At 45.5% G+C, this 71,690-nt stretch overlaps 3 protein-coding genes and 1 long non-coding RNA gene across 27 annotated transcripts; 2 read left to right on the top strand and 2 right to left on the bottom strand.

The window, feature by feature from the left end:
• Positions 1-13,027: 13,027 nt before the first annotated feature.
• On the bottom strand, positions 13,028-21,877 carry LOC141042409 (uncharacterized). Of its 23 annotated transcripts, none has more exons than XR_012205095.1 (5): positions 21,436-21,877; positions 19,851-21,345; positions 19,455-19,548; positions 19,181-19,356; positions 13,028-16,200 (listed from the first exon to the last, which is right to left on the bottom strand). It is a non-coding gene; the product is annotated as an uncharacterized lncRNA (long non-coding RNA). The 23 variants fall into 23 exon arrangements; XR_012205094.1 differs by having other exon boundaries at positions 19,181-19,548; positions 19,851-19,946; positions 20,046-21,345; positions 21,436-21,876; XR_012205090.1 differs by having other exon boundaries at positions 19,455-19,559; positions 19,654-21,345; positions 21,436-21,875.
• Positions 21,878-46,794: 24,917 nt separating this feature from the next.
• On the top strand, positions 46,795-48,575 carry LOC109751620 (large ribosomal subunit protein eL28z). Of its 2 annotated transcripts, none has more exons than XM_020310501.4 (4): positions 46,795-46,908; positions 47,308-47,464; positions 47,547-47,713; positions 48,248-48,575. In XM_020310501.4, exons 2-4 carry the CDS (start codon positions 47,317-47,319, stop codon positions 48,362-48,364), a joined length of 432 nt encoding a protein of 143 aa, XP_020166090.1. In that variant the 5' UTR covers positions 46,795-46,908; positions 47,308-47,316; the 3' UTR covers positions 48,365-48,575. The 2 variants fall into 2 exon arrangements, with proteins under 2 accessions (XP_020166090.1, XP_040260015.1); XM_040404081.2 differs by having other exon boundaries at positions 46,853-46,954.
• Positions 48,576-49,041: 466 nt separating this feature from the next.
• Positions 49,042-49,575, top strand: LOC109751616 (uncharacterized). Its single transcript, XM_020310499.4, has one exon. The coding sequence runs from the start codon at positions 49,080-49,082 to the stop codon at positions 49,395-49,397; it is 318 nt and encodes a 105-aa protein (XP_020166088.1). The 5' UTR covers positions 49,042-49,079; the 3' UTR covers positions 49,398-49,575.
• A 178-nt stretch (positions 49,576-49,753) lies between these two features.
• On the bottom strand, positions 49,754-59,058 carry LOC109751615 (anoctamin-like protein Os01g0706700). Its single transcript, XM_020310498.4, has 16 exons — positions 58,417-59,058; positions 58,151-58,220; positions 57,948-58,063; positions 57,067-57,193; positions 56,893-56,993; positions 56,664-56,755; positions 56,461-56,565; positions 56,092-56,361; positions 51,467-51,599; positions 51,283-51,396; positions 51,108-51,178; positions 50,884-51,011; positions 50,648-50,730; positions 50,445-50,552; positions 50,206-50,364; positions 49,754-50,084 (listed from the first exon to the last, which is right to left on the bottom strand). The coding sequence occupies exons 1-16, from the start codon at positions 58,618-58,620 to the stop codon at positions 49,974-49,976; spliced, it is 1,992 nt and encodes a 663-aa protein (XP_020166087.1). The 5' UTR covers positions 58,621-59,058; the 3' UTR covers positions 49,754-49,973.
• Positions 59,059-71,690: the final 12,632 nt, after the last annotated feature.

Here is a 71,690-nt window from a genome sequence, read left to right as displayed (position 1 = left end):
CAAATTTCCAAAATTTTGGCCTACCGCCAAAATATCCACCCCCCCTTCCCCACCCCCTTTTCTCCCCGACCACAAGTCACATTTCCCTTGTTTCCTCCTTCCTTCCTTCCTTGCTAAGCTATAGCCGCTTCCTCACTCTCGCCGTCTTGCATCCTACCGCCGGGGTCGCCATGGTCTTCTTCAAAGACATCTCCAGCGGTTCCTCCTCCGGTGACTGCTCCTTCACCACCCGGGTATGCCTCTCTTCTCTCTCTCGGGCTATGACTTGGAATGAAGGATTTTTACCCAGAGGTCGATTTGAGTCGTTTCTTCCTCTTGTAGCTCCCTAAGATGATCCGTGGCAACGAATGGAGCGGGGTGGCCGAAGATCTATCTGATCCTTGTCACCATCAATCTCCATGCGTGAAGCTACTTGCGTTTGATTCTGTGAACACTGGGAGGAAGTTTCTGGCATGTGCAGAGAAGTTTAGACCCTCTTCCGTTGTTACAAATCATTTGTTAGATGTGATTCAGACACTGTCACGGTCCCAACCCATTCATACCACACCTTCAACCAAACGCATCCTAAGACAGTGTCACAGTTTGTACCTAGTATCTTAAATTGTTGCCATCTCTTCAGGGGTGCCATTAGAAAATTATTTGGCACCGCTTCAGCAGTTTGTGCAGCCAACTTTAGTCCACACATCCGAGCAGCCAAGCAGTAAAATACTAAATCTTTATGGCACAAAGGAACTGGGCATCGGAGCAACTATGTGCTCTGGAGTCCGGGTCCGTGATTTTTTTTGCTGCATCGGCTCGCCAGTTCAAGGCACCGGTGCGAGATGTAGCAACAGTTGTCTTTACACCAGTTTTGGCATACATAGTGGACGGCCTTAGTGCCATTAGTTCTATGTTACTAAATTTGTGCATGTACACACCTGTTAGTATCAATTTGCTGTCATCCAAACACTGTCGCTATGCCGTTGCAGTTATATTTACCTTCCTCATAAAATGTTCAATTTGTTATTTATTGTACATGAGTAAGAACTTGTAGCGTTGTTGTAGTTAATTATAGCTTCTGATGTTCCAGAATTTGGTTGTTGTCTCAGTACCAGTTATTTCATTTGCACATTGATCTTTCTGAGAAGATATGTCATAATTAACATGTTTCTTCAGTTTTTCAAAATAAGCATTGGTGATTTTCTATGTTGCTATAAACCCATTTCCCCTACAATTGTTACTGATCTAGTTTTAAATATTATAGGATGAAAGGAAGTGTTCTTACTTGGAGTGGGTTGATCAAGAGTGGCCAGAGTCTTTGAAGATGTGCCTAACAAAGCTCTGGAGCATGTATGAGGAAGTGAACACACGTAGGCTTACAGAAAGTCTTGTCAACGCTGAAGCATATTTCAAGATGCGGGATAAAAGTTGAAGCTGGAGAATGAGCTCAGATTTTTTAAATCAGACTTTGCTAAGATGGTGTTGGCGAAGGAGGAGGCACTTTCCCAGTTGGCCCGTGCAAAACGGGTTCTTACTGAACTGAAAGCAGAGGTGGATAATACGACCCTGGATGATCTCGATTAGGGAAATGAATATATTGTTCTTATGAAGTTGAACTAGCTATATGTTGTACTGTGTTGTTTTCATGTAGCTACCGTACTGTGATGTTATAATATATTTATGTGCCTGATATGAAATTGGCAAACAGCTGTTCGATATGAAATGTGAATTTGCGTAATACTGGAATTACTAATTGTAAACTAATAAACCTGCTGAATGTGTCATGGACCTTTGCAAACGGTTCTAGTAGTAAAAGCGCTTGCGATGGATAGCCCAATGCCACATAGTTTTCTTCATCAAATCGTGTGTGACATAGTTGATAAAAGCAAACAGTTAACCAAGGAAGACCGTGTGTGATAGTTACACCTTTCATACACGAACCTACACATAAAACTGTGTGGGATTTACGTCAGAACGGAAACGTTTTTCCTGGATTGACTGTGTGGGATGTACATAAGAACGGAAACGTATTCCTTGGATTGACTGTGTGTGATATACATACGAACGAAAATGTTTTTCTGGGATTCACCGTGTGGGATGTACATACCTACGGAAATGATTTTCTCATATTACCGTGTGGGATGTACATACCTACAGAAATGATTTTCTCGGATTACCGTGTGGGATGTACATACCTACAGAAAAGATTGGGTTTCGATGCCTCGCCCGATCGCACACGGCCCCAGCCTGGGTCCTAGGAGGGCCTATCCCCCATGATTTCTGGGTCGTGTGGGAAGGACACCCTATCGCACACACTCACTTGGCGACGGTTCCAAATGCCGTCGCGGAAAGGGTAAAAACCGTTTGTTTAGGACCGACGTGCACCAGTGTGAGTACATATAAAGGCATGTTAAGCACAACAGGCTAAACATCAACCAAATATATCCATGGTAGAAAACATAATCTATAAATGATAGCTTCAGTGTGCAGGCTTAAGCACGCTAGTTAAGCAAAACAAGAAGTGGAAAGGTGTGTTAACTGCATCAGGCATAACATTTAAAAACAAGCAAATAGTCATTCAAATTGGTATTGTGAAGGTCTACAGTACACTAGTTATTGTGAAAAAAACGAAAAGGCATGTTAACTGCAATATCCTTAACAACAACCAAATATCGTAATTCATAGTGGTATTGTTGAAACTGTTATTGATGAAATTGAACTGCACGGCAAATAGTTGCACATATAAAGCATCACATTGTGAAGAACTGAAATAAACAAGTCATAAGGCCATCTCTAGCCGATGCTTAAAAAGTTAAAGGACTAAAACCTTTAGTGGATATATATACTCTAGCAATTTTTGGCCTTTTCTAGTCGATCCCCTAAACTTAAGGTTGTAAACTTCAATTTGATCAAGTTCAAAGCAGGTTCAACCGAAAGTAGCATGCATTCAAACATAAACATAGAGAGTTTTGCATAACCGAACATAAAACTTAAATTTAAACTAAGCTAAACTACTTTCGGTCGAAGTAGAGGTCGAGCCAATCCTTCTCGTCATGTACAGTGTGCCGCGAACCGGGTCCGGGCCGGTGCCGTCGTCGGGGTTGTTGGGGAAGGCACTCCTCCACTCGTCGACGTCGATCTCCTCGTCCTCGGGGCCCACCTCGACGCCCTCCGTGTCGCCGTCGCCACCGCCTTCGACCTCGTCATTGGAGGAGAGCGCAATAACCTCGCCGCCCTCTGCATCGCCGTACTCGCCGCCTTCGACCTCGTCATCAAAGGAGAGCGCGATAACCTCGCTGCCCTCCGTGCAGGCAAAGATTGCCCGGTCCACCTCCACGAGCCCCGGGTGCTGCCGGCGGGGCTCTTGCATGTAGGCCTCGTCGGCGGCCTCGGCCTCGAGGCGCTCCCACGCCTCGCAGTCCTCCCGCGCCATAGCCGAGCTCACCACCCCTGGCTCCGGCGGAACGAGGTCGACCGGATGTGTGCCGAAGGGGAAGTTGAGCCTAGCCGCCGCATCGTGGTAGCGGACCTGCCAGCGGTCATACTCCATAGCTGCGAGCTCAGCCGTGTGGACGCTACCGAGCCACTGGCGGGTGTGGGTCTCCCGATCTGTAATCTCGGCGACCCACACCCCCCACCGCCACTGCCGGACCCGAGGTAGGACCTCGTCGGCTGCCGGGTCCGAGGGAGGACAGGGAAGTCCTCGAACCGACGTAGGGGCGCGGCGATGGGCGGATCGGGGGACCGGCGACGGCGGATCGAGCCCGCGGAGGACGACAGGGACACCTCGGCGGCCACCTCGCCGGCGTCGGGCGAAAAGGCCACGATAAACCTCTTTTTGGCCATTGGCTCCTCAAGCTCCCCGGCACACAGGCAGAGGTTGAGGATGGAAGCGCCAGCGATGGCGGCGACCTACCAATGGTTTCGAGGGTTGTGTGTGTCTGTGTGAGCGGAGGTTTTGGGGAGTGTGTGGTGTGTGTGGAGGGGGGCGGGGGGCAAGGTGGTGTTTGAGGAAATACTGCGGCAACTGAAAATTTTACTAGGCGGGAGTAACAAGGCGGGGCTACTGAAAATTTGGATCAAGGGCGAGAAGATATTTTTGAGATTGCGAGGGATGCAGAGGCGGGAGTAAAATGCCGGGGCTACTTAAAATTTGAATCAAGGGACTGAAGCAGAGCGGGAGTAACAGACATCACACACTGTCCGCACATACTAATCGTGTGCTATCAAACATTAAAACCTTCCAGGCGGTAGATATTTTCGAGATTACGAGGCAGTAATATTTTTGAGATTGCGAGGGATGCAGAGGCGGGAGTATTTGGGGAGCGAGCTAGTGTGCTTGACACGCCAGTTGTGGACTGTAGCCGACACACCTTCTCGCGTAAGCCATGGGCGTACTATACACCGACGGTGCTCCAAGATATTTTGTACTACATCTCACACATTTGGTGATAATAAACTGTGTGGGATCTACTTGATTTGAATTACATAATGGGGTCACAGCGGCAATGGATGGTGTTTGAATTGCTAGACCTTTTATCTGCAGTGAACATGCAACTATATGTGTGTCATAAAAGAATTGGAATTATTCAGGGTTCGTTTGGACATTTTATACATTAAACTAGTTTTCTAGCCATTTCAGGTGCACAATTCAAAATTAAACTACATGCACATGCTCCGATGCATATAAATTGGTTGAAAAATCAAATCGGTGTCCTTGGGTGCATGCTTAGGTCCCATGCGAGAAATGGGAATGAATTTCAAACACCAGGGCACTATTGATTTCCGGCAAAACGTTGAGATACCTGGTTTTTAAATTCTAGTAAACCCAAAACTCGTCTGAAATTCATGAAACTTGGCATGGTATCATGGAGCGGCATCAACATGCCGTGGTAAAATATTTGTCCCATTTGGGGACAGGTTTGGGTATAACCTTCTCACAAACCAGAGCTTGTCACAACAAGCGTGATGGTTTCGGTACGGAGCGTGCCACCTTTGGGGACGAAATGATATCCGTTGCCTCTTATTGCTTTCAAAAATTTCTAGTGCCAACATAGAACAACAGGAGTGTTGTGTTAAGTTTTGGAATTTTTCGGGGTTCATTTGGACATTTTTATACATTAACTGGGTTTTCTAGGCATTTTATGTGCATAATTCAAATTTGAAATACATGCACATGCTCCAGTGCATACAAATTGGTTGAAAAATCAAATGTGTGTCCTTGGGTGCATGCTTAGGTCCCATGCAAGAAAAGGGAATGAATTTCAAACACCAGACACTGTTGATTGCCGCCAAAACGTTGAGATACCTAGTTTTTAAATTCTAGTAAATCCAAAACTCGTCTGAAATTCATGAAACTTGGCATGCTATCATGGAGCGGCATCAACATGCCATGCTAAAAATTTTGTCCCATTTGGGGCAGGTTTGGGTATAAGCTTCTCACAAACCAGAGCTTCTCACAACAAGTGTGATGGTTTCGATAGGGAACGTGCCACCTTTGGGGACGAAATGATATTCATTGCCTCTTATTGCTTTCAAAAAAATTCTAGTGTCAACATAGAACAACAGGAGTGTTGTGTTTAATTTTGGAATTTTTCGGGGTTCATTTGGCCTTTTTTATACATTAATTGGGTTTCTGGGCATTTAATGTGCATAATTCAAATTCGAATTACAAGCACATGCTCCAGTGGACAAAAGTTGGTTGAAAAATCACATGTGTGTCCTTGGGTTAATTTCTAGGCCCCATGCAAGAAATGGGAATGAAATTCAAACATCTGGGCGTCGTGGCTCGGCCGAAAAGATTGAGAAACTTGGTTTTTTAATTCATGTAAATCCAAAACACGCCTGAAAATCATGAAACTTGGCATGGTGTCATGACATGGCATCAACATGTTGTGGTAATTTTTCTATCCGATTTGCGAAGGCGCGCACATTAACAATCAACAAAGTCATTTTGGAACAAGTGCTGTTACGTTACAAATCGGAAACACAAGTATTGTTGAAACCGTGCGGGGTAGCTATTTGAGTACGGGAGGCGTGCAATCAGACCCGTGCGCGTGCTCATCGGAAGGAGAGCCCTTTGACCGCTACCCGCCGCGCACCTCCCTCCCAACGTCTCCATTAATGGCGCCTGAGCCCCTGTTCTACGGCGTGGCTATATGTCTCACTGGAGTGAGATTTAAGAGACAAAAATGAAAATATGAAAAGAAAGTTTTGCACGGATCTTGATGTAAGATCCGACGGACCTATATAGCATTGACTGCAACTTATAGCAAGCATGATGAATATAAGGATGATGACAGTGGATAATAATTGTCTTACATATTTAGGAACATAATTAAAAAAATCCACATGCAGCAACGCCCGAAATACACAAGGGCAAAAGAAGAAGGAAGACAACGATCTGGCTTGCTGATCTCTACTTTCTTGATGCGTTGCTGCAGGCCGCGGGAACTAGTCTCCGCAGTGAGTGGCGATGAGCTCTTTCTTGTCCTCAAGATGCTGCTTGAGAGCATCCACAGATTCCTCCACCAGCCTTCTGTGCTCGATGCGCAACATGGCATTCTCGTCCATAAGTTTCTCGACAATGACGTCGGTCCTCTTCAACAAGGCAGTGGTCTCCTCCTGCTGCTCCGCACTTCCGACGATCTTCGCCCTCAGCTGGTCACGCTCGGACCGGAGCTTTGCATTGCTCTCATTTAGTTGCCGGATGACGCCGGTAGCCTGTTCAAATGAGGCTTTCATGTCGTCCTGCAACCTCGCCCAGTCGGAGATCTGATCCATTTGGCTAAGGATGATGGCATGCATGCGCCTGTAACAGTCCTCTCCTGCCCGCGAGACATTTTCCCAGGCCGCCGCGGCACGGGAGGACATCTCTGCTGCATTCGCAGCACGGCGGGACATCTCTTCTGCTTCCGCGGCGCGGCCGGACCAGTCTGTTGCATCGACGGTGCGGCGGGACCTCTGTGCTGCTCCGGCAGCGCGACGGGACCTCTCTACTGCTACGGTCGTGCGGCGGGACATGTCGGCTGCTTTCGTGGCGAGGCGGGACATCTCTCGTGCTTCCGCTTCCATGCTCGCCTCTCCCTGGTGGCAATCTCTCAACCCAGAACTCACGCTGGCCATGGCACACACAAGGGAACGATGATGAATGACTTGTTTGTTTTTGTGGATGAGAAGTTGAGGAGGAATGTGCAGTCATCTTGGAGTAGTGGTATTTATAACCGAGTACTAATACGCTCCTAAGTGGGAACCCGTTTAGGTTTTGATCGGTGTGAACAGGTTTGCAATTTGGAATGTGATGGGACGCAAGCTCAAAATTTATTGATGGTTCTATAATTTCTAAGTGCGGCACTATTCCTGGATGGCGTAACGTGGGCACGCTTTCTCGGCCGCGTACGTAGCGTTTCTGTTATGTTGCCTAATCGCAAACAGTTAATCCTTCTGAAGCGTATGCCATCAATCGCACATTGTCAAAAATAATGCGGTAGACCTTCTTTAACATGTGTTAAAAACAGAAAAATTCAAAACAAGGACCTTGAGGTTAATTCCACTGATGGGATGTGTCATAAATGTCCTTAATGGACATTTAAGATACATCCCATCAGTGGGATTAACATCAAGACAACTTCCCATCCGGTCACCCATCTCATGCCTACTCCAGCCTGAGCACAGTTAACTTGAGAGTTCTCTTAGATGAGCTACTGGTGGAACAGCTAGTCCTTGCTGATATACGATGCCCTCTTCGCATCCTTATGGCGTACCCGGATGACCGCCCGTCGCCCAATGGCCAATAGATGTTGTGTAGACAGAGCATATCACATACGTCTTATTAGAAGCAATCATCTGTGTTATTATCGGTATTCGCACACATTTCTGATTACAGACCTGTTTGCCGCATATCACACACATCTTGTTGTATTGAACGTTTATGTTCTCTTGTCTCAACGCAAACAGTTCATCCGAGTGAACTGCATGCCGTATATCGCACACACCTTGATCTGGCTGACCATTTCTTTTGTGTTGCCTAATCACAAACAGTTCATCCGAGTGAACCGTAAGCCGTATATCGCACACGCCTTCATCTGGCTGCCCGTTTCTTTTGTTCTACGACATCGCAAATAGTTAATTGAACGGAACCGTATGCCCAGCATCGCACACGCAACTAAAATCTGAACCGTGTTTGATGCATCCTCCATCGCAAACGTTTTGCACCTTTTTTGACGGGTTTTTTACACCACCGTTTGCGATTAATGCATCGCACACAGTTTCGTCAAAGGGTCTCTGATCGTAGTGTCGCGTTAGCAGCAACCTGCATTAGTGTGCAGGTCTTAGATTATGGAGAGAATCAGATCCATATGCTGTGAGGAGAAGGACTGCTGTGGATTATAAGTTTCACACCAAGGAGTAGCAGGACTTCTATGAGACTATTCTGCTAGATAAGAAGCCTATTGTCTGTGATATGAAGTGGGCAGACTGGAAGTACATCGACAACAATGAAGACCATCCCACGAGTGCTTGAAAGTTTCAGACTATGTGGAGTAGACACTTTTGTGGGTCAGAAACTCGCCAAGTGGAATGATGAGCTCATTATGCAATTCTACTCTACAGCTCATTTCTATCCTGATGGAAGGATTGTTTGGATGTCTGAAGGTACAAGGTACCAATCAACAGTTGCTGAATGGGCCAAGCTGATCAATGCCCCTGCAGAGCATGAGGATGACATAGATGTCTATGCCAAGAGGAAGAAAGATCACAACTCTATGGCCAACATGTATAAGGAGATTCCTAACAAAGCCTTGGAGAATCATAAGCTAGGCTCTATGTATTATCTATTGTCTGGACTGACCACCATCAACACTATCTTGAGGCACACCTTGTTGCCCAAATCAGGAGATCACAGGATGATCAGAGGCCATTCCATAAATTTGTTGCAGTTGTTTGATGTGCCCCAGAAGTTCAAAGTGATGAGTCTGATTGTTGAGACAATCAAGAGGACAGTTGCAGACCAGAAAAGGTCATGTGGGTATGCTCCACACATCCAGATGCTCATCAACTCCAAGATGGGCACATGCATACTTATTGGACAAGGAACATCTTCCCTTGAGTCCTAACTTTGAGGACAATACAGTTGTCATGAATGATGAAGATCCCACATCTGTAGAGGCTCAAGAGAAGAGGGAGAAGGCAAAAGCTAAGAAGGCAACCAAGATGCCAAGTGTTGAAGAGGCTTCACAAGTGTTCCTCAAGTCTAAGCAAGATCAACTTGTATATCTGATTCAAGCCACCTTGAGGATTGAGAAAGGATTGGCCACCCCGACTCAGAACCAAGAGAGCCTGGAGAGGATCATTGAAACGAAGTTCTATGATCTTGACTTGAAGGTGACAGAGATGCAGACAGCTGTTGAGCAGCTCCAGGAAGAAGCTGGGGAGAAGAAAGGGAAAGCTACCACAGATGCCTTTCGAAGAGTGCCTAGGGCACAGAGATCTGCAGCAGTGCCTGTGACAGATACAAGAGCTACTACATCAGCACCTGCAGCCACAGCATCAGTAGCTCCTCCAATTGCCACTCCACAAGCTCCAACAACTTCAACAGATGCATTCATCCTTGGAGTCCTCTCAACACCACCTCCCGAAGATCAAGCCTAGAGAGACGCATAGCACTATGCATTTTCAAGCTTTTTGGTAACTTGTTGCCAAAGGGGAGAAAGTGTATAGATCATAGACTGAGAGAGAGAGAGAGAGAGATTGCTTCTTTTTGCTATCTCCTTTGCTACTTATTTGTTTGCTTGCCTGATGATACTTTATGTGTGTGTGAGATACTTGTATGGTCATGTGTTTGATCATATCATAGTTTAATGCTTGTGCTTGAATGATGCTATTATTTATCTCTCATATATGATCATTCACTTTGCTTTGGTGATGAGTGCATATTTCATATTCTATCATTTTGAGCGCTCCACCAACATGTATGTGACATGGAAGAGTAACCCATGATCCTAATCGATTGTGCATTTGCATTCAAAAGCAAATTTTAAATAATGCACAAATTTAGGGGGAGCTCTTTCTTATCACATACTTCTCAAAACGACGATATATTGAATTCTTATTATCATTTGTCGAAGCTTTGATCTATATGTTGTCATCAATTACCAAAAAGGGGGAGATTGAAAGTGCAACTAATCCCTGGGTAGTTTTGGTAATTCCTAACAACATATAGCTCATTCAATTAATGCTCTTTCAAGATGATCATTTTAGAAAGTTCAATGATTGACATGGCATGGACTAGAGATGTGGACCCCTCAAAATGCTAAGGACACATATTGGCTCAATCTCAAGACTCTACATTTTCATTTTAGTGATCCAAGATCACATTGAGTCCATAGGAAAAGCCAATACTACTAAAAGGGGACGAGGTGTTGCTTAATGGCTTGCTTGCTCAAAATGCTTAGTGATATGCTCCAAAAGCCCTCAACCACTTTCTCATATCCACATATGTCCCAAACCAAAAGTCAAACTCGGCCCCGATTTGATCTATCCGGCGCCACCGAGTTCATTTGACATAGCCATAGCCAAAAACCCTAATCAATTCGGTCTCACCGATAGGGATCTCGGTCTCACCGAGATGGGATTGCTAACTCTTTGTTTCCCTTCGTAACGTTTCGGTCTAACCAAGATGAGCGATCGGTCCCACCGAGTTCGCAATGCAAACTCTCTGTTTCCTTTTCGTAACATTTTGGTCTCACTGAAATGAGCGATCGGTCCCACTGAGTTTGCTTGACCAACTCTCTGTTTGCCTATTACAGAAATCGGTCTCACTGAGTTTATGTGATCGGTCTCACCGAGATTACGTTATGCCCTAACCCTAATGAAATCGGTCCCACCGAGTTGACATGTCGGTCCCACCTAAAATCCTAGCGTTCACATTTTGAACTAAATCAGTCTGACCGAGTTTGAGTATTCGGTCTCACCGAGTTTGGTAAATTGTGTGTAACGGTTAGATTTCGTGTGGAGGCTATATATACCCATCCACCCTTCCTCCATTCGGGGAGAGAGCCATCAGAACGTGCCTACACTTCCAGCATTCATTTTCTGAGAGAGAACCACCTGCTCATGTGTTGAGACCAAGATATTCCAATCCTACCACAAGAATCTTGATCTCTAGCCTTCCCCAAGTTGCTTTCCACTCAAATCATCTTTCCACCAAATCCAAATCTGTGAGAGAGTTGAGTGTTGGGGAGACTATCATTTGAAGCACAAGAGCAAGGAGTTCATCATCAACACATCATCTATTACCTTTTGGAGAGTGGTGTCTCCTAGATTGGTTAGGTGTCACTTGGGAGCCTCCATCAAGATTGTGGAGTTGAACCAAGGAGTTTGTACGGGCAAGGAGATCGCCTACTTCGTGAAGATCTACCATAGTGAGGCAAGTCCTTCGTGGGCGATGGCCATGGTGGGATAAACAAGGTTGCTTCTTCGTGGACCCTTCGTGGGTGGAGCCCTATGTGGACTCGCGCAGCCGTTACCCTTCGTGGTTTCAAGTCTCCATCAACGTGGATGTACGATAGCACCACCTATCAGGACCACGCCAAAAATCTCCGTGTCTACATTGCGTTTGCTCCCTCCAAACTCATCCCCTTTACCTTCATATGCAATGATTTACATTCTGCTGCTATACTCTTAGAATTGCATGTGTAGGTTGATTGCTTAACTTGTGATAAGTTGCTAAAATCTGCCAAGACTTAAAATTGGGAAAAGGCTAGATTTTTATTTGGTCAAGTAGTCTAATCACCCCCCCCCCCTCTAGACATACTTTCGATCCTACAGTGGCCCCCCTGACACTGATTCTTTCGCCAATATTTTTTTATTAATTCCAAAAATAATCTCTGTTGATTTTTAGGTCAATTTGAGAACTTTTTATTCTGCACAAAAATAACACCGTGGCAATTCTGCTGAAAACAGCGTCAGTCCGGGTTAGTTCCATTCAAATCATGCAAGTTGGAGTCCAAAACAAGGGCAAAAGTGTTTGGAAAAGTAGATACGATGGAGACGTATCAAGCAGCACCACTGATACGTCCATTTTGCATCATGTTTTCTTACTGTTATTTATAATGTTTTATCCATAATAATGCTTTTTGGAGTAATTCTAATGCCTTTTCTCTCAGAATTTGCAAGGTACACACAAAGAGGGAGAATTCCGGCAGCTGGAAATCTGGACCTGAAAAAGCTACGTCAGGCTACCTATTCTGCACAACTCCAAATGAGCTGAAACTTCATGGAGATTTTTTTATGGAATATATAAGAAATATTGGACCAAATAACTACCAGAGGGGCACACCAGGTGGGCACAACCCACCTGGGCGTGCCAGGCAGCCCAGGCGCGCCCTGGTGGGTTGTGCCCTCCTTGGCCCACCTCCGGTGCCCATCTTCTGGTACATAAGTCATTTTGACCTTAAAAAATCAAGAGAAGGCTTTCGGTATGGAGCGCCGCCGTCTCGAGGCGGAACTTGGGCAGGAGCAATTTTGCCCTCCGGCGGAGCGATTCCGCCGGGGGAACTTCCCTCACGGAGGGGGAAATCATCGTCATCATCATCACCAACAACTCTCCCATCTTGGGAAGGGCAATCTCCATCAGCATCTTCAACAGCACTATCTCATCTCAAACCCTAGTTCATCTCTTGTATTCAATCTTGTTACCGGAACTATAGATTGGTGCATGTGGGTGACTAGTAGTGTTGATTGCATCTTGTAGTTGATTACTATATGGTTTATTTGGTGGAAGATTATATGTTCAGATCCATTATGCTATTTAATACTCCTCTGATCAAGAACATGTTTATCATTTGTGAGTAGTTACTTTTGTTCTTGAGGTCATGGGATAAATCATGTTGCAAGTAATCATGATATGTGTTCGATATTTTGATAGTATGTATGTTGTGATTCCCTTAGTGGTGTCATGTGAACGTCGACTACATGACACTTCACCATATTTGGGCCTAAGGGAATGCATTGTGGAGTAGAAATTAGATGATGGGTTGCGAGAGTGACAGAAGCTTAAACCCCAGTTTATGCGCTATTCCGTAAGGGAACGATTGGATCCATAAGTTTAATGCTATGGTTAGAATTTATTCTTAACTAGTACAATGCCCGTGCATTGCCACGGACCTTTAATTTTTGTTCTGATTGTATATATAAATGTAATGTTGTATATAACTCGATGATTTTTTGTTCCCTTCCAACAACATCGCGTCAACATTCTTGTCGAATGGATTCCTTTTGAACATCAACATAATACATCTTTATCTCTTTCATACCCTGCAAAAAATAGACATATATAAAAATAAGAAGGGGAGACACCTTTTGTATTATCATGTGCAACAGTATATAAAAAGAAATAATTATTTGTATGCATCTCTTTCAATTGGGTAACACTCGATAAGTTTTCAGTCCATCTATCATAAAGCTTTGTCAATGGACATTTTCAAAGCATCATTGGAAACCATCAGTTGTTATCTCTATTCTCCAAAAGTGAGTATATAAACACATACTAAAATAAAATAAAACTAAGATAAGCCCATATAAAATACTTCCTCCGTTCCAATGTAAGTCTTTTTAGATATTTGAATATTGACTACTACATACGGATGAATATAGAAGTATTTTAAAGCGTAGATTCACTCATTTTTGCTCCGTAGGTAGTCTATATTAAAATCTCTTACAAGACTTATATTTATGAACAAAGGGAGTATATATTCATTGGTCAGGTGCTTGCTTCGAGCATGTGACCATTTTTACTCGAAGTGAGGCATCATGCTTGTAGACTCACCTATAAATCACTTGTGGGTAATTATTCTCCAGAAATGACTTCCTAGGGTATGTGATATTTTGCACTATATAAAAAAGTATGTGACATTTCTCTAATGGCAAGCAATCAATTTTCCCTAACAAAAAGCAACAGCCACTCCTTTTCTTCTCATCTTAAAAAAAGTAGGATGACTGTCATTGGCACAACGCTCACACTCATACCTCATTACCCCATCATGCTCTCCTCGCCACATCATCTTCGTTGTCATGTCTCCCCTCCACGGTATCTCACTGCCGCCTCCCCCCTTGCACCACATCATTCAGATCGCAACTTCCTCTCACTACTCTCTCCTTCCCTGCATGGCGTCGTCCGCCCCTCCTCTCCTCCACACTGAATCAGACGATTCCCAGTTCTAAGAAATGCACACTGTCGTAGCTGAGGGCGACCACCACAATGTGGTTTTGCTGCCATGATATATGAAATGATTTATATATTATGCGATATTTTGTCTCTTTTTTGAAATAATTATAGTCGAGGTATGTGCCTGTGAGTTACCATGGGGCCAAATTTTATTGGGACAAATATGGAAGAAAATCAGATAACCAAAAGAAGACTATGTTTTGGTTATGAAGCATACACAGGGTCATCCACGAGGTGCCCTGCACCGCCTCGCTCTCAATGGAAATTGTTGATCGGCTCGAACCAGGCAACCGCTGGTCAGCAGATCGTGGAGCTAGTGTGGGTTAACTCCCTCGCTGTGATAAAAAAGGTACGGACTACTCCCGTGCACACTTCCTTATTCACATTCTCCTTTTACACACTCCGCTGCATCAAGCGCCGGCGGCAAATAGTGGCAATGGTGGCAGTGGAACAAGTGCGAAACTCTTGCCTTATCTAGCACACAATGAGATTGTCGTGATCGGATTCGACAGGCCTTGACACCTAGGATTAGCAGGCTGTCATGGACTTCCTCACTGAGGACCATCTTATGCACACCAACCTAATCAATGTTGCCTGTGTTGATGTTGTTGTGTAATCTACCATATAACCATTTGATATACCGAGTTCAATGTGACAAAGAATACTAACATTAGTCCGAGCTCAAACTCTTTAAGCAACACAAGACCCAGTTCATCCACAGATTTTGGATAGCTATACAAAATATTTAAGTTCACATTAAAATTATGAGGTGTACCTCATGTGAGTGGATCCTCTAAACAGCTACTTCCATCCCTTTGGAAAATGACCAATCTTGTATAGAAGAAGTGGAGGAGGTTCAAACTATCGCATCTTCTCACTACCTAATGATTTAAGTTGCAGAATAGCAGAACACACATACTCAACATAGATGGCCCCATAAATGAGTGCAAAAATGGTATAACTGTGCACAAATTCATTTGTTAGTTGCTTAATCTGACAAGAAAGTGGAGAAGACAGTAAATAGGAAAAAAACTAAAATCTATGGTAACTAAAAGGAGACCTATCTTTGTGCCCTGCATTATGAGAAAAACCATATCAGAAAACAAACATGCATGAACTTCCCGGAGTATCCGATGTTGCAGAAACTTATGCAAATGGAAGTGAGCCCAGCTGAGTTCCTAGCCACCTAGTCGAACCTTTGGATGCCTGCATCGGTTGAGTGTAAGCTGCTCACTCACCTGGAGGGGATCAATCGGAATGGCAGCTACCTGGAACGGAGCGTGGAAAGTCAGAAACACCATGGGCCAACACGGTCGATGCCATGGTCGCCGGCGCCTCACTCCCACAGCCATGGTCGCGGTAACGGTCGCCAGCGGCAGCATTGACGTCTCCCCCTCGTTGCAATCCTAATCAGCCTCTCCCAGCACTCGTCTCAGGTAAAACGCTTCGTCAGTGCATTAAATTAAAGCTACCTAAGTCAGAGAACATTGACTCTACAAACCATTTTGTTTGAATATTATAAAATACAAAAAATAATTAAATATAAAATCAAGGCAAAAAAACCTATTTGGAGGAAGGCTTGGATTTATTTCATAACTGAGATACTATAAAACTAAACAAAAACATAAAACTACTACTTCTAATTCAAATATTGTACTAAACAATATTGCGACAGTTGTGTACATTTATTTTTAGAGCACACATTTAAATAGGCGAGACATACATTTGCAAGTGTTTCTTACTACTATCAACAACATTGAGCCATCCTTCAATCCTAATAATGATAGTCTTATTCATTGCTGGCTTTGTAACCTTGAAGCAAACTAACGAATTTCAATATTAATTATGCAACTAATAGCAAGCAAGACTTACCAATCAATTGTTGCTCTCCAACTATTTCTCCTAAGAAACGAGTCCTCACTGAAGGTCAAGTATTAAGATATGTACAGCTGAAACCAAGTAGACAGCATGATAGTCCAGGCATTAAACCTTCATTCCTGAGATTAAAAAGGGCAATGAAGATGGTGTCACATGTTGTCTTGTAAACAATCTTGCTTCAACATCAAGATGCCACTATTTCGTACTGTCAACCAAAAAAAGATGATGATGTTTGCACTACCACTGCCTCACAAATTAGTCAACCTCGTGAACTATAAAAACAATGCAATACAAGTGCTCGTGACTCAATTATAAGAACCAAAAGGTAGCCATCATCACTTGGTTTATATTCCTAGCTGCATTCAAGCGGTACAATCAGCAATTCGGCAAACTAATTCGAAACACCTTTGAGGAAATTTGCTTACATGACAATGTACCTAGGGGAAAATCCATCTAATCTTTAATCACTGAGGTGCTCAAAGAGAACATTCAACTTCAGGAAATTAGCATATCTCTCCAATATTTTTTAGGGACAAAAATATGAGCAATGCCTGTGGACTGACAAGGATGGAGACAAGCATCTGATTGCATAGCTGCAAAGTAGCGCGGTTGTCATGCAGGGGTAAGTAGGGAGTACGGCGCAATGGCATCATCCATGGCTAGGACCGCGGCCATGAGGCAGACGAGGATGGGAGTGGCGCCAGGACGAAGTAGAACCTGTAAGCCAATCTTATGGTTAGGTCAGCAATGACATGCCATGATAGATCAAATGTTCAAACTGGAACCTATAGGTCCACCTCCAGCTTAGGCTCCCGCTCCCCCGCTCCTAGGGTTTCCCCGCCGCCGCCGCCGGCTCCCCCACGCGGAGCCGCCGCCGGGGCGGCCGGAGCCGCCAGCCCCGTCCTCCTCCCATTCCCCGTCTCCTCCCCCCTCCCTCCATGCCCCCGTACCCCCCCGCCGCCTCCCCAAGCAAGGCGGCCGGGGGCCCTTCCTCCGCGCGCCTCCAGCCCCTCCCCGCGCCCCTCCCTCCTCCCGCCACCGTCAGCGCGCGCCGCCGGCCCTCGGTCGTGTGATGCTGGCGGCGGTGGGCTTGCCCTTCCCCGCGCGCGGTCCTCCCCTACTCGGGCGGTGATGGCCGGCGGCGGTGCGCCTCGGCTGGTGGCGGTCCGGCGTCCTCGTGTGGAGGCCGGCGGTGCTCGCCGTGGTGGTGCCGCCTCTTGGCAGCGGGGTGGTCCGGTGGTGCTGGCCAGCCGGTGGCGCGTCCCCGGCCCAGATCTGGGCCCGTAGGGTCCCTTCTGGGTCCTTGCGGGTCGGCTCCGGCGCGACCGCGACGCTCTCTGTATGGGGAGGTAGGGGAGCGGCTTGGACTGGGACAGCGACGCCGACGGCGTGCCAGCTGCTGCGTGGAGGCGGGAGCTTTCCGGGCCTTTGAGGGCCCGGCCGGGCCTGTGGGGCCACGGGCCCGGTAGGCTCCTGCCATGGCGTCCGGTTGGCTACCGTCGTGGACTGTGGAGGTGGGGCCCTCCCGTATGCCGACGGTGTTGTTGCCCTAGTCCCGGCTCCTCTTCTTCGTTGTGCAGACCATCTTCGCGGTGTCGTGGCGAGACAGTGTGGGAAGCTTCATGTCCGTGTTGGCGCAGGGTGGTGGTCGGTCTGGTGGCGAGCTCCGAAGTGCCTGAGGTAGAGGCTGGGATCGGGAGAAATCTCTATTGGCTTGGTTGACACTGACGCGGTGGCGTCTGAAGGTGCCGCCGGACCTTCCTGGAGGGCGTCGGGGCTACCCTTCCTCTCTCCTCGCCGTGTACCGGGGGAAACCCTTGGCAGCAGTGTCATCATTGTCGCATCCCTTCTTGGAGGTGTTGTTGGGTACCGGCAATTCGGAGTCTCGGAGCTTGGTGGGCGATCTCCGGTGGACGCAGGTCACGCGGCTTCATCGTTTTTGTCGATCCGCCGTTATCGACATTTGTTTCTTTTCTTTTTTCTCTTTCCTTTTTTTTGGGCGTGTTTGTGTTGCTTCCGCCCCAGCCCCTATCGTTGGTTGTATCGGATGGTTGCTTTGTAATACAAAGCAGGGGGAAACCCTTTTTCTCAACTGGAACCTACAAGAAATCTTAGTCGAGCCTTATATCAAAGTCAAACCTGTAACCGAACTTAGTCCAGTATCCTAAGTGTATAAGTTGACGATGGAAAAGGAACACATTTTTTCCGAACAGTACATTGCTCATGTCTTGCCTGAATTTTTTCATGGTCGTGACAATAAATGATCAGGATTATTATTGTTCAATATGGCTTCTTAACACACATACACATGCATATGTCTAACAACGAAGAGCCCAATGGAAAATTTTCAATCTCAGAAACTACTTAACTCGATTCATTTCACACAATTCAGAAAATATTCTGATCCAAATATTCCAATCCCAATGAACTCATTAGTGAGAAAAAATCAATTATCATTAACACACATAATTTGCAACATCTCGTAATAAATTGATACCCCATATGCATGAAGCCTCGACCTCACATTGGTATCCCATATGCATGAAGCCTCGAACAAGATAGTTCGACACTGGGTCCCTAAATTCACGCATATGGTCAAATCACTAAACACAAGAACAACCAAGCCTCGATTGGTTTCCCATACCCATGCAACTTGCAAAGATTCAAGGAAAATTTGTCGAGAAGGAGTTGCGTTGCTTGCTTGTTTGCCGATGCCAGCTACTTGCGATTACGCTCCACGGAACTGAATCGTCAAGCCAAATTGTGGCACGACTTTATCTCCACATGGTAAAACACGCGAAGGATACTTAAAAGGAGTTAACACATGGGTACGGAGTGCTACATAAATTCTTTTTTCCTCTTAGCATTTTCAAGAACGAGCGTATGAAAATACTTTCGTGAGGTCTAATCGAATATCTGAATTTGAGTGTGTAGTCCATACATGTAACTACTAAGCCTAGTTCAGTGTAAGAATTTTGTAGTGTCTAGTCTAGTCCATACATGTAACTAACCTAGTTCAGGGTAAGATTTTTCTGTCAAGAAGAATCAAGCAGCTAGTGAAAACAAGACAAAGCTTGGACGAGTTTGTACAGAAAATACCTTGGTAATTTTCTCCGAGTACAGTGCTCAGTTGTAACTCCTTTAGCAGTATGCAGAATTGCAGACCATACAAATATTTACTGACTGCAGCAGATCTTGAACAAAGCATGCCACAATTCTACTTGTAAAAATGTATGGCAACTCTCTTTACCCTGCATCCGTTGCCTATAAGGTACCTACAACATAGAAGTGGAGTTGTTTAACAAAAAGGTGCCTATAACAGAGAAGTGGAGTTTAGAAGAACAACATGGAAATAACAGTAGTAGTGAGCCACCACTTCAAGCCATTTTGTAGCATAGTCTTGACCAAGCCTGGCATAAACGAACTGAGAATAGTGAAACCGTGAATCCTGATTACCATGGCCAAGTCTGGAAAAGAACTGTAGAATCTTTACCAAGTGTGTAAATGAACACCAGATGAGCAAGAATCAGACATGAGCAGCCACATCATGAAATGAATTCAGAATAGCTTACCACTGGATCAATGAACATATTTTATTTAAGTTGAACAATTTCTTCTCTCAAGTAACTTGCACTGCAGCAGAACCCTTTCAGCACCAAACATGCTACTACCATTATTTTGTAGTGTAAAACTTCCAAATCCTTCTAATTTTTTTTTGTAATATCCTTGTTAATAAAACTAACACTCGGCCAAAGACAACAGGCCTAACCTGTAAATGTACTTAACAATGAAGACAAGACAATGGTTCATCATCAGTTTAATTACTTGTAGAAAGCCAGTTCATCTTGATTCCTGAACTTCTTACCTACAAAAACGTTGATAGATTTTTTCCAGTTAATAATATTCTAATGGTTGGCGACAAGAACACCAATATACATTGAAAGTTAACAATAGGACAGTATACATTGGAAGTTAATCTGCATAATATCCTTGATAATTTAAGAAGGAATTATATTTGGCTCGCTGTTCTCGATGGTTATCACATAGAACTTGATAATACCAAAAGGAATAAGCAGCAATTGCAAAATTGGTGTCTGCGTCCTCAAGGCGATTCCAGAAAACTGAAGAGAATCTTACTGAATTAGCTTCTGATCATAGAAAACAAGTTCCCATGTATGTGCAACAAATTAATGCAATACTAATGGCTCCAAACCATATATATGCGCTCTGTATGAAGGTTTTACAGCTTGATAATGGAAAACAATGTCACCTAGATGCAATGTAGCAATTTCCAAAATTGCTTATGAGTGTTATATAAAGATGGCGCTATTTAGTTGGGCATGGGAATCAGTTCTAGCAAGATGGCACTTTTCCATTACAACTCAGGTTTCAAACCAAAACAAGACCTCTAGGAAAATTGATGTTCTGAAAAATCATGAGTCTACATAACAATGAGAAAAATAATGAACATTTAACAATAAAAGTGCAGGACAATGTCATCCATATTTAATGCATTGCACATATATGATGCAAGAGAAAACATTAGAAAGATTGTTAGAAGGATGAAATTCAAATCAAAGAGTACTAAATTAAATAGAACATTACAAATACTGAAGGACCAACATAAAGACACACTACTTCAGCGCGAGTAATTTTGTAAGAACCAAGAACATGGCTATGATTGGTAGCATCAGCCATGTCGATAATTGCTCATTTTGATCATTTCTTGTGGTATGAAATTGATCACAAAATCATCCTTCAAAATTGTATATATGATAGATGTATTATGCATTTTTTCTGAGCAATGGACGCATATTCTGAACCTATGTATAAGCAACAATAATTCGACACTGAAGCACAAATTTAGGAATCCCCATTCATGCCTGCATCATCCAAAAATCAGCCATCTGATGTTTAGGAGCTACAGGCTGAAGAAGACAAACCTGAATAGTAGGTACTCGACCAGAATTGTGCCGGTGCCAAAGAAGCACTGCAAGCACAACATTGGCATGGTTAGGATTAGTCAATCTTAATCCCAATCATCCAGGCAACATTTGCCATGTTTAGGAATAGTCTGATCTTAATCCCAATCAACCATGCCGGCTAATCTTAAATCCACACGAACCCCAGCACGGGTACCTCCGTCGACACGAACAAATAGCACCCACATGAAGAAAAGACAGCAGGACGCCCAATTCATCGCAGCCGACCACAGACCGGCGAAACCCGCACGGCACCCTCTGTAGGTGGAAAGGATTCTTCACCTGTGGAAACAATTCTTCAGGTACATAAGGTTTATTTCATCCTTGAGGGTTGGACCAACATTTGATTTGCTGGAATAGGGGGGGGGGGGCCTTGCAGGTAGGTGACGGGCGGAGCCCAGGAGGCGCATCACCTTGATGCCCGTGGAGGGTTCCTGGAGGCGCGGAAGCACTCCTCCTGCCCGGCGGCGGGGTCATCGGCAAAGCGGCGATGGAAGGAGCCCAGGAGTCCCTCGCCTCGGCGCGTGTGGCGGGTTCCTGGAGGCGATCGAGCACGGCCGTGGCGGTGCCGTACGCTTCGTCGCCGGTGGCAAGCTTGGAGGGAAGAGAGGGGCAAGGCAGCAGGAATGGAGCGGCAGCGGCGCCGAACGAGGGCAGGAGGCCAGCGCCGGCGGCGGCTCCAATCGGTCCTCGGCGGCGGCGGATCGTCTCTGATCTCGGCGGCGGCTCGTATTGGAGTAGAGATGGGATCGAGAGGAGTTGGCAATGAAGTATGGGATCGATGGAGCGTTTTTTGTGCCGAGTGTGGGGTTTTTTTTTGGCCTGAGTGGGGTGGGTGGGGGAGAGGACGAAAAAAACCGGACAAAAATGGTGGGACGAAAATAAACCCGGAACGGAGACTACCAACTGAGACATTAGGAGTAGAGATACTTTTCTCGTAGTTGCAGATGCTTGCGGGAGGGTTAATCATAAGTAGGAGGTTTGTTCAAGTAAGAACAGCACCTAAGCACCCGTCCACCCACATATCAAATTATCAAAGTAGCGAACATAAATCGAGCGAACCAACATGATGAAAGTGACTAGATGAAATTCCCGTGTACATGCAAGAACGCTTTGCTTATCATAAGAGACCGTTTTGGCTTGTCCTTTGCCTCAAAAGGATTGGGCTACTGATGTAGGGTGGAACCCTAGGTGGCCGATCTTTCACAAAAGGAGCGGATCCCAAAGAGGAACTCGAAGAACACGAGGGGAAACACGAGGGAAAACACGAGAGAATCACTCAACCAACAAGAATAGATCACACATGCGCTAGATCGATGAACACGAAGGTAAGATACGAGATCCAAGTCCAACAAAGGACGATACAAAGGTAACCGGTTCTTCTCCGTAAGGAGGTCTTGATGGGGGTCTTCTTCGTGAGGAGGTCTTGAATCCAAGGTGGATCGTCTCCGTAGAGGGGCCGCGGTCTCTCTCGTGGAGTAGATCCGATATGGATGAGCAAAGCTCTATCTCTAAATGAGCTAATCCTTTGCTAACCCTAACTAGGAGGAGGTGGGGGAGTATATATAGTCTGAGGGACGAAGGGGTACATGAGCCTCGGCCCAGATGCGCTGCACGCAGACAGGGAGGGGCCGAATGTCCGGGCGTCGGGCCGGATGTCCGGGCCTTCGCGAGGTGCCGGATGTCCGGGCTAGCGGGCCGGATGTCTGGGCTGGAGTGGCCGGTCTCGGAGCTCTCTGGATAGGCGGGGTCCGGATGTCCGGGCTGGGGGCCGGATGTCCGGCGGCTCGGGAAGAGCCGGATGTCCGGGCCTCTGGTCGGATGTCCGGGCTGATGGGGTTCAGCTTCGGGTGCGTTCTGTGATGGGCGCCGGATTTCCGGGGGTCGGGCCGGATGTCCGGGCTGGGGCCGGATGTCCGAGGCCTGTAGCAGCTGTCTCTTCTTCCTTCTCCTTCCTTTGCTTCCGCGCACGCTTGGCCTTGGTCCTTGGGTTCTCCATGGTCTCCTCGGGTGTACCTGAGTATGAACAAGGTCCGCGCTTGAAGTAGCATCCATGTCTTGCATGCGGAAAGGGAAGATTCGTAAAGGAGCGAGTTCACCTTAGGTCCAATGGCGTAGGCTCGAGTGTACATGGGGATGATCGTCGGATGCTCCGCATCATCTCCCCTCCCTTGGGAAAGATCCTACCTCGGATCGAAATCCTCATCACCATGGAAACGGTTGTCGTGGACGGACTTATAATTGGACGGAGTGAAAGTCATGGCGCAATCCAAGTACTCCAAGGTGTTTCCGGAGTGGTACACATGCAAAAAGAGCAAACACAAACGACACTTGGAAATACAATGGTTAGCGCACACAAGGTGTCCATCACGTAAGAATGAGTCCGCGAGGCAAGGTTGTTCATGACAAAGCACATGAAGCTTAGCAAGATGATATGGAATGAGATGTAAAGCATTCATGGGAGCAAAAGCATTCATTGTGCACATAAATGTGTTGTGAATATGATCAATGCAACCACGGTGCAAAATGATGTCATAGTGAGACGGTTTATCAATAGCATGAGTATGGCAATGGATGCTCAATATGATTATGTTATCATGCAATTGATGGTAGGCAATGTGATCATTATGTATGAATATGCCATCAAGAAAGATCACAACAAATTTGCTAAGGAAGTGCACAAGCTCATATATCATGGATGACATAGAAATACAAGATGCAACAAGGCAATCATAATGTGAGTCAATCCATGCATAAGATGCAAATTTGTCATGGGTGGTGTTGTACCATAGCTCGATGTCGTGGTAGAAGTGTTGGTCCGGTGGTGCATCCGCTAAGTCCGAGCACTTCTCAACTTGAAGGTCCATAGGGTCCATCTCCAATGTTGCTCCTCCATTCACGAGATGTATCATGTAGACAACAAGAAGGAAACAACATTGAAAGAATGACCCATCCAATATGCGTATTTGAGAATGGCTCAAAGGGAAGGAGGTCACCTTTAGGAGTTTCTCAAGGATGATGGAGTTGCACATCTTGTATGCCTTCACATAACCAATATGTCTCGTGATGGTACCTCCTTTTGAATCCTTCAAAATGAAAGAACATGACAAATACTCGGAAAAACAAATGAGGTTAGCGTAAATGCAAAACCTATCATTCGAGTGGTAAGATACCCAACAAGTGTTCTCATCATTCTTATCATAAGAAAGGACAAGGTGTGACATGGTATGTAAGCATATGATGCAACTACAACCAAAGACAATAGGCTCAATCAACCAAGCATGCATCACAAGTGAAGTATCCAAGTCTCCAAGATCATTAAGCATAGAGGCAACTATTGGAGGCAAGCGACAATAAACAAGATATATCATGTGAGAGGAATGAGCATATATGTCATCAACCCAAGAAAGCGAGTAATGGAACATGGGTGATGCGACAAAGCAATCAATCATAGTGATCAAGTCAAGCAAGCTAGTAGTGCGAAGATGCAACGTACTAGAAGGAATCATGGCAAGCATGTCATGTGTGCAAATAGTGGGCATGAATAATGCGCATGACATATCACAAGCATAAAGGCAAGATATGAGCAAAATAGCATCAATAGCATGGGGCACATGATAAACATGGCAATAGCAACAAGGAGCACCAAGCATGCAAATACACATAGGAGTATCATAATGGTGAATCATGGGTAAGTGCAAGCAAGGGTCACAATTGCATGGCAAAGTCATGAAAAGGGGTGTAACATGCAAAGTGAAGACGATAGAATGGGCATAAGGTAACAAGTGATATATAGCCCAAAGCCGTGTGAGAGACAAGTAAAAGAGATGTGCGTAATGCTTGCGCGAAGGGAATGGTGGTAAGGATAGTCCACGGAATCCCAAATCAACGTTGCTCTCAAGAGCTCGTTTCGTCAACTCTTGGGATTGAGAGGTTGACGAGTATACATGAGTACCTACACAAAACAAAGGCAAAGGAAAAATTGTGTGTGCGTGGTAGATGTACACATCATCCATCATGATGCGCATGTGCTTGTGTTGGTTAGCACAAAGTAGCCAATGCTCAAATAAATGAGATGCGTGATATAGAAACATGTCATCCATCATGATAGGTTTGTTATTATGTATAGCATAATGGAGACTCAAATTATGTAATGCATCATGAGAAATATGTAGAGCATTGTTATTCATGGAATGCATATGGTGCACGCAATTATGGGAATCATGCAAAGTATGGAATGCATCAAAATCTCCTAATATGTATGAGGAAACTATGGGGGTCTCCTCATGAGCATTAGTAGAAACATCACATGGAGAATATTGACAACATCCAAAACAAAGCATATTTGGAACAATGTGATCATGACATGGCATAGTAGATGAATTGCGCAAATCATGTAAAGGAAGCATGGCAATATCATCACATGAAAAACAAAAGCCAATGACCATCATCTTGTCATCTATGCCATAAGTGCAAATGGGATGTATTTTAATGGGGCATGCATAGTCACTATGTTGAGATTGAAATGAAGCAATATGGGAGATCTCACTCATAGCATATGACAAGTTCAATGGATTGTCAAACATGAAGTGACCAATAGAATTTTCACATGATATCCTATGGAGCATAGCATCACAACTAGGCAACTCAACATGCTCATCATCATATTCATCATAAATTGGTAAGTCATGACATGAAGAAGTCACACTAGCATGAAGCATGGGAATAGGTGGATCAACATCATGCAAGCAATCATTGGGAAAATAGTCCACTAGTGGGACAAGAGAAGCACCATCACCTATGTTACCTTTGGAGCATCGCTCATGTGTTGTAGGTGAGGTGTCGAAGACCAAGCCGTGGTCATCTTCATCTTGATGGAACCATGTGGGGGTGCATCATCATCCACCATGGCCATCGTCGTCTCCATTGGAGGTATGGACTCGTCGAGGATAGGCATGTGTAGGAGACCTAGCACCAAAGAACAAAACACACTCGGAGTAGAGGTTAAGTCGTTAGAAATCATAGTGGCCTCACATGCCATGTCAACTACCTCACTCACTAAGTGTTGTGGCTCACTCACTCCCTCAAGGATGCGTTCACTCGTATGGTTGGTGGAGTCACTCAAATGGCTCTCAACCTCACACAGGATGTGTGGCATGCTCTCAAGTGTGGGGCTAGTGGTGGTCACACTCATCCTCTCATAGGAAATGCACTCAATGTCATATATGGTGGAGTCACTCATGTCACTCATGGTGGGGTGGCTCTCCTCACATGGCAATTGGGGCATCTCTTCATATGTGGGTGTCGGAGAGATGTTGGTGCAAATGTCTCCATGCTCAACTATGTCGTAGTCTTAGCCGTAGCCGTGGATGAAGGCCGAAGATGGCACATCATCACTCTCCTCCAAGACCAAAGATAAGGTCTCATGTGCGGTCTCGTAGCATGACTCGGAGTATGAATCCAATATGGGTGCCGTCTTCGTGTTGTTGAAGAGGTTCGCGCTCGTCGCCGTGGTCGAAGGGGATGGCCCTTGCTCGACCTTCTTGTCGCCGTCTTGTTGTTGGAGGCCCATATGATGTGGCACCTCGTAGCTCGTCTCCATGACCGAAGGGAATTTCCCATGCTTGGCCATCTTCCTTGAGGGGCTTCCGAAGATGGAAGTGTCACGCTCGCTCGTAGGTGGTCGCCTTGTTGTTGAAGATGTTGATGTAGGCGAACTCATGGGAAGTAGGCGAAGATGCCGTACGTCCAAAGGTGAAGATGCCTTCATAGCACTTGGCGAAGATGCCGAAGTGGTTGTTGTAGCCGTAGCTCCGTCTTGGTGGTGCTCGTCTCGCGGTCTTCTCTTTTGCTCATGAAGCTTGGACTTGGCGTGAAGTAGAGCTTGTTGGGACTTGTAGGTTTGCGCTTGTGGAGCATCATCATGATGATGGTGTCGTTGTCGTGCTTGAGCTCGTAGTAGATGTCGTTCGTCGTCGTCGTGCACATGTTGCTTGGAGGTGACTTGCCCTTCATGGCGATGTGGATCACGAACGTGATGGTGGTCGTCATGTAGATGTGGACGTGGACGACTTGCGCTTGCATCGTTTTGGCGCTCCGAAGATGATCGACTTGTTCGCCGCCGCCTTGAGGATGATGAAGGGGAAGAAGACTTGTAGTCGGCCACCATGTCGCGTAGTTGATCCTTTAGCTCGCCCAACTTGGTGTCGATGTAGTCCCTTTTCCTTGCTTCGGAGTGGTGTATGTCGATGGTGAGGTTGTCGAGGCGCTCTCACAAGGTAGATTGTGTGCCTTGCATTTGTCGTTGTAGATCGAAGATGGACGCTTTGGTGATGTAGTTGTTCGCGTCGTCGTTGTTGTCGAAAACCGGAGATGAAATGCCTTGCCTATCCATCACAATACTCGAGAAAATATGAGTGGGAGAAGAGAAGAACTATACAAAATGTACCTTGACCGATGTTGAAAATGGATCAATGATCACTCAATGTGTAACAAGGAAATAGCACAATTGGTACCAATTCTTGTCGGTTTCTCACACCTACACAAGTAAGGCTTATGGTGGAGCTTGGTGAGGATAGTGGCACAAAATTTTTATGCAAAATGTTAGCAAGAGTCAATAATGTTGAAAGATATTCACAAATTCGCAAGTGAAACAAGTAGACCAATAGCAATATGTGGCACACGGAAACGCACACACGGATAGATAAATGGGGTCGTGCAACCAAGGAATGAGCACAAAATGTGGAGTCCACGGAAAACACTCGTGTTGCACAACTCAAGAGAGACGCTAGCACGATTGCTCAATAGGCGGATACGACACTTGTGCACAACCTATGATATGCAAAATGGATAAACTTTCTATCCCAAGTATGCTATGTATGTATGGCTCCCGGTGTTTCTCTCAAGATGATCCAAGATGATCGGATATGACAATCTTATGTGCAATGTGGTATGATGCAATGGCACTTGCTTACAAGCTCTTTGCTCTTTCTCTTTTGCTTAAAAGCTTATTCTTTTTTTGTATGGCCACTTTTGCACAATGCACAAACCAAGATAGCAATTGTGTATATGCGGGAACAATCTTGTGACACAAGGGATGATATGATACCAAGATGATATGGTATGTATGCAATGGAAGGTGTAGATCACTAATGTGCACAAGTAACGTTGCCGGCAATACTCAAATGGCTAGTCTCGATAGGCAAGTGACGCAAAATGGGCTAGGAGGTTAACAATGCAATTGCAAGGAAATATACAATCGAGGGATACCACGATACCAAGATGATATGGAGGTTACCGTCCGAGGCGATGATGAGTAGTGGTGTTCTTGATGTAGATACCAAGATGATGGATACTCGTCCCTAAGTAGCCGAAACACCTTAGGAAACGGAAAAACCGCGAACTCAAAATCTCAAATGTCAAATGTCAAATGGTGGTAGCGGGAAAGCGGTGGTGGTTGCGGAAGCTCAATGGGATTGCGGAAATGCAATGATGGGGTTCGGAGTATGCAATGCGGAAGTGGAAGGTAAGGTGGTGAACTATACACGGTGTCGGAGTTGGAAGCACGGTCCCTAAGTAGCCGAAACACCTTAGGAGACACAACTCACAACACAAACAAAATTGGGTTAAGTTGGGTTGGCGGAAGTGTATGGTGGGTAAGCCTATGCGGAAGTTATGGTGGTGGTTGATGAAGAAGCAATCGTACCTAAGTAGCCGAAACACCTTAGGAGACTCGAATCACTACTCAAGCAACCACTAATGCTATGGGGAACAAATTGGGTTAGGTTGCGGAAGTCGGTGGTGGTTATGCGGAAGTTATGGTGGAAGCCCTAGGCAAAGATGCCAAAGTTCCAAAAATTTGATGGAGTCAAATGATGATGGTGGTATTTTTATGGGATGGGGGTGTCAATAGCTTCAAAACGAGCTAAAGAACGTCAAAAACAGACTCTAGATGAATTAGTTATGCACAAAATGGTGAAACGGGGAAGGCTGAAATCCCAGGGGCCGGACATCCGGGGCTCGGGCCGGATTTCCGGGACCTGATGTCTAGAACCGCGCGCAAAAATGCGCTCCAGGAGCCGTATGTCCGGGGCATGGGCCGGATGTCCGGGGCTACGGGCCGGATGTCCGGGCTCCAAATCCGAGGATGAACTCGAGGAACTCGATTTTGGGGGCAGAAATTGATGATTTCGGGGGCAAAATTGCAGAGATTTCGTGGATGGAAAGTGGGGAAAATTGGGGGAAAGCTAGATCCACAAGTAACAAAGCAAATCCACGGATCAAATTCAACAAAACATCATCACACCAACAAATCACAAAAAAATTTGGGGGCTATTTTTGGTGGGATTTTCGAATTTGGGACAAAATCAACAAAACTAGGCTAGAAAACCCAACGGGGAGGCTCCGAAATCGTGATCAACGTGGCTCATGATACCAAGATGATGTAGGGTGGAACCCTAGGTGGACGATCTTTCACGAAAGGAGCGGATCCCAAAGAGGAACTCAAAGAACACGAGGGGAAACACGAGAGAATCACTCAACCAACAAGAATAGATCACACATGCGCTAGATCGATGAACACAAAGGTAAGATACAAGATCCAAGTCCAACAAAGGACGATACAAAGGTAACCGGTTCTTCTCCGTAAGGAGGTCTTGATGGGGGTCTTCTCCGTGAGGAGGTCTTGAATCCAAGGTGGATCGTCTCCGTAGAGGGGCCGCGGTCTCTCTCGTGGAGTAGATCTGATATGGATGAGCAAAGCTCTGTCTCTAAATGAGCTAATCCTTTGCTAACCCTAACTAGGAGGAGGTGGGGGAGTATATATAGTCTGAGGTACGAAGGGGTACATGGGCCTCGGCCCAGATGCGCTGCACGCAGGCAGGGAGGGGCCGGATGTCCGGGCGTCGGGCCGGATGTCCGGGCCTTCGCGAGGTGCCGGATGTCCGGGCTAGCGGGCCGGATGTCCGGGCTGGAGTGGCCGGTCTCGGAGCTCTCTGGATAGGCGGGGTCCGGATGTCCGGGCTGGGGTGGATGTTCGGGCTGGGGGCGGATGTCCGGCGGCTCGGGAAGAGCCGGATGTCCGGGCCTCTGGCCGGATGTCCGGGCTGACGGGGTTCAGCTTCGGGTGCGTTCTGTGATGGGCGCCGGATTTCCGGGGGTCGGGCCGGATGTCCGGGCTGGGCCGGATGTCCGGGGCCTGTAGCAGTTGTCTCTTCTTCCTTCTCCTTCCTTTGCTTCCGCGCACGCTTGGCCTTGGTCCTTGGGTTCTCCACGGCCTCCTCGGGTGTACCTGAGTATGAACAAGGTCCGCGCTTGAAGTAGCATCCATGTCTTGCATGCGGAAAGGGAAGATTCGTAAAGGAGCGAGTTCACCTTAGGTCCAATGGTGTAGGCTCGAGTGTACATGGGGATGATCGTCGGATGCTCCGCATCAGCTACCTTGCTGCATACTTGTTACTATTATCGTTACTTGCTCGTTACAAATTATCTTGCTACCAAACTACCCGTTACTTACAATTTCAACACTTGCAGACATTACCTTACTGAAAACTACTTGTCATCTCCTTCTGCTCCTCGTTGGGTTTGACACTCTTACTTATCGAAAAGAGCTACAATTGATCCCCTATACTTGTGGGTCATCAAGGCTATTTTCTGGCACCGTTGCTGGGGAGTGAATCGCCTTTGGTAAGTGGAATTTGGTATGGAAACATTTATATAGTGTGCTGAAATTTATTGTCACTTGTTACTATGGAAAACAATCCTTTGAGGGGTTTGTTCAGGGTATCGTCACCTCGTCCGAAACCAAAATTAGCTACCCCTCAACCTACTGCACCTACTAAAAATATTGAATATGAAATTCCTTCGGGTATGATAAAACAACTGCTAGCTAATCCTTATGCAGGAGATGGAACCGAACATCCTGATATGCACTTGATATATGTGAAAAAAAATTGTGGGTTGTTTAAGCTTGCAGGTCTACCCGGAGATGAGGTGATGAAAAAGTTTTTCCCTTTATCTTTTAAGGGAAAAGCATTGGCATGGTATAGGCTATGCGATGATATTGGATCATGGAATTGGAATTGTTTGAAATTGGAGTTCCACCAAAAAATTTATCCTATGCATCTAGTTCATCGTGATCGGAATTATATATATAATTTTTGGCCTCGTGAAGGAGAAAGTATCGCTCTAGCTTGGGGGAGGCTTAAGTCAATGTTATATTCATGCCCCAATCATGAGCTCTCAAGAGAAATTATTATCCAGAATTTTTATGCTCGGCTTTGTCGTAATATCAAACCATGCTTGATACCTCTTGTGCTGGTTCTTTTATGAAGAAGACTATTGAATTCCGGTGGGATCTTTTGGAAAGAATTAAACGCAACTCTGAAGATTGGGAACTCGACAAAGGTAAAGAGTCAGGTATTAAGCTTAAGTATGATTGTGTTAAATCTTTTATGAATACCAATGCTTTTCAAAAGTTTAGCACTAAATATGGACTTGACTCTGAGATAGTAGCCTCCTTTTGTGAATCATTTGCTACTCATGTTGAACTCCCTAAAGAGAAGTGGTTTAAATATCACCCACCTATTAAAGAAGAAATTAAGGAACCAGTACCAGTTAAAGAAGAAACTATACTTTATAATGTTGATCTAGTTGTCCCTTCTGCTTATATTGAGAAACCACCTTTCCCTGTTAGGATAAAGGAACATGCTAAAGTTTCAACTATGGTTAACAAAAGCTATATTAGAACACCTAAACCTGATGAACAAATTAAAGTAGAGCCTAGCATTGCTATGGTTAAAGATCTCTTAGAAGAAGATATTGATGGGCATGTTATTTACTTCTGTGAAGAAGCTGCTAGAATTGCTAAACCTGATAAAAAAGATAAACATAGACCTGTTGTTGGCATGCCTGTCATCTTAGTTAAAATAGGAGATCACTGTTATCATGGTTTATGTGACATGGGTGCTAGTGTGAGTGTTATTCCTTACTCCTTATATCAAGAAATTATGGAAGACATAGCACCTGCTGAGATAGAAGACATAGATGTTACTATTAAACTTGCTAATAGAGACACCATATCACTAATCGGGATTGTTAGAGATGTTGAAGTCTTGTGTGGGGAAATAAAATACCCTATTGATTTTCTTGTTCTTGGTTCCCCACAAGATGACTTATGTCCCATTATCTTTGGAAGACCTTTCTTGAATACAGTTAATGCTAATATAGATTGTAAGAAACAAACTGTCGGTGTTAGCTTTGGTGATGAGTCTCATGAGTTTAATTTTTCCAAGTTTAGTAGAAATCTTCATGAAAAAGAATTGCCTAGTAAGGATGAATTGATTGGTCTTGCTTCTATTGTCGTGCCACCTACTGATCCTTTAGAACAATATTTGCTAGACCATGAAAATGATTTACATATGCATGAAAGAAATGAAATAGATAAGATTTTCTTTGAACAACGTCCTCTACTTAAACACAATTTGCCTATTGAAACTCTGGGAGGTCCTCCTCCACCTAAAGGTGATCTTGTGTTTGAATTAAAACAATTGCCAGACACATTGAAATATGCTTATCTTGATGAAAAGAAAATATATCCTGTTATTATCAGTGCTAACCTTTCAAAACATGAAGAAGAAAGATTATTGAAAGTTCTAAGGAAGCACCGAGCTGCTATTGGATATACTCTTGATGATTTAAAGGGCATTAGTCCCACTCTATGTCAGCACAAAATTAATATGGAACCTGATGCTAAACCCATTGTTGATCACCAACGTCGGTTAAATCCAGAGATGAAAGAGGTAGTAAGAACAGAAATATTAAAACTTCTGGAAGCAGGTATAATCTATCCCATAGCTGATAGTAGATGGGTAAGTCCTATTCATTGCGTCCCTAAGAAAGGAGGTATTACTGTTGTTCCTAATGATAAGAATGAACTTATTCCACACAGAATTGTTACAGGTTATAGAATGGTAATTGATTTTAGAAAATTAAACAAAGCAACTAGAAAAGATCATTACCCTCTGCCTTTTATTGATCAAATGCTTGAAAGATTATCTATGCACACACACTTTTGCTTCCTTGATGGATATTCTGGCTTCTCAGAAATACCTGTTTCTCAACCTGATCAAGAAAAGACCACTTTTACTTGTCCTTTTGGAACTTATGCTTATAGACGTATGCCTTTTGGTTTATGTAATGCACCTGCTACCTTTCAAAGATGCATGACTGCTATACTCTCTGACTTTTGTGAAAATATTGTTGAGGTTTTCATGGATGACTTTTCTGTTTATGGGAAGTCTTTTGATGATTGTTTAAGCAATCTTGACCGAGTTTTGCAGAGATGTGAACAAACAAATCTTGTCTTGAATTGGGAGAAGTGCCACTTTATGGTTAATGAAGGCATTGTCTTGGGTCATAAAATTACTGAAAGAGGTATTGAAGTGGACAAAGCTAAGGTTGATGCAATTGAGAAAATGCCATGTCCTAAGGACATTAAAGGTATTAGTAGTTTCCTAGGTCATGATGGTTTCTATAGGAGATTTATCAAAGACTTTTCTAAAATTTCTAGGCCTCTTACTAATCTTTTGCAAAATGATATCCCTTTTGTTTTTGATGATGATTGTCTTGAAGCCTTTGAAACACTCAAGAAAGCCTTAATTTCTACACCTATTGTTCAACCACCTGATTGGAACTTGCCTTTTGAAATTATGTGTGATGCTAGTGATTATGATGTTGGTGCTGTTCTAGGACAAAGAGTTGATAAGAAACTGAATGTTATTCATTATGCTATTAAAACTCTAGACAATGCTCAAAGAAATTATGCTACTACTGAAAAGGAATTTTTAGCAGTTGTGTTTGCTTGTGATAAATTTAGACCTTATATTGTTGATTCCAAAGTAACTATTCACACAGACCATGTTGCTATTAAATATCTTATGGAAAAGAAAGATGCTAAACCTAGACTTATTCGTTGGGTTCTCTTGTTGCAAGAATTTGATTACATATCATTGATAGAAAAGGAGCTGAGAACCCAGTAGCTGATAACTTGTCTAGGCTTGAAAATGTGCTTGATGACCCACTTCCTATTGATGATAGTTTCCCTGATTTGCAGTTAGCTGCAATAAATGTTGCTAATAGTACTCCTTGGTATGCTGACTATGCTAATTACATTGTTGCTAAATATTTACCACCTAGCTTTACATACCAATAAAAGAAAAAAATTCTTCTATGAATTAAGACATTACTTTTGGGATGACCCACATCTTTATAAAGGAGTAGATGGTATTATTAGACGTTGTGTACCTGAGCATGAACAGGGACAAATCCTAAGAAAATGTCACTCCGAGGCTTATGGAGGGCATCATGCTGGAGATAGAACTACTCATAAGGTATTGCAGTCTGGATTTTATTGGCCTACTCTCTTCAAGGATGCCCGTAAGTACGTCTCATCTTGTGATGAATGTCAAACAATAGGTAATATCGGTAAGCGTCAAGAAATTCCTATGAATTATTCACTTGTTGTTGAACCATTTGATGTTTGGGGATTTGATTACATGGGACCTTTTCCTTCCTCTAATGGGTATACACATATTTTGGTTGCTGTTGATTATGTTACTAAGTGGGTAGAAGCTATTCGAACTAGTAGTGCTGACCAGAACACCTCTATTAAAATGCTTAAGGAAGTTATTTTCCCAAGGTTTGGAGTCCCTAGATATTTAATGACTGATGGTGGTTCACACTTTATTCATGGTCCTTTTCATAAAATGCTTGCCAAATATGATGTTAACCATATAATTGCATCACCTTATCATCCTCAGTCTAGTGGTCAAGTTGAACTTAGCAATAGAGAAATATAATTAATTTTGCAAAAGACTGACAATAGGTCCAGGAAGAATTGGTCTAAGAAATTAGATGATGCACTTTGGGCTTATAGAACAGCATATAAAAATCCTATGGGTATGTCTCCTTATAAAATGGTTTATGGAAAAGCTTGTCATTTGCCTCTTGAGTTAGAACATAAAGCATATTGGGCAGTTAAAGAGCTCAACTATGATTTCAAACTTTCTGGTGAAAAGAGGTTATTTGATATTAGCTCATTAGATGAATGGAGAACCCGAGCTTATGAAAATGCAAAGTTATTCAAAGAGAAAGTTAAAAGATGGCATGACAAAAGAATCCAAAAGCGTGAGTTTAAAGTCGGAGAATATGTTCTTTTGTACAACTCTCGTTTCAGGTTCTTTGTAGGAAAGCTCCTCTCAAAATGGGAAGGCCCATATGTCATCGAGGAGGTTTATCGGGTCTGGAGCCATCAAAATAAATAATTCCAAAGGTACTAACCTGAAGGTTGTCAATGGGAAACGAATAAAGCATTATATCTCAGGTACGCCTATTAATGTTGAAAGCAATATTATCCAAACTTTGACACCGGGAAAACACATAAAGAATCCTTCCGGAACACTCCAGAATCGTGAAAATAAGGAGGTATGTGATACGGTAAGTAAACAGACTCCGAAAAATCCGCAGAGATATTTTTTATCAGTTTTGGAATATTTTAGAATTTTGGAAATAAAGAAACTCCCAGGAAGCATCCCCTGGTGGGCACAAGACACCAGGGCGCGCCAGGCTTGCCTAGCGCGGCCAGGTGGGTTGTGCCCACCTGGGACACCTTCTGTACTCTGTTTTTCTTCCGTATACTTGTCCTCCAAGATAAAAAAATCTATATATACTTCCCGAACCTGTTGATCACCGTATCGCTGAGAAATCCTCTGTTCTCTTTTTCCCTTGTTGTTTTCTGTCAGATCCCATCTACCATGGCTGCTTCAAGCTCCTCCAAGGACAAGTTCTTCAAGAACATCATCAACCCATACCTGCGGGAGGTGGTGCAGCACCCTCAGGTCATTGAGATGCATGAGGGGGTGCTTCACCTTCGCGATGTGCCCTGTCCCAAGGGGACAGGAACCGTGGAGGCTAGGCTTGAAGCTGTGGAGCAAGATGTCTTCCGGTGCAAGGTGATGGTGGAGCATGGACTCCATGCCAATCACCTAATGATCACGGACCTCTCCTGTGATCTCAAGGTGGATGGCAAGCCCATGAAGGACATCATCTTCACCTTCAACAAGCAAATCAACTTCCTCCAAAGCCAGATCTATGACCTCCAGAACCAAGTCTTTGAATATGAGGCGAGGTTTAAAGGTATGAGTTTGGTTGCTAGTTGCAGGACCCGTGAGACTCACTCTTCCTCTTATGATGGTGGACCACTGCCATGGAAATCCGAGGACAAGACCTCTTCTTCTTCACCACCACCATCGTCTTAACCACCAACAGAGAACTAAATATCAGGCATGGGCACTCCCCTTGGCTTCCGCCAAGCTTTGGGGAGGTGCCCCGGTATCGTATCATCCCACTATCTTTTTGCTTTTGCTTATCTTAGTTCGGTCTTTTTGCTTTAGATGAAATAAAAGTTTAGTTCGATCCTTTCTTCTTTGAGAGTTTGCTTAGTGATCTATCCTTGTAATCGTGTGCAAGTTATATGATAAAGTTTAGTTTGAGTTTTCGCTTTCTTTACTTTCTTGTTGCAAATAAAGAAAAGAAATAAGAAGGAAAGAAAAAGAGAAAGGAAATAAATCAATACGATCATATACTAATCCTATGGTAGGTGATGGAACCACATAAGGAAAAGTATAAGTAGGGAATTTTATTAGAGATTGACAAACATAGCATTAGTAAATGATGCAACTCATGAAAGAATTAATAATGGAAGAGAAGATTCACATATAAATATACTATCCTAGAAATCTTTTGTGATTGTGAGCCCTCATCAAAATATTATATGCCAAAATTGTTGACTTTGGACAAGGAAGACAACTTAATGGTTTATGTTTGTTTATATTCACATAGAAGTCATATTGTCATAGATCCTTCAACATGTGGTGCTTGCCCCTATCTTTGCTAGCCAAAAATTCCGCACCAAGTAGAGATACTACTTGTGCATCCAAAAACCCTTAAACCCAAATCTTTTTCAAGTGTCCACCATACCTACCTAGGGATTGAGCAAGATCCCTCAAGTAAGTTGTCATCGGTGCAAAAAGGCAATAAAAATTGCTTCTAAATATGTGAGATCATTTAGTGTAAGAGAAAATTGAGCGTTGTACGAACTTGGATGACAAAGAATAAAAGCAACAAACTGCATAATAAAGGTTGTCATCTTAAGGGGCAATACAATGTGACGTTCTCTTGCATTAAGGGATTGAGCATGCAAACAAATAAGCGCATGGCAACCTCTGCTTCCCTCTGCGAAGGGCCTATCTTTTATTTTCATGTATTTACTTTTATGCAAAGAGTCAAAGTTTACCTTCTATTCCTTTTTATTTTTCTCATTTGGCAAGCATCATGTGGTGAGGAAAGATCTGGGCACATATGTCCAGTTGAATATAGATAGCATGAGTTATTATTGTTGACATCACCCTTGAGGTGAGTATGTTGGGAGGCGAAACTATAAGCCCCTATCTTTCTATGTGTCCGCTTGAAACGTTTTGATCATGTGTACAAGGTGAGTGTTAGCAATCATGGAAGACTATATGATGGTCGAGTATGTGGACTTGCCTAAAGGCTCCGACACGTGACTTTTCCTGAAAAGATGATGAATTGTAGTTGCAAAGTTGACTGAGAACATAGTTTGTTTGTTTTTAATAGAGTTTTTGCTTCATACTTCGATTATGTGATGAACTATTACTTATTCATAGGAAGTATATGATGAAAGTTCTCTGATAAAAGTCTTATGTTTAAATTTGTTGTTGTTATAATAATCAACGCGATGCTTCTATGTCCGTATTTTATTTTTATCGACACCTCTCTCTCAAAGCATGTGGACATGTTTCTCGATTTCGGTTTTCGCTTGAGGACAAGCGAGGTCTAAGCTTGGGGGAGTTGATACGTCCATTTTGCATCATGTTTTCTTACTGTTATTTATAATGTTTTTATCCATAATATTTTTTTGGAGTAATTCTAATGCCTTTTCTCTCATAATTTGCAAGGTACACACAAAGAGGGAGAATTCCGGCAGCTGGAAATCTGGACCTGAAAAAGCTACGTCGGCTACCTATTCTGCACAACCCCAAATGAGCTGAAACTTCACGGAGATTTTTTATGGAATATATAAGAAATATTGGAGCAAATAACCACCTGAGGGGCCCACCAGGTGGGCACAACCCACCTGGGCGCGCCAGGCAGCCCAGGCGCGCCCCGGTGGGTTGTGCCCTCCTCGGCCCACCTCCGGTGCCCATCTTCTGGTACATAAGTCATTTTGACCTAGAAAAAATCAGGAGAAGGCTTTCAGGACAGAGCGCCGCCGTCTCGAGGCGGAACTTGGGCAGGAGCACTTTTGCACTCCGGCGGAGCGATTCTGCCAGGGGAACTTCCCTCCCGGAGGGGGAAATCATCGTCATCATCATCACCAACAACTCTCCCATCTTGGGGAGGGCAATCTCCATCAACATCTTCAACAACACCATCTCATCTCAAACCCTAGTTCATCTCTTGTATTCAATCTTGTTACCGGAACTATAGATTGGTGCCTGTGGGTGACTAGTAGTGTTGATTACATCTTGTAGTTGATTACTATATGGTTTATTTGGTGGAAGATTATATGTTCAGATCCATTATGCTATTTAATACTCCTATGATCATGAACATTTTTATCATTTGTGAGTAGTTACTTTTGTTCTTGAGGTTATGGGATAAATCATGTTGCAAGTAATCATGTGAATTTGATGTGTTCGATATTTTGATAGTATGTATGTTGTGATTCCCTTAGTGGTGCCATGTGAACGTCGACTACATGGCACTTCATCATATTTGGGCCTAAGGGAATGCATTGTGGAGTAGCAATTATATGATGGGTTGCGAGAGTGACAGAAGCTTAAACCCCAGTTTATGCGTTATTCCGTAAGGGACCGATTGGATCCATAAGTTTAATGCTATGGTTGGAATTTATTCTTAATACTTTTCTCGTAGTTGCGGATGCTTGCGGGAGGGTTAATCATAAGTAGGAGGTTTGTTCAAGTAAGAACAACACCTAAGCACCGGTCCACCCACATATCAAATTATCAAAGTAGCGAACACAAATCGAACCGACATGATGAAAGTGACTAGATGAAATTCCCGTGTATCCTCAAGAACGCTTTGCTTATCATAAGAGACCGTTTTGGCCTGTCCTTTGCCTCAAAAGGATTGGGCTACCTTGCTGCATACTTGTTACTATTACCGTTACTTGCTCGTTACAATTTATCTTGCTATCAAACTACCCGCTACTTACAATTTCAACACTTGCAAACATTACCTTACTGAAAACTACTTGTCATTTCCTTCTGCTCCTCGTTGGGTTCGACACTCTTACTTATCGAAAAGAGCTACAATTGATCCCCTATAGTTGTGGGTCATCAACCACCTTCAAGGGGGTGATCCCCGACATTGAAGCCCGTTGTTCGGGCACTCTCACCTTGGAAGTAGTGTTCGGCTCCCCGGACAATTTCCGGAGCGAAGTTTGATCTTCGATATTGCCCCTTTCCACAATGGCTATCACGCCCTGCTAGGCCGAACGATGTTCGCTCGTTTTAACGCCGTCCCACACTACCCTACCTCAAATTGAAGATGTCCGGACCTAAGGGGGTCATCACAGTTAATGGCAACATGGAGCATTCTCTCCAGACTGAGGAACATACTGCAGCCTTGGCGGCTGAATATGAGGGGTCAAAGGGCTAGCTCGCCGTCAGGGAACGAGCGGCAAATAAGCGAGCGCGGATCTATCCCCAGCCAAGGGGCCTCCCTGCGTTCGACGCGCATAGGGATACGACCCCCATGGCAGGCCCATCCTAGAAGCACATCACGTGCCTAGATATCATAACTTTGCGCTCAACAATGGGCAGCTGTGGGGCCCCAACCTATAGTTCGGTTTGACCGCACTATGGAACACCGCGTCTTTGGACGACGTACAGGTACCATCTAGGACCTATCCGGCATCAAGCCCCACCAACACAGCAACCTCTCAAGGACTCCCTGTTAAGGACCCTTCATCGGTCAACCATCCAACAAAGTTGTTCCTCCTAGCAGAAGCAAAGGCGCAGACGTGCAGTAGGGCACAGTTCGGGTGTTAACCCACACATCAAGGCCCTACATAAACCTTTCATCTGTAAATTTATCTTTTTCCTTTTTTATTACAAACATATCCCTATATGAGGTCTTGTTTGGCAGTTCGAATTGTACGGCAAGACGTCATGAGCTTACTGGAAATAAAGCAAACCTTTTTACGGATCTTCTACAGTTGTTCATGCTATACATTTTCCCCATTTGTTCCTTTTTGCTCTTCGAATTGGCCTCAATCAAGCGTTATACCCTCCGGATCTCGTATATACACCGGTTACTAGACCGGGGGATTGACCTAGACACTCGCCCTATACATCAAAGACCGACACCTTTCTTTTCACTATGTTCGGCGTCTCGGATATTTCATTATATGCACCGGTTCCGAATTATGTCTTGGGTCAATAGTTGGGTTGCCCTGCTCCTGTGTTTACCTCCTTATGTTTGGCATGTTGGGCTAAGGAGGTAAAGGGAGAACCGTTGCGATTGTACTTCCGCCTCGCTCGGTCAAGTACCTTAGTGGAGAAAGCCGAAAACTGACTGTCATAATAAGCGAGAACCGGTCGGCGATCTGATGATTGTTCTTCAAACCAAAAATCGTTAGCGATTGTCCCGTGTACTACGAAGGATTCATCTTTGAACAAATCAGGCGATTGATGCTCGGCCCTAGGGTTCGCCTAAACATCTCACCACACTGGGGGATGGTCACCAGCCCCCACAGTCAAGCTCCTATGGCTAAGTGAAGGTAATAAAGCCGCATAGTATGATTGCCTTGTTTCCCTCCTATACTACCGCCTCCGGGCACCGAGACGTCGGCTAAGGGTTACGGTGCGGAGGATGGAACACCCCTCATACCATCTACGTGGGGGCTGAAGCCGACGACTGGTAACTTTCAGGATAAAACGGCGCACAAGAGTCAAAATTAACGTAAACATGCGCAAGTATGATAAACCATACAAAACACAACCACACTATAAAACATAAAGGTTCAACCATAGTTTCATACATCATGGCAAAACTACTCAAGGATTACTTCCTTGGAACATAATGCCTCTACAGCCCGAGCACCGTCCATCACGGCGCGCGAAGTATTGCTCCGGGCGCCTGTGCTCCTTTCAAGTTGGGGGCGGTCCAGTGGCCATCTCGACAGGCTTTATCTTCGGCTAGTGCACCATGGTCTTCGAGAACGCCATCTGAGCTCCCTCGATGCATACCGAGCGCTTCACGTCATCAACGTGGGTGGCAGCATCACACAGCTTTGCCACCAGGCCAAAGTAGCTGCTCAGTATGGGCTCGGAGGGCCACAACCGGACACAAAGGTCCTTCATGGTCAGTTCCGCCATCCGGTGCAGCTCCATCAACTGCTTCATTTGATTAACGAGGAGGGGAGGGTGCTAGGGCGCTTGGAACTGCGCCCAAAATAGCCTCAGCTCGGAGTCACCCTCCCGAGCCGCATAATGCCTGGAAGCATCTGGCACACTCCTCGGGAGCTCGGTAAAGGCGCCTGCGGAACGCCAGACCCGGGTAAGCAATGCGAATCTTTGGCCTCCAAAGACACTTTGCAGTAAGTACTGCTCACCATTCGCAATCTGTTTTACTTGACGGAGCTCCTCCCGAGCACCTCGCGCCCCTGTCCGTGCCTCCTGGGCCCCTGTGTTCATCTTCGCCAGCTCGGTGGCATGCTCCTTATTCTTCTTCTCAAGGCCCTCACATTTCGTGATGGCATCTTTGAGCTCTTGTTGCACCTCGACCACCCTGGCCTCATGCTTCTCATTGTCATTTTTCACCGACGTGAGCTCGGCGGCCGCTTGTTCGGCTGCTTCGGCTTTGGCCTTTCGCAGGATTTTGAGGCTCTCGACCTCCGCGGCAACAGCTGCAATAAATTGCTTGCTTAGGGGACCGTCCCAAACACTCTGCTTAATGTAAACTATGCAAAGGACTGTGTTTCAATAGACTAACCTTGCGCATCGTCGAGCCGCTTGTTGACGAGATTGAGCTCTTCCTCGGAACCCTTCAGCTTCTGATTGATCTCAACCAACTCAGCGGCATTGGCAGCAGCCGCCAACGCTGAAGCCTGCCAAATAGAAACAAGATGACACTTCGGCAAATCTCTTTACAATTTCGATCCTCTGCCAGGTTTCTTCGCAACCTGCCAGAGTCTCGTGGGCTGCTACACATAAGGATTACTCGAATCTTACTTACAAAGAAAAAAACATTACTTTCTTTACCTCAAAGCATGTTAAGAGGCCACCAAAAGCATCTTTTAGTCCGCTATTAACGGACCGAAAGCTCTGCAGAACCGCACCCATCAGGGTGCGGTGTTCCGCGACTATGGAGGAGCTTTTCATAGCCTCCTCCATCATGTTCGGCCACTGGGCCGCGACCCGTCCCCCGGTGTTCGGCGCTGGCGGCGGGGCCCCTGCTCCCCCTACGGTGGGAGGCGGTTGCGGCACTCCGGAGGGCCGTTTACGCCCCAGAGACGTCGTCTGAGAGGGCTCGGCTTGCCCGAGCTCCTTCTTCTTGTCTTCGGCGGCCGAGGCGTTAGCCTCGACCATGACGGTATCCTCACCCCCCCTGTATTTTCCGCGGGTGGGGTCCTTTGGGACAACACCTCCCCGGTCTCTCCAATGACCGGAGGGGGTGCGGCGTCTGACGCGCCTCCGCTCTCCGTCAGATCAGTTGGCGGAGAAGTACCCTCATACATCTGGTCGTTGGGGTGATCGCGCGCCGGGCTGCAATGTGAGGGCGCAGATGATTTTAGTAATGGGTTAGTAAAATCAGCACCCAGACAAGTCTTCAGACTCTTACCTTTCGGCGCGGGGCTTGACCCTGGGAACCTTCTCCAGGATCCTCTCGTAGGCTGCGTACTCTTCTTCGGAGTTGGGGAAGGGTTCTCCCCTTCGGCCTTGATTGGTGCCGCTCTCTTCCTGGTGCGCGAGGAATCACTCTCTTCCTCCTCTTCTTCTTCCTGGTCCCCCTCTTGTGTAGAGGGGGCGTGAGTGTCCCTGGACTTAGTGTCCGAAGAGACTCGTGGGAGGAGGCCCTCCCTAGCCCCCCTTGTGGGATTCTTCTTCTTCTCCTCCTTCTTCTCCGGCGCCTTGTAAGGCGCCACAGTCAACATCTCTCTTAGCTGGGCAGGCATGGGCTCTTCGGGCAGTGGGGCCGGACTGCCCATCTTCACAGCTTTCTTCAGCCAACCTTGGAGGAATAAAAAAAGGGATTGAGAGCCGTAATGGAAGGGCGAATACCCAAGCAAAAGGGGGAGTGATATCACATTACCTCCTTGGGAGGGTGTTCGGTATCAAGGCCGACCTCTTCCTTCTCGGCCGGCCAGGTCTCCTGTGGCTTGAACAACGCTCTCCACAACTTCTCACGGGTGGTGCCGTGAAAATATTGCACGGGGCGGGGGTCTTCGGGCTTCTAGGACCACATCGGGGTGGTCCAAAGTTGGCAGGGTAACGGACTGTGGTAGAGCATGATCTGGACCACATTGGTCAGTGTGACCCCCGCCTCTATCATGTTGGTGACACGCTTTTGCAGTGCCTTCACCTCGGCGACAGGCTCCCAGTCGAGGCCCTTCCTGGTCCACGAGGTTAACCTCGCGGGGGGGGGGGGTCCGGATCTGAAATCTGGAGTAGCTGCCCAGTTTGCCTCGCGGGGTTCCGTGATGTAGAGCCACTCTCTCTGCCAGATCTTGACCGTGTCTACAAACACGCCCACCGGCCAGCCGAGTCGGGTAAGCCTGCTCACCATGGCACCCCCGCAATCCGCATGCTGGCCATCGACGATCTTCGGCTTAACATTATAAACCTTCAGCCATAGGCCGAAGCGCCGCTAGACTCGGAGGAAGGCCTCACAGATGATGATGAAGGTCGAGATGTGAAGGAAGGAATTCGGAGCCAGGTCGTGGAAGTTGAGCCCGTAGTAGAACACCAACCCTCGTACAACGGGTGGAGGGGGAAACCCAGTCCCCGGGTGAAGTGGGGGACGAACAATACCCGTTCGCCGGCACGGGGCGTCGGCATGACCTGGCCCTCCTCTGGGGCTCGATGAGCGATGTTGAGGGAGAGGAAGCCTGCTTGCTTTAGGTCCTCGATGTCGCTGTTGGTGACGCACGAGGCCTCCCACTTTCCCTTCGCTCCAGATCCGGCCATTGTCGAACTTGACTTTGCGGAAAAATTGGTTGGAGCGCTCAAGCTCTGTAGATTGGGAAAGGCTGTGGCGAGAGGAAGAAGAAGGCGTACGGGGACAATCGTGGCTGATCCCCTTTTATAAGCAGTCGTAATACCAAGAGTCCTATAAATGCGCCGCCCACCTCGCCTCTTCCTGATAAACTCGTGGCGTTATGCGCGAGTGGGATACTATAAATCATTGATCAAATCCCGTAAAAAATGGGACACGATATCCACCTCGAAGGGGCGTGCCATCAAAGGGGCGGTCTCGTGCCGCGCATCGAGTCTTCATGTTTATGACCGGATGCGACCCTTCGCCGAAAGTAGTCAGTCAGGGATACTGTTCACACTCGAACGATTAGCCTTCAAGGTGAAGTAAAACAAATAGTTCAGAATCTGGACACGGTTCGGCATATGGCCGAATTGGATCAAGCACGTTTTGAAGGCTTAACTGAGAAGGATTATTCCGAATGCTCATAAGAAAGGGAACTCGCCTGCAAGCCGGAGTCTGCAGTCATGGAGTAACAGGAAGCCGACATTGAAGGCTAGTTCGGGGGCTACTGAGGGAGTCCTGGACTAGGGGGTCCTCGGGTGGCTGGCCTATCTCTCATGGGCCGGACTGTTGGGCCGCATTGTGTCCGGTCCGAAGACCTTTCTGCCTTGGTGTGTGCTCCAAGTCAAGATGGAAGATCCAGTGTTCCCCTCTATGTAACCGACTATATGTAAACCCTAGTACCCCTGGTGTCTATATAAACCAGAGGGTTTAGTCCGTAGAGGCTAGGAGAACAATCATCATCCTACTAGTTAGGGTTTATTTCGTCTGATCTCGTGGTAGATCTACTCTGTAACCCCCTTATACACAAGCAATATAATTAAGTAGGACGTAGGGTTTTACCTCTGAGAGAGGGCCAGAACCTGGGTAAACATCGTGTCCTACGTCTACTGTTCCCCATCGATCTAAGGTCCACAGTTCTGGACCCCCTACCCGAGATCCGCCTGTTTTGACACCGACAGTGTCAAAGTCAAACAGGATATGAATACGAATTTGGACATTATCGGTCATATATATGGAGGGAGATGGATACATATAAGAACTGGGATAGTGTTAGTCACATGATGTGTTGAATATTAGCTCTTGGTGACGAATATGCAACTCAATATCATGAAAACATTAAAAAACATATTTAAGGATTAAACACATGGGACTTATCAAATGTTTATATACATAAATCAGCTAGCCAATTTGATGCATAGACATTGTGTTAGATATTTTTTGAACTTCTCTTATGACTGTCTTAAGCTTAACTGGGATTGCAGTAAATCAAAGGATTCAATATGTTTATGAATTCGAACGACTTTTATTTGGGCTTATAATGATAGATTTCCAATTTTCACTGAATCTTTTTTTACCTTGTTTGCTATTGTTTGGTAAGTTGAATCTTTCGTAGTTTATTTGGTATTGTTTGTTAAATCTTCCTTGGCTTATTTTCATCTCTATTTTTTCGCATGGCCCAACGGATGTTATCGCTATTACCCACACTTTTGATATTCGTGTAATATCCAAGAAAATTTTGATAGTTGCAGGTTCAAACAAATCGTATGATCTTTCAAAGTTCCATCCCATATCCACGAAAATAAGCGTGAACATCTAATCTTTATCCGGTGGCTATTTGTATGGGCGGTTTTGTACACCCTTTATAAGAAACACTAAGTACAATCGTAAACACACATACACTTCACCGCACATGCCCACTCACACCAAGTCTAATGAAGATCAGGTTTGGGGAGCATCATGACTCACGAAATCATCATGTACACCTCGCCATCAAACAAAAATGCCACCTACCACTAAAGGACATTTTGCCTAGTGAAAGGTCAAAATTGTGTTTTGATCGTTGGTGTGCTCGGGGGTACAACCATCCCTAACAACCCAACTACATGTTGGTTCATAGGAGAGCATTCTTGTCCAAACCTGATTTGATTGTATTTGGTCAGAAGAACAGTCGGAAACGGCTGGTTATGTTTATAAATAGATACAATCCTAGAACAACATTGCATTATTTTCTTCCAATACAGACTTTGGTACTGTTTCTTAGTGCCGTTTTAGATTCTGATTTTCTTTTTTGAATTTTTGGGACATTTTTTATTTATTTTTACAGAACTGTGATTTCTATACCATTTTTTACGAGTTTATTGTAGGTACTTTTTCAGAAATAGAATCAGATTTTTTAGGGAGAGAAATAGAAATGTAGAACCAGATTTTTTTTAGGCCCGCTTTTATAGAATCAGCTTCTTTTTTAGAGAGAAAATATAGAATCAGCTTTTTTTTATAACAAAAATATAGAATCAGCTGGGTGCCCAGGAGAACACCTCAGCCCACTCCAGTCCGGCCCATAAAGCAGGCAGCCGGGCCTAGGGTTTACGAGCGCCGCACTACTATAAAAGCTCGCTCCCAAAACTCGCCCCGCTACCGCAGCCGCCACACACGACGAACACCGGAACGAAGCAGATCGGCGGCGCGTCACTCCAATCACCGGTGAGAAGAAACCTACCCTCCTTTCTACGCTCTCCTCGCCTAAGAGGCAACTCTATCAGCTCCCAATTGTTCAATTTGCTCCTGCAGTCCGACCCATTCGTGATTTGAGGAGCTACCGATTTTAGGTTAACGGGTGAAATCTCTAGTGTTCCTTGCTATGCTCTCGCATCGTATATGCCATACTGTTCGAATCGTTTGTACGGCGTAGTTGATTTGTTGGAAACCAGTCTATTTCCAGATCAGTATATGTTCCGTCTGCTCAGTTGTATCTTGTCCGATTGTACTCTAGATTAGCTTAGGTGCAAGATATATGGCGTCTGTTGGGACCGTTGATATGGCGATAGTACTCTAGATTTATGCTCGGCTTCATATCCAGTGTTTGATATGTGATTTTTTTAGGTTCATAAAATGGCGACGGTTTCGGATTCTCTGGTCTGGGAGCTCGTCAGGAAGAACAACTGCTTCCTGATCAAGCAGTTCGGCAACAGCAATGCCAAGGTCCAGTTCAGCAAGGAGCCCAACAACCTCTACAATGTCCACTCCTACAAGTACTCTGGTCAGTGGTTATTGACCTCCCCTGATTGTTTGAATTTCGGATGCTAGAGTGTCTCTTCGTCCACTGACAGATTGGTTTTCAGGCCTGGCAAACAAGAAGACTGTGACAGTGCAGCCAGCTGCTGAGAAGGAGATGACTGTGGTCCTCTCCACAACCAAGTCAAAGAAGCAGAACAAGCCTGCCGCGTTCACCCACAAGACTGTCATGCGCAAGGAGTTCCGCAAGATGGCCAAGGCTGTCAAGAACCAGGTATTAGCATAAGAACTACCATATTGTTCTTTTATGATTAAGTTGTGATGAATGACAACTGGTATTGGAAATATAACCTGTAGCAACCATTCCAGTGTTTTGGTCATAGGTGAAATATAACTGTTATGCTTGATTGCTGAATTTGTACAGTACCATCTCTAATCTTCTGTAGGGACTGTGTTATGGAACCTGCAGATGTAATGCTTTTAATCAACCTGGAACATTACTCTAATATTCTAAGAATACATACTTTTGATTTGTAACATTGTATGGTTGTATCTAGCATGTGACATTTCACTTGTGAATGAGTTGAGCCTTAATGTGGAAAAAGCTTTAATTCAGTAAAGATTGGAATGCCTGTCTTGTAAACTGCCCCTGCCTGTTTGTGCTTGGTTTTCTATGGTACTAGTTGGAAATGGTCCTACCTTTGGTGGTTACATGTAGTGTAGAAATGCTGCTTAAGATTTCTTCCTGTTAAACCATGTCTCCTTCATTTGTTTTCTTGATCTAATGGTTATTCTTCATGCTTTCCAGGTCAGTGATAACTACTATAGGCCTGACTTGACCAAGCCTGCTCTTGCAAGACTGAGTGCAGTTTACCGCAGCCTCCAGGTTGCCAAGTCCGGTGTCAAGAAGAAGAACAGGCAGTAAGCACTGAGGGGCCAATGAGCTTGTTTTGTGGATCCGTTGGTTTATGTTTCCAGCTTTTTAGATTTGTTCTAAAAGTATGGAGGTTGAATATGATGAATGGTGTGTGCTGCATACTGGCACAAGTTTTCTCAGTAGGTTCTATATCTGTACCCATGACTATGTTGTGAAGCCTCTTGAAATCATTTCCACAATTATTGGCTTTCCACATTAATTGTCTTTGCTGAGTTGCTTGGAGTTGGAGTGCTCCTGATGCGTGTTTTTCTATTACACATGTGCTCGGTGAGGTGCTAACTTATATCAACTGGGTATTGTGCGTGGGAACTCAAGTATGCAACTTGTATTTGTCTTTTGGTTATCAGATGGGCATTACTTTTTCTTCTGCCGATCGTCTTACGGTTTCTTGCTTCATCCTTTGAATTGGTTGGTTAAAGTATTACGTGAGCATCCAAGGAAATTTAATGCCACGGAACAATTTAACAGTCAAAATCTACGCCCTATGGAATCGCGTGCACATGAAATTGCGAAATCGATCTGTGCAGCCGAAAAGTCGATTCCTTGGACGCGAAACCTTGGGGCATCTTGGAAGGAACCATGGAGCCAAACCCACTCTTCCCAAGCCGTGCGGGACACCCACATCTCTACCCGTACCGGTATAAAACCCAGCTCCCACCTATAATCCACAATTTCACCGAAGAAACCAAAAGACCCAGGGGGCATGTCAGTCGGCCAGAGGCCCGCCGAGGACGCGGGCGCCGGCTTGCCGAAGCCGTCGTCCAGCAGCGCGCGGTATGACCGCATCTTGTCTGGCCTTGCCACCGGCGCGCTCGCGGATATAGAGCCTGACAAGATCAAGGGCGACATCCGGCGATGGGCCAAGGCGGTCGGGGCGCTGGTGCGCCAGCTGAGCTTCGGCGCCTGGCCTGAGAAGAGCGACGGCTCGTCGGAGCACCAGAACGCGGGCGGCGAAAGATGTTTCGGCTTGGACTGGACAGCTGATGGCATTTCACAGCCATCAATCCAGGAACGACACTGATATGACTGGTAACCATCTACAGGCGACGGCCGAGAAGATGCTGCTGAAGATTTCATTAATTCATTCATTAGTTCGTTGTATGTACTCTGATCTATGTCTCTCCAATAGTTCCATTCTTAACAAATACGTAGAATAAAATTTGGGCAGCAAATATGATACTCCCTTTGTTCCAAAATAAGTGTCGCCGATTTAGTACAAAACGGAGGGAGTAGTACCTGTGAATAACAATAAACAGCAGCAAGCACAGTTTTTTTTTCCTCGGCAAATTGGCGGGCTAATTTTGCACTGTTGTGAACCATGGTCCTCAAAATAATACTCACACCACAGATGTATCTCGCTTGCAAGGAAACCGCCCGTAACAGCCATCACAATGATGGGCAACATGCCCCCACCCAATCTCCTATAAATTATGTAGCAATATATACATTTACCAATGGGAACAGTTAGCAACACCAGGAAATCAGTAATTGGTGCACTAAAATTTCTACACTACCTACACGAGATTGGCAAATCTCTGCTCTATCCTAGTTTACAAAACTAGCTTTGCCTTCTAAATACTGAAGGTGGTAATGCTCCTCACTCCCATTTCCTATCAAGTTTTGAAATGCTCCTCAATAGTTGTTGAGAGCAGACAGTCTGTGCCTGAGCTACATACCGCACTCGATTTGCTCTCACCCATGCAGGCTCCTAATTGAACAAAAAGAGGAAAAGCCCACAATCAGTTTCTAAGATAAATTTGTGCCGCAAACAAAGGCATTGATACAAATACCACTACATATGCACAAAGCGTAATGGTGAAGAAAATCACCTCAGGGACAAAGTGCGAGAAGCCAAACTTGACTAAGAGGAGAGCATGCTCCATTATAAGGATTGCCGCGAGTCCTGGCTCAATCCGCCATTTACCCTCCTCATCGTATAGACAAACAAGAAGCAAGCAGTTGGTGCAGATTGCCATTACGATCAGGAACTGAAAAGAGTAATATTACAATGAACATCAAGACGTGCATGTGCCGTTAGCAGTAGTGCAAAACAGTAGTGCTAATGAACCTGGAATATGTTCAACCACGCTCCAATTGTAGCTGCAGCACGGGGAACAGGTCTTTTCAACATGACTAACAACTTCAATGCATCCGCTCTTATTTCAGTTGCATTGTTCTGTCATGAAGATGGGTTTTTAAGAACTAAAACATATGCAACTAAGCATATCAAGCATGAGTACATGACTGTAAACTGTCGTCGTAACCACATACCAGAGCAGCAAAGCAGAATATCAATGGAAAGGCGCAAGCAAACATCATGATCATCCCAAACTGAAGAGCTAGCTCAAGAAAATCTGCAATGGATTCAACAACGGAAGCACAAATGACAGTGTCTTTCAAGAATACAAATGCCATTGTTAGATAAGCAAAAGTGGAGACTACATATAAACCAAATACTATGCAGACTACCATAGCAACTGAGCACAGCAACTACTTATCATTATTACCATCAAACAGACCATCTTCAAGCTCTTCTCCAATGCTTGCAGTATAAGAGGGTTTTAAATATTCTTTCTCCACTCTTGTTGATAATCGAACTGACTTCCCTGATGGTGATTCTCTCTCTCTTTTCTTGCTACAAAATGAGAGGGGTTTCTTACATTCTTCTATTGGCCTGGAAATAAGAATAGCAGGAGTGCAGGGCAAAGAATATACAGGCAACAAAACTTACTGAACAGCACTGTACTTCTTGTAGCTGTATTTGAGATAAGGAATAGAATTCTCAATCAGATTTTCCAACACCTAGAAATTTAAATATATCATCATAGTGTACGTCATCATCATACCCGATAATGAAACCAACATTTAGGAACAGAGGGTGTACTTGCATTGCAGAGTGCAAATACCTGAGACACGACTAGACGTTGAATAAGGACTTTCCGGAGTGTCAAAATGTCACGATAAAGGGAAGCATGGTAAAACAACCCAATGTATGATTGCATGAAGTATAGACCGAAAACCTGCACATGCACAAGGAGTAAGAAGCTTAACTTAAAGCATGAACCAGCTTTGTTGTGTCATAGTGTTTACCTTATAAATCAAACTATCAGCACTAGACTGCTCTCCTTGGTTGTTTTCATACTTTATTAGAATGACAGACACCTTTCCACCAATCCTTGTATAATACTGAATTGCAACAAGATATAGTGCAGTCAAGACATACCTAAAAATGGAAAAAATATAGCAGATCAAATTGGCATAGTCAATAGAGTAACATGAGAAAAACTAGCTAGCAAGTCACTAGCACAGTTTGATGATTGTTGAGAGATAATTGTGCGTGTCCCAAGTGTACACGTACATGTATTAGGCGTAGTTGTCCCGCTTGTTTCCCAAGTCTATAATCTGTAATTTAGGGTCATAGCAGTGGACGGAACTACCCACGTACGTGCTATATATGGGCACCCCATGATGTGAATACAATTGTCCTGCATCAAATCCTATTCTACATGGTATCAGCCTACATCTCGATCCTCTCCCTAAGCCGCCGCCGCCGCTCCCTTCACCTCCACCAGCTGCCGCTTCCCTCCTCTCCACCCCCTACCCAACGCCACCGCCTCCACCTTCCAACCGTACCGCCGCCGCTGCCTCCCTCTGCACCCGCCGCACCCGCCCTAACCCTAGTTCCAACCTTCACGCTTCTCACTTCTCCGACTTTTGAGAAGGCCTTCGCCTCGAGGAGCGCCGACATCTCGCGCGGCGGCCTCTCGTCATTGGCTCCTCCACCACCGCACCCGGCGCCACCCCCCGGCGCAGCAGCCGCCCCGCGGCCTCAGAATCGCGTGGGTGGGGGGGGGGCAATGACCAGCCGTGCACCAAAACCAACACGACCGCGCCACCCTGCAGTGGTTACAACCCTTGGACAGGGGTTGTCCATGCCCACTCCATGCCCGTGCGACTCCCAGCCCTCTAGGCCCCCGTCCGGCGGGGCCTCGGTCGTTTTTCTCTCCGCCTCAGCGGCACACATCTCTCCGGGGTTCGGTGGCTACCCTGCTCCACCGCCACAGCTGTCTCCCAGTCACCATGGACCCGATGCTCCTCACCGCCCTGCAGACGCTCCTACTCCGACCAACTATGACAGTGGTGGTGATTAATTCATGGACACCGGAGCTACCTCTCACATGGCGTCTAACCCCAGTAATCTCATCACTTCTAGACCCACCGCCACCTCTGCCCATATCATTGTCAGGGTCTTCTCTTCCTACTACACATATTGGTTGTACTTCTATTCCATCGTCATCCACTTCAGTGTCTCTTAACAACATTGTCATTTCTCCACACCTTATTAAAAACCTTGTGTCTGTTTGTACTTTAACTAGTGATAACCCTGTCACTGTTGAATTTGACGAATTCGGTTTTTTCGTTAAGGACGCCCGAACCCGGATGGTTCTACACCGATGTGACAGCCCTGGTGATCTCTACCCTGCCTAGTTGTCGTCCTTGTCATCTACCACCGCTCCAGTCGCCCTCTCCGTCAGCATTGATCTTTGGCATGCCCGTCTTGGTCACCCTAGCTCCGCTGCACTTAGTCATCTCCTTAAGGGATTTTCCTTTTCATGTAATAAAACCGATGCTCACACGTGTCATGCTTGTCGTGTGGGTAAACATGTTCGGCTTCCGTTTAGCTCGTCATCCACCATAGCTTTGTTTCCTTTCCAGTTAATTCATAATGATGTTTGGACCTCTCCTATCTCAAGTAATACTGGCTACCTATACTATCTTGTGATTTAGATGATTTTTCTCACTATGTGTGGACATTTCCTTCACGCCATAAGTCTGATGTTGCATGCACCCTCGTTGCATTCTACTCCTTGTGTCCACCCAGTTTGGTCGCTCCATCCATGCTCTCCAAACTGACAACGGAAAGGAATTCGACAACCTCGCCATTCTCACGCTTCTTAGCTCCCATGGCACCATTTTCCCTCTCACTTGTCCATACACTTCGCAGCAAAACGGTCATGCCGAATGCATCCTACGCACTCTCAATGATTGCGTCCGCACTCTACTATTTCATGCCAATATCCCTGCTCGGTTTTGGCCCGACGCCCTCGCCACAACATCTTTGCTACTCAAAATTCACCCCTGTCGTGTTCGTTGGAACTATGCGCCGCACCACCTCCTCTTCAGTTCACCACCTTCATATGATGAGTTACGGGTCTTCAAATGCCTTTGCTATCCTAGTATTGCTTCTACTACACATCATAAGCTGGTTCCCTGGTCTCTCGCCTGCATAATCCTTGGTTATCCAGTTAACACAAAGGGATATCACTGCTATGATCCGGTCTCTCATCGTGTGATCACCTCACGACATGTTTACTTTGATGAAAGGTATTTTTCATTTCAGCAGGTTTCTTCATCAGATGTGGACACATCACCGGCGGGCCCTCGCCGGCTCTCTCTCCGGCCGGCTCCGGCTACTGGCTCGCCGGTGCTCGCCCCGCCCCGTGGCCCGTGGTGTCCGAGTCTACTACGGCAGCCTCAACCCCGGCCGCGCCTTCTCAAGCTGCCAACGCAGTGCCCAGACCGGCTGCCATGGCCGCAGGCTCGGCCGCGTCCGGTACAGTTGACTCGGCTGGCTCTTCGGCGCCTTCATCGACGGATGCTGCGCCGCCACCTCCAGCTCCTGTGATAACTCATGCTCGTGCGGGTATCACTAGGCCGAGCCGGCGTTATCCCGGCGATGAGTATCTCTGCGCTGCATCGACTTCTGCGTTGCCGACGCTTCCTACCTCAGCACGTGTCGCTCTCCGCGATCCTCGGTGGCTTGCGGCTATGCAGGAGTTTGTCGCCTTATTGTGGAACCAGACGTGGCAGCTTGTCCCTCATCCCCCACATGCCAATGTCATTAGCGGCAAGTGGGTGTTTCGTCATAAGCTCCGTCCCGATGGCACACTCGAGCGTTATAAGGCTCGTTGGGTGGTGCGAGGCTTCAGGCAGCGTGCGGGCGTTGACTTCACCGACACCTTCGCTCCGGTTGTAAATCCGGGCACGATCCGCATCGTCCTCTAGCTCGAGGTGTCTCGAGCATGGCCGATGGACGTTCTAACGACTTTCTTCATGGACATATTGATGAACATGTGTACTGCCAGCAGCCCACCGGCTTCATCGACGACGCGCATCCCGACCACATCTCCTTGTTCTTGCGCTCCTTGTATGGGCTCAAGCAAGCGTCGCGTGCCTTATACCAGCGCATCGCGGCCTTTCTTCATCAGCTCGGGTTTCGCTCCACTCGCTCGGATGCCTCATTGTTCGTATACAACCAGGCGCTGCAACCACCTACCTGCTCCTCTATGTCAATGACATCATCCTAGCAGCCTACACCACCGATCTTCTTCGCCAACTCAGTGAACGTCTTCGCGTCGAGTTTGCCATCAAGGACTTGGGGCCACTCCACTACTTCCTTGGCATGGAGGTGGTACGTCGTCCGAATGACTTCTTCCCAAGGTTTACAAGTCGACGAATCGTTCCGAGGTTCAGACTCATAGACTAAGCGTGACTAATCGTCACTAGTTGACACTTTAGTTGCGACTCATAGACTAGTCGACACTGAAGTGTAGTCGGCCTTGGAGTTGAGACTCATAGACTAGTCTATAGAATAGACTAGTCTTGACTAGTCCTAGGACTCATAATCCATGCTTCTTCCTCTATCGGCGGAAGTACGCTCATGAGTTACTTGACCGTGCTGGCATGCTTAATTGCAAGCCCACGGCCACACCGGTGGATACAAAGGCCAAGCTCTCCACCACTGACGGATCTCTAGCCCCAGATGCCTCCTACTACAGGTCCATTGTTGGTGCCTTGCAGTACTTGACGCTCACTCGTCCTGAGTTGCAGTGCACCGTTCAGCAGGTGTGCCTTCATATGCGCGCTCCTCGCAATGCTCATTGGTCCTTGGTGAGGCGGATTCTCCGGTACATCCGTGGTCACATGGATCTTGGCATCACCTTGCGGGCATCGCCTCCATCGACATCGTTGCTTACTAGGATGCTGATTGGGTTGGCTATCCAGACACTCGCCGCTCTACGTCTGGATACTGTGTGTTTCTTGGACCTTCACATCGTGGCCATCGACGGCCCATGGTTTCGCGAACCAATGCTGAGGCAGAGTATCGTGGCGTGGCCAACGCCGTTGTTCAGTGTACGTGGCTTCGACAGCTACTCCATGGGCTTTGTCATCCCATCCACAAAGCCACTGTCTATTGCGAGAACGTCTCCGCCGTCTACCTCTCCGCCAATCCGATCCATCATCGTCGAACCAACAACATCAAGCTGGATATTCATTTTGTTCGCGAACAGGTGGCTCTTGGGAAGGTTTGAGTTCTTCACGTTCCCACGACCCAACAATTCACGGATACAATGATGCAAGGCTTGCCAACATCTACCTTTGAGGAGTTCCAGTCCAGTCTTTGCATCGCCAAACACGACGCTTCGACTGCATGAGGGGGGGGGGGGTGTTGAGATAATTGTGCGTGTCCCAAGTGTAGTTGTCTTGCTTCTTTCCTAAGTCTATAATCTGTAATTAGGGTCATAGTAGTGGACGGAACTACCCCTGTACATGCTACATATGGACACCCCATGATGTGAATACAATTGTCATGCATCAAATCCTATTCTACAATGATAAATGAACTACTACATAGATCATGGTGACATTCTTACCTCAGCGCCTCAGTTTCAGTTTTTTCATACAAATGAGCATAGGCCAACTCAAATGGCAGCTGAAGACAAATAATACCCAGAACAATAATCGCATTGTTCCTAATTCTTAGAAGGACACCAGACCACTCGTTTCTTTGCAATCTCCTTTTCTCAGCAGGCGCATCATCGAAATTCTTTTCCTCCTCACGCTCAATAGAAAGATAATGCCTTATTGGTTCCAGTTCGTTGGCCGAAGCTTTGTATTCAGCAAATGAATAATTAATGCCCCATCTGCTTTCAGGCAACATATGGAAGAAAGAAAAGTTGTGGTCAGGAATTTAATCAACAAGAGCTTGAATAACAACTGCATATCCTGGAATTGGATGGTACCTAGCAAGAAGTGCTGAATTCTTCCTTTTCCAAAATTGCAAAAAGAAGACAGCCCAAGAAATCACGAAGATAAAGAAAGCAGGAAGAACCAGCCACTGGAATGACCTGAGTTCAAAGAGCAGAGGGGAATACTTACTACTTAGCTGACTGTATTAGTTATATTTGTACCATGTTTTAAAAAAGAGCCATGGTAAAATGCATACCCAAAATCTATAAGCTGAGTGGCCAATCCAGATACGGCTGGAAAGAATAGCCAACGCGTATACATTCCTAGGAAAGCAAAGTATGTTGCAATCTGCAGTTCAAAAGTGGGGGGGGGGGGGGGGGGGGGGGGGGTTATGGTCTCAAAAGGAATTCATTTATTGATTTGCTTTTGATAAATGGTCCAGAAACAAGATACAGTAGCTGCAACGTGCTGTCATGTTGTTCTACCTTGGTTCCAAAATAGGAGTAAACTTCATCAATAGGTTGCCATGTGAAGTCATGCCAGTTAAGTGCCCAATTTCTCAGGAGCTGTTTCCTTTTAATTTCCTCTACAAGCAAGTAGTGTTAGCTAATGCTACGAGTCTTACAAATATTTGTATTATCTTAGGTTAATTTATGTACCATGCAAAGGGAAGACTAGCTTTACAACTCCTTCATCTTCAAGCCTACGCAATAGTGACTCGTTTTGTTTCCAATAGAACTCTTTATCGTCAAATTTGAGAGATATTTCAGAGTTGGTCTTGTTCACCTGCATGGTTCAATAACAACATGCTATGACACAAGGAAATCTGAGATTCTGTATCACAAAAACCAAAATGCTATTCAGATTGGGTACATGCTTTACTATTCACACATCACATTAAACAAATGAAAATTTAAGTGGACAATCCCACTTTCTATAGCTCATATATCAAATGTGCATATATTGTTGCCCCGTTGAGGTCCTCTGATAATCGATGCATTGGTTACTATATCATTTAGAAGAGACAAATATCAAATGCAGAAACCAGACAATAGAAACAAATTATTTTGCTTCAAATCAGGGCACACAATGCTATAGACAAGAAAATTTCATTATTAAGAAAATAAATGTTTCCTATCCAAAGAATCAGGTCACGAAAATAAAAGTATACTAGAATGCATCCATATGTAAGATGTAGATATAATTTAAAATAAATATGGTTCCTCATAGTCATACTTAAAGTGTACTCCCTCCGTTCTTTTTTACTCCGCATATTAGGGCAAATGTTTGGAAGTTTGACCAAGTTTTAATATAAAAAAAACAACAAACATTCACAAAACTAAATCAATATCATTATATCCATCATGGAATACATTTTCATATTGTAGATGTTGATAATTATATATATATATATATATATATATATATATATATATATATATATATGGTTAAATTATACTAAAAGTTTGACTTCAGAGAACCTAATATGCGGAGTAAAAAGAAACGGAAAGACAGCAACTATACAAGAGGTTATACTCACAATGCCATATATCAAGTAGCGGAAACAGGTAAACCGCTCTCGCCAGCTAAAGAGGGAACCATCAGGCTGCCTGACGAATGCTGCCACCTGTTCCCATTCAAACTGCAGCTCCATTCCTGAAGGAAGATTAACAATGAGCACACGAACACATTACTGAGGGTCTGACGCCACATCTCAAATACTTAGTGCATTAGTTGAGTTACCGATGCAGGTAAGCTTCTTCATCTGCATCTCAGAAGCGGCTCTGCCCAGAATCCCCATGGACGCAGACAGCTAAATTGGAACAGCAAAACCACATGCACTATAAATCAATTTGAGGAGTTTGAAAGTCGCGTGTGACAGGTAACCGGAGCACTTTAATCTCTGGGCTTTCTCTCGGAAACCTCCTCCTTAGTTGGAATTAGGGTACCATGGCAAACCGATTTCAAAAGGAAAAAGGCGTTAGCAGCGGCGGCGCAGCCGCACTGACCTTGATGAACTCGGCGGGGACGCCGCGGACGCGCTCGACGAGCAGGCCGGCGCCCTCGAGCTCCCGCACCAGACTCGCCACGCAGTCCTCTCCCGTTGCGGCGCGCGAGAGCTTGGGCACGACGATGCAGACCTCGAAGTCCGTGGCCTCCTCTACTCCCCCTCCACCCCCACCATCCCCACCATCCCCTCCCCCTCTCCACATGTCCACCGATCAGGGGCCGGCGTGGTGGCGAATGGCGATGGGCACAAGGAGACGGATCCGCATACGGGAAGGGAAAAAAGGGCGAATGATGGCAGCGAAGAGGAGGAATAAACAACCAATCGAAAGGGGAAAAATGGCGTTGGGAACGGCGGAGAGAGAGAGGACGCGGGGGCCAACGGATTAGGAGGAGCGCCGGTTTCTTGCGCTTAATTCGATTTAGAACTTGATTAACAAGCGTTAGAAAAACTAAAAAAATGAGAAATATATATATATGACTTGATTAGCAAGTTATTTAAAATTAACCAACGCGCCGGGGCCTGTGGGCGTTAATTAAGTGGCGATTTGGGGGGTGGGGTTTGAACGGACGGGAGAGAGAGAGAGCGCCATTGGAAGGCGTGCGTGCCACTGACTGGCAACAGCGCAGAGGAAGTGATTTTCGAAAGCTGTGGCTGTGTGGGGCCGGTGAGTAGTAGGAGAGCGCATGACAGGTGGGCCTTGATTGCCAGCGGTCCACGTGACATGTGAGCACCGGGCGCGTGCAGGAGAGACCTTTTTTCCCTGCGCGGAGGTTTCGACGGAACGGGAACTGGTTTAGCCGAGAGACGGTGCCGCTGAAAGTGGGCCTGCTGGCCGTTTCGGCATGTCCGCCTCCGCGGGGAGTGGCGGTGTCGACGTGTCGGCAGCAACTTTCGGTACGGTAGTCATGGTACTGCACTGCTATGCGAACGCTTTGCTTTCAGACGAATCGCTGTCTGTGTTGTCCGAACGGGCCTGACATGATGTCTCCACACAGCTTGCTGGTTGCTGGACATGTTTCGCACCGTTGGTCGATCGCCGACCACTTGCTTAGAGAAATCAGAAGCACTTCTGTTTCACCGGCTTGCTATATAATCAGCAGGTTTACTGTTCGACGTGCCTGTGCAAATGTGAACCCACCCACTTGTCTGGATTTACAAGAGAAGAATTCTGAACCCTACTTTCTACCTCATCCTCCTCAATCCAGCGAGTTCTTTGTTCTAAGGACCTGCTCTTGATCAGTTCCCATGCTCGGACGCCGATAAGAGCAACTTTGGTAGAGTCGCCATATCGGCAAGCGTCATCCGTTATATGAAGTGTGCTTCATATGGATAAGGAGGTTGCCGAGGCGGCAAGCAAACTTAAAGTCGCCATATTTCAGCCTTCATGTCTTTTTCCCCGTTTTCTCATTCAAACACTTTGATTTCTTTCAAAAATAAATGTTTGTTCTTCTCTTTATTGTTTGTTGGTTGTTTCTTTTCTCTTATTTAGTACAAAGTTATATTAAAGTTGAGAAGTTTATTTGGTTCGGAGGGAGTATATTTTAAAATGTTCTAAAATATATACTCCCTCTAATTCATTATATAAGGTGTATTTGTTTTTTTAAAAGTCAGACGAGTGCATGTTTGACCGAGTGTTTAGAAAAATATATAAATATCCACAATACAAAATTTATATCATTTGATCCATCATGAAAAACAGTTTCATATTTTATCTATTACATATAGTAGATGTTGTTATTTTATTCTATAACATTGGTCAAACGTTTAAATGATTAACCTGCAAGAAAACCAATACACCTTATATTCTGGAACAGAAGGAGTACAATTTAAAATACTTTTACTTTATTAATTTTGTGAAAATGTTCAAGGGGTACTTAAAAAAATCATATGTACTAAAAACAATTCATTGTGTTGTCGAAAAAATTCATCATGTATTAAAAATGTTCAACACATACTAAAAATTGCTCATCATGTATTAAAGAAAATGTTTATGGTATATTTAAAATTTATAGTGCAATTAAAATATGTAAATTGTGCATTTAAAAATTATTCATCATGTATTTTCAAAATTTTGTGTCATGAAAAAACCATTCATCGCACATTAAATAAACATTCACCATGTATTTAAAAAATGTTAAACATATTTGAAAGATCATTGTCTTTTTGAGATTTTTGTATATATCTATGAAAATGGTATATTTAGAAAAAAAAAGTTCAACATGCATTTAAGAAATGCTGAATGTGCATTTCACAAATGTTCAACAAGTGTTCGAAAAAGTGTTCAACGTGTATGCAAAATATGTTTAACATATATTTGAAAAATGTTGAACATGTATTAAAAAATGTATTTGAAATAATTTCAACGTGTATTTAGAAATGGAAAAAAAATAGTGACCATTTTTTTAATACTTGACAAACATTTTTTTTAAATACGTGATGACCATTTTTAATAGATGATATAATTTAAAATTGTTGGTACACTAAAACTGAGAGCTTTAAACATTCATGAATTTCAGAAATTAAAAATTAAAATTAAGATAATAATATAAAACAAGTAAAAACAAAACTGATAAAAAACATGAACCCCCCACCCCTTGAATGAAACTTCTCCAAAACTAAGCGAAAGGTTCCTAAGGCGGGTATAGAAGCTTCCCACAATCTCTCGCACACAACTACTAATGGGCCGGCCCACTCTACTAAGCCCTTCATCCATCTCGGAATAAGGGAGGTGTAGCTCTCGTGCATGTTTGGTTTCCATTCGGTTTTTCGTGTTTCCTCCTAACCTGGCCCGGTAGAGCTCACATGAGCTAATACGAGGTCTGGGTTATGTTTTGCACATTGTTTGGTTGTCCGTATTGCCTCTCCTCGCATGAGAGCAAACACACAAGAACGACATTTGATTGCATCTTTGTGCTCCCAGATGCAATGATCGTCTATTGGTACATGCACGGTGATCCTTACCCTCAATTCTTATCCACATGGTGAACTTATCTCACACCACCACACTTGGAATAACTTCATGGATGAACATCCAAAAAACCTGCAACAGGAGAGTTGTGTGGAACAATGAGATGAAGCTAATGTGCAACGAGTTTGAGAAAATTCAACTGGAATAAGTCAAAACTCGAACATGAAATTGTCTATGTTCATCTATGACCATTGAAATGGAAAGCTTACAACACAAAAAGCTATGTGAAACGAGGAGATGGAACTAGTGCTGAAAGGAAATTTTAAATAGCCGACCGTGTGCAAAATATTTAACAAAAACCGAATGTTGTGGCGTGCTCTGAGTTTCGTGCGGGACCCTTTCTATCTACGACTCAGGAAACCAAACAGTCCAGATTTCATCCCTAGCCTGCATGAGTGTTTCATGGGCCATCAAGCACGCCATTCGTGCTTCAACTAGAACCGATTCTAGCTAGAAAAATTTTAGCAACTCACCCTGCAATATTTATGTAACGCCCAAGATGCGGTTCTATCCCAATCACGTGATGAACTCATGATTCGGGCACAATCGCATTTCGAGCGCGTAGCAAAGTGGCATACAAATACATACAGCCAAGTGAATAGATAGAATACGAGATCCAGGCATACACTTGCCCCAGAATAGAATAAATCTGACAATCATCATACAATCATCCATAGCACATAAATAGAGTCCGACTACGGGCTAGATAAAAGAAAACACCACCCTGCTACTATCCCCGGATACTCCGACTAGGGCCTCTATAGATCGTCCGGATAGGTAACGTAGAAATGCCCACGATCCTCGTCAAACTCCCACTGGAGCTCAGTGGCACCTCCTGCATCAGAGTCAACGGTACCTGCAACTGTATTTGTAGTATACTGTGAGCCACGGGGACTCAGCAATCCTATTACCCACGGTGTCAAGACTATCAAAGCTTAAATAGGAATGGCATGGTTAAGTGGTGAAGTTGCAGCAAGCACTAAGCATATGTATGGTGGCTAACTTACGAATACAAGAACAAGATGTGAAACTACGCAAACGGTCACAAACTAGTAATGATTAAGAAGTGATCCTGAACTACTTATGTTCAAACATAACCCCACCGTGTTACCTTCTCGAACCTCGTCGAAAAGAGACGATCACGGTTACACACGCGGTTGGTGTATTTTAAAGAGTTTAGTGTCAAGTTCACTACAACCGGATATTAAAAACTTCCATCTGCCACATAACCGCGGGCACGACTTTTGAAAGTTTAAAACCCTGCAGGGGTGTCCGTGTCAGATTTCGGGTTCCGGCAAAACCCTTGAGGTTCAAACTCTGGGGTGCGCACGAAGATCTCTCCCCCCTAGCTCACGCTCTCACCGCAATCTCAAAGCTCAGCTCGTCGAACCCGAAGAACAAGGGACACAAGAGTTTATACTGGTTCAGGCCACCGATGTGGTGTAATACCGTACTCCAGTGTGGTGTGGTGGATTGCCTTGTAGGCTGAGGATGAACAAGTACAAGGGAAGAACAGCCTCATGAGGAGAGGTGTTCTTGAGCTCGGTGAGCTTGTGTGGTCAAGGGTGATCTGAATGATCTGTCCCCTTCTAAGGTGGTGGCTAGTCCTATTTATAGAGGCCCCGGTCCTCTTCCCAAATATTAGGCGGGAAGGGATCCCACAACGGCCAATTTGAAAGGGGATAGCTAGTGCAAGCTATCCTAACAAAAGATGGTCTTCGACTGCCAAAGGCTCTGGCGGTGACGCCGTCGTGGGCTCCGCGATGACCTCCGTCCTGCCGTCCTACTGGTCTTGGTCTCGTTGCATCGATATGGAAACTTTTGCCTGATGCATCGGGACTCCTCGCCTGCTCCTGCTCCTTTAGCACCGAAGAGGTAATGGGTACCCTGCGCCCGCTGGCGCCCGCCTGGCCTTGGTCGTCACGGCTCACGTCATGGGAACCTCACGAGGTGCCCCCGCCTTGATCTCTCCGCTCCTCACGGGCCGACGTAGTGAGGCCGCCCCTGAGGTGGTCTTGTGTCGTCCGCCTCGCGAGGGTCTTGAGTGTTTGCTGGTGAAGATGGGTCGTACCAGGCCGCAGGAGGAGCCACGCCGTGGGCCGTAGGCAGGCAAGTCTGGGGACCCCGTTCCCAGAATGCTAACAATAGCCCCGGGCCCAAGGCACGCTCAGACTTGGCTTCGAGGCGAAGCCAAAGGGTAAGTGCGGAGCACCGCGGGACCCAATCACCCGCGGCCTTGATTGACGCGTGGCGACTGACAGGACGTGGGCGTCTCCACTTCCCCACGTTGTCTCGGCAACTGCCCTCGATTTGACGAGACCTTGCTGCATGCAGAAGAAAAAACCATCATTGCGTGTGATCGTGGAGGCCGGCGGTTGTCCTCCTGCTGACTATAAATGAGGAGGGGGGCGGAGCCCCCGTTGCTCATCTCCTTCTTTCTCGCTGCGCGCTCCTTCCTCTTCCGCTTTGCTTCATCGTCGAGCCGCGACACTAATGGCGCCGATACGGAGGTCCTTGGCTGCGGAGAAAGGAAAAGCCCCTCGCGACGAGCCGGGGCTACTCCCGCCGAAGAAGAGGCTGGCCCGCTGCCGCGACGTCGTCGCGAAGCCGGAGGTGACGAGGCCTTGGCATGAGCGGCCTCCCCCCGAGTATCCGCTGCCTTTGTACGCCCAAGCAGAGGGCTCCGGAGGAGGAGGCAGCAATCAGCGCCGACGCGTCGCCGTCGTGGTGGACGCGCCGCAGTGGCGCGTGCGTGTGACGCCCCCGATTCAATCGTACACTAATCATGCACGCAAATTTGTACGATCAAGATCAGGGACTCACGGGAAGATATCACAACACAACTCTACAACATAAATAAGTCATACAAGCATCATAATACAAGCCAGGGGCCTCGAGGGCTCGAATACAAGTGCTCGATCATAGACGAGTCAGCGGAAGCAACAATATCTGAGTACAGACATAAGTTAAACAAGTTTGCCTTAAGAAGGCTAGCACAAAAGTAGCAACGATCGAAAAGGCAAGGCCTCCTGCCTGGGACCTCCTAACTACTCCTCGAAGCCGAACTCCATGTAGAATCATCCTCGGGATCTCTGGCTCCTGGACTCCAGCATCTGGTTGCGACAACCAGGTATAGAAAGGGGAAAGGAGGGAGAAAAGCAACCGTGAGTACTCATCCAAAGTACTCGCAAGCAAGGAGCTACACTACATATGCATGGGTATATGTGTAAAGGGCCATATTGGTGGACTGAACTTCAAAATGCCAGAATAAGAGTGGGATAGCTAATCCTGTCGAAGACTACGCTTCTGGCCACCTCCATCTTGCAGCATGTAGAAGAGAGTAGATGGTAAGTTCACCAAGTAGCATCGCATAGCATAATCCTACCCGGCGATCCCCTCCTCGTCGCCCTGTTAGAGAGCGATCACCGGGTTGTACCTGGCACTTGGAAGGGTGTGTTTTATTAAGTATCCGGTTCTAGTTGTCATAAGGTCAAGGTACAACTCTGGGTCGTCCTTTTACCGAGGGACACGGCAATTCGAATAGATAAACTTCCCTGCAGGGGTGCACCACATAACCCAACACGCTCAATCCCATTTGGCTGGACACACTTTTCTCGGTCATGCCCGGCCGCGGAAGATCAACACGTCGCAGCCCCACCTAGGCTCAACAGAGAGGTCAGCACGCCGGTCTAAATCCTATGCGCGCAGGGGTCTGGGCCCATCGCCCATTGCACACCTGCACGTTGCGTACGCGACCGGAAGCAGACCTAGCCTAGCAGGCGTTCCAGTCCAATCCGGCACGCGCCGCTCCGTCGCTGACGTCAAGAAGAGCTTCGGCTGATACCACGACGTCGAGTGCCCATAACTGTTCCCGCGTAGTTGGTTAGTGCGTATAGACCAAATGGCCAGACTCAGATCAAATACCAAGATCTCGTTAAGCGTGTTAAGTATCCGCGAACGCCGACTAGGGCCAGGCCCACCTCTCTCCTAGGTGGTCTCAACCTGCCCTGTCACTCCGCCATAAAGTAACAGTCGGGGGCCGTCAGGAACCCAGGCCCACCTCTACCGGGATGGAGCCACCTGTCCTTTCAGCCCCCTCATCAGAATCACTTGCGGGTACTCAACGAGCCGACCCGACTTTAGTCACCGCATGTGTCATGTATATAAAGTATATAGTACATACCCGTGATCACCTCCCGAAGTGATCACGGCCCAGTAGTATAGCATGGCAGACGGACAAGAGTGTAGGGCCTCTGATGGAACACTAGCATCCTATACTAAGCAGTAGGATAGCAGGTAAGGGTAACAACTGTAGCAACAATGACAGGCTATGCATCAGGATAGGATTAACGGAAAGCAGTAACATGCTACACTACTCTAATGCAAGCAGTATAGAGAAGAATAGGCGATATCTGGTGATCAAGGGGGGGGGGGGCTTGCCTGGTTGCTCTGGAAAGAAGGAGGGGTCGTCAACTCCGTAGTCGAACGGGGCAGCAACAGCGTCGGTCTCGTAGTCTACCGAAGAGGAGGAAGAAACAATAAATACAATGCAAACATAAGCATGACGATGCATGACATGACAATGAGCGGTGCTAGGTGTGCCCTAACGCGGCAGTAGGTGGTACTAATGAAGGGGGGAAACATCCGGGAAAGTATCACCGGTGTCTCGCGTTTTCGGACATATGAACCGGAGGTGAAATGTTGTAGGTTCGCTATGCTAGGGGCGCGTGGCTAATGAACGGGCTACGTATCCGGATTCGTCTCATCGTTCTGAGTAACTTTCATGTACAAAGTTTTTACATCCGAGCTACGGTTTATTTTATATTAAATTTTGTCTAAGTTTTAAACAATTTCTGGATTTACTGTAACTATTATTAATTCAGAAATTAAACTAAAATACCTTTTATACTTAGCAGCAGCTAGCCACAGAGTATGGCAGGTGGGGTCAGGAGGGTGCTGAGTCAGCAGTCAACCAGTCAAGGTTGACTAGTGAGAAGGCTTAGTGGAACCCACCTGTCATTGACTGGGACAATCCCCGTCAGCATTTGACTGAGTCAACTGGGTCCAGTAGGACCCAGTAGTTAGTGACACAAGCAGTTAGCAGGATTTTAAACATTTTTCATTAACTAAATTAACTAACAGACCCGCCAGTCAGTGACTTACCCTAACTAAATGTATTTAGGTGGGGCCCGAGTTTCAGTGGGTCTGAGAGGTTAATTAGCAGGTTAGTTAGCGTTAATGGCCGAGCCACATCGGCGGCTTAACGCCGGTGACAACATCGCACAGCGGCGACCACGGTTCTCGCTGCTCCGGTGACCAAATGATGCAGGATTTGGTCAACGGGTTCAGCGCGACAAGGCGCATCGGATGGTAGTCGTGGGTGGTGCCGGGATGGTCTGAAGTAGCAGTTGCAGCGAGCTAAGCGGCGGCCGGAGTTTAGCCAGGCTCAGGATCGGCGTTGGGCGCGAGCACGAGAGGTTAGGGGAGAAGGGAAGAGAGGGCGAGGAGCTCACAGGGAGGCCGTGTGCGAACTCGGGGGCGGCGAGGAAGCAGCTATGGCGGCGGATCAAAGCGGAGACGAGTGGTGGCCGGAGGTTGACGAAGGGGGCGATGCAGGCGGGGTAGCGGCGCCGCGCTCCAATGGGCGGCCGTAGGTGAAGGAGAGGATGATGGTGGAGCCCTTGGTCAAGCTAGCGGGCCTCAGGGGGCACGGTGGCCGCGAGTTCTCCGGAGGTGCGACGGCGGCGCTCTCGGGAGGTTGCTCGGGGTGGAAGAACAACGCGGGGAGGAGGAGGTCGTCGCCGGCGGGCGGCTCATCTTCGGCAGCCGGGTCGCCGGACGGTGCGGGGCTCGAGCGCGGGTGCTCCAGAGTCAAGGGTGGCGGCGATGTAGTGTGTGTGTCGTGTGCATGCGGGAGGGGGGCGGCGCCAGGAGGGAGACGAGCGAGCGAGGTGAGGATCGGGGGCGAGTGGTGGGGGGGTTAGGGTTTCTGGGAAGTGGGGGTAGGTGTAGTGGGGGTGTTCGGCCGGTCTGGTGGGGTGGCCGACTGGGTTGGGATGGGCCGAGGCCCATGGGAGCTGGGGGGTCTATCCTTTTGATTTTTTGTTTTTCTTTTATCTTTCAATTTTTTTTCTGTTTATTTCATCTTTCAAATTGTTTTAGTTTTGTAAAACATATAGTTAGCTCCTAAATTAGTAATAGTAATTATACCACTGCCACAATTAACTTGGCACCTAAATATAATAGTTTGTAATTGTTTATCATTTTAAAAGCATTTAAACATTTGTTTTTGCTACTGTTTTACTCATTTTAGAGTATTGAGACATCTTATAAAAGTGTGGTTTCTCTGTCATAATTACCTATGCATTATTTGGCTCTCCCCAAACATTTTAATTTTAATGTTTGAAAACTTTTACCGTTTGACTTGATTTTGAATTTAAATTTGAACCGGTTTCAAACTAACGCGAGATTAGGAACAATAACTGTGGTGACGTGGCATCATTAACAGAGATTTACTGTAGCTTAATTATCCGGGCGTCACAATTCTCCTCCACTACAAGAAATCTCGTCCCGAGATTTAAGAGGTGGTGTAAGGGGGAAATTTTGTGGTTGTGAAATTCTAACGAATCTTCTCGGCCTTGGTTAGTCTTCTCGAAGAGGTCGATCCATTAAGTTGATGCCTTCATTCCTCTTCTCCAGGTCATTATGATGAAGTTGCCGTCCTTCCTTCAGGATCTTCACCGTACTTATGAAAGGTTAAGAGGGGAAAACTCTATAAGGACGGATTCTAACAGGATTGAGCATCAGACGGTTAACTCGGGGGAAGAAGCATAAGTATCTCTCGAATTGAAACTTAAGAATATATCGAGAGCAAAGTAAGAAGGTACCATGAGAAGTTTCAAATGGATAGGTAATGGTTCGATGTCTGAAACCAAGTGCGAAAGGGGTCCAGAGCAACGAGATTAAGTATTGCGTCTGTTACGAAAATAGATCACTAGGAAGGTGGCCCGTGAATTACATACGAGGCCATGCGCGAGGAACAACCTTGGGAACAGGGGGTGTACAGGAGAGTCAAGTTTCAATCCTGTGGAACTGTGGGTTATGGGCCCACAATGTGGGTTAAAATTAGAAAGGGGGCTGACATGTTGCACGGTCATGATAGCAAGGCATGTCAGAGGGTAGCCTGCCAGCTATGTTGGCAACAACGTTGGTACCAAGGGCGAGGGACGAAGAGAACCATTTTCCTGCTCGTTGAACGAGGCAGACCAATAGGCAAGGTTCTCGTCCATCGGTGGCTACCGGAATGTCATCAACAATAGTAACAGGGTCTTATTGACAGAGTAGTACACCGAGGTGTTTACATAAGCAGTGAATTATTACTGCTTAGATCATATAGATCACAAGAAAGATTAAATAAAATAATGGAAAGGAAAAGGGTGATCATCAGATTAAACAGAACAATGGAAAGGAAAATGTGTTTAAACACATAATTCAGGGGTAGACCCTTCCCAAGGACAAGCAGTGCATGATATCCATGCCAGGATAGAAAGTAGAAAACCATTTAGGTAAGGGGAGAGGAAGTTCATGACATTACCCAAACAACGGTGTTTGGGTAATTTGATAAAGAAAAGCATGGTGCTTCAGATGTTCTTATTGAAAATCAGAGTATCACATACATGCTTCGAGATAGCATTGACATGGTTTTCAAGCAAAGGTCAGACTTTAGAAACACAAAGGATCCATCAGGGAAAATTTATAAAACAAGTCATTCAATTTCCTCATGGAAGAATGGTTATCCTTGCTAAAAAGGAAACTGTAACACTAGGTCCTCCGGCCAGGTGTGTTAGGCATGACATCACCTTACCGGGTCATAAATAGACCCATGTTATAACTCTTGGAAATATGTTCCAACCATCATATCTGACCGAGATTCAGATCTGATTGGTGTCAGGATAACTCAGACTCAGGATGCCTGAGAAGAAAGGTGCAACACAAATTGTCGAAACGACATCGAAGATTCTCGGGAGATGAACTATGGAAGCGAGTTCCGAACAAGGGTTCATCATTAAATCAAGGAGAGGTGAGGAGGTGAATGATTTACTCAGCGACAATCCATTGAGATTTCCAAAAGATGGATTTCCACAACTATGTGAACAAGGAGATAACATTAGCTAGATCGAATGACTTAATGATGTATGCTCGAGGAAAACATACACAGTTAAACATTGGTTGAAATGTGCACCCGAAATATGGGCTAGGTAGCACGATCAATGTTCGAATGATGATTCATTAAGCCATAGACGTAGAATGAAACTATAGGCCAATAACTTCAAAGCAATAGGGTTGCTAGAAGTTTAGAATTTACACATCACACACCATTTGTCGGTATTTCGTTTAGAAACAACACGGGGACCAAGAAAGAATGGTGATGGTGAGAAGTATCACTGTACCAAGAATTCTTAAGAGGTGGAGTAATGCTCACGACATTCTTGACATCAAAGATGGTAATACTCCATGGTAGAACATAACATAGGTTGGATAGTAGGGAAATCAAGATACAACACAAAATATGAACAAGTTTGTGTTGGGGGGGGGGAGGCAAGAATGTTGTCGATGATAACACAATTCATCGAGGGGCAAGGATGGTATTTCTCATCCTGAATTTCGACACACAACTTGGAAGAAGTCAAATTGTTGACAATGATCACGACAAATTTGTCGAGGGGTTTTCAAGAAGATGTAATTGATCGACGATGACATCAAGTCAAAGGAATGATGAAAGCGAAAGGTTATTGGAACCACGGGTAGGACACAAACTCGAAATCAAGTTTGCTGTTCAAGGAGAAGTGATATGACGAGGAAGATCGACGCAAGATTAGCTCACTGTCGAAATTTGTGCGCTGGGAAGGTCCAGGTAGCACAGTTAAAATTGGCACGATAATGACATAGCCGAGCAGGCTAGGAATGACTTGAAGGATTATTAAACTCGTAAGCAACAAAAAATACTTAGAGTTATTGAATCGGAGTGCGGAATTGATTCACTTATCGGTGTCCTTGAGGGGTTCTAACAACTCAGAACCCGTTGGAAAAATGGAATCGGCAAGAATATTAGTTGATGAAGAACTCATAAGAAGTTAAGTAGTTCCTTGGCATTCTCGAGATACCAGGGGGGTAATACTCGACGACAGACCAAAGTAGAGGTTGGACGGGGGTATTGCTCTGCAGAGGACAAGTGCTTAAACTTGCACGAGAAATGGTATTTAAAGGAGAACATGGTCAGAACCACGATTGAAAAAGGCCAGATCCCAGATATAAGATGAACTTATACCAATGGAATAATTAATTTAAGAGAAGCTTTTAATGATAAGATCTACATCATGTCCATGGGCATGAACACAAAGTTCAAGGTCGACTCCCACTTCTACAATGCATAACCTTTCATTCACTGCTCTAGATAAAGGTGATTTCAGTGTCAAAACCTACCTGGTGAATTACCAGAGGAGTATGACCCGTGAAAACTTTCGGGTTCACACATATTAAGGAAGGTATAGGTTCAACCCGTCAGGGTATCGTGGAAACATATACCACAAGCTTCAATAGTAAATATCACCAGCTTGAAAGTAGAGCATGGTTGGCCAAATCATAGAACGGGATTTACCAATGGTATTATGTATCCCGAAAATAACTTCTCGAGGTTTTTGTATACGAAGGACACTGTCAGATGATAATTCAACAAAGGACTTGATGGTTCATAACGGAGCTGATGTGAGCATCGGCACACAACCAGAGGAAGAATCAAGGCAAGGGCCTTAGATTATAGAAACAACTGGCTAATTCAAAGCTCACATGTAAAGGAATTATGATTTCCAAATCAAAGGATCAGAAGCAAACACCCTGATTAAGGATGGATAAGGTGAGTAAGCTTAGGGGTAAATTCGACAACAACTTGATTGGTCGAGATTCAGCTCATGTTTAAAATGACGTCTGAGCCGAAAGGATGAATTCTAGGACCTGATTGAGGATTGCAAGCATTCGCAACATATCGAATCAATGGACTCAAGATGATAATGACAAAGGCTGCCAATAAGATTGGTATACTTATGGTATTAACCATAGTGCAAGCAAGCAAGAATTTCAAGAACAACAGGCTGTTGAGGTTTTTCAACATATCAAATAGTATTCGAAGACTTTGGTGAAACACATGAACGACTGGGGAGAAACAAATCCTCAATGTGTGTGTGAGGATTAACTTGTAGGTGTATTCAGGTGACAAGGAACCGCAAGGCAGTAAGCTCAAAGGATTC

Source organism: Aegilops tauschii, chromosome 3 (assembly GCF_002575655.3).
Source record: "Aegilops tauschii subsp. strangulata cultivar AL8/78 chromosome 3, Aet v6.0, whole genome shotgun sequence".
Taxonomy (NCBI): domain Eukaryota; kingdom Viridiplantae; phylum Streptophyta; class Magnoliopsida; order Poales; family Poaceae; genus Aegilops; species Aegilops tauschii.
Note: the sequence above shows the minus strand (reverse complement) of the source record. Positions and strands in the feature narration are given on the sequence as shown.

Excerpts from the sequence above, each read along its gene's own strand:
- LOC109751615 (XM_020310498.4), bottom strand. The coding sequence starts at position 58,620 with ATGTGGAGAGGGGGAGGGGATGGTGGGGATGGTGGGGGTGGAGGGGGA. Across the intron at positions 57,194-57,947 it reads GCTACTTGATATATGGCATT|GTGAACAAGACCAACTCTGA; the intron begins GTGAGTATAACC and ends TGAACCATGCAG. Across the intron at positions 56,566-56,663 it reads ACTCAGCTTATAGATTTTGG|GTCATTCCAGTGGCTGGTTC; the intron begins GTATGCATTTTA and ends CTTTGAACTCAG.
- LOC109751620 (XM_020310501.4), top strand. The coding sequence starts at position 47,317 with ATGGCGACGGTTTCGGATTCTCTGGTCTGGGAGCTCGTCAGGAAGAAC. Across the intron at positions 47,465-47,546 it reads CCACTCCTACAAGTACTCTG|GCCTGGCAAACAAGAAGACT; the intron begins GTCAGTGGTTAT and ends ATTGGTTTTCAG. Across the intron at positions 47,714-48,247 it reads CCAAGGCTGTCAAGAACCAG|GTCAGTGATAACTACTATAG; the intron begins GTATTAGCATAA and ends CATGCTTTCCAG.
- LOC109751616 (XM_020310499.4), top strand. The coding sequence starts at position 49,080 with ATGTCAGTCGGCCAGAGGCCCGCCGAGGACGCGGGCGCCGGCTTGCCG.